Source organism: Chenopodium quinoa, unplaced genomic scaffold (assembly GCF_001683475.1).
Source record: "Chenopodium quinoa cultivar QQ74 unplaced genomic scaffold, ASM168347v1, whole genome shotgun sequence".
In the NCBI taxonomy this organism is placed as follows: domain Eukaryota; kingdom Viridiplantae; phylum Streptophyta; class Magnoliopsida; order Caryophyllales; family Amaranthaceae; genus Chenopodium; species Chenopodium quinoa.
In genome coordinates this window covers 8,811-80,899 of record NW_018743503.1, presented here as the reverse complement: position 1 = coordinate 80,899, position 72,089 = coordinate 8,811, and the positions used below count along the sequence as shown (strand labels likewise).

Genomic DNA, 72,089 nt, shown 5'->3' with positions numbered 1-72,089 from the left:
ACCTAACCTCATCCGGATTACTACTCTCGGGATGATCTCTGATATACTGAATGAATTCATTAACTCCTTTCACGAAATCTGGATTAATACTTTGCCCAATCGTCCTTTTATACATCCAACTACGTTCTCTTCGTTTCATGATTACAACTTCTACACAGCTCACGCATATGTACAATCACATTAGTCATGAATGGTATTTCGCAGTCATTATCCGCCACAGCGTTATGGAAATGCAAATGAGATTTGAAATGCTTCCAAAGGGTCCTTATCACTCCAACCTAACCCATCCTTGTACGTTTATTCTCACTGGTGAATGTAACCCAGGTTTTCAATTCTATGGAAAATCCGCCAGCATTTCCCTACAGTTCTCCAAGTACACGATGTAGGCGATTATACACACCTACATATGTACCCAGAGAACACGGTAGAGAAATGCATGAAAAGGCAGGATTTTCCCTAGAATAAAAAACAAGGCTTACATTCACCACCTAAGTGAGAATAAGCGTACAAGGACAGTCCCAACCGGGGACTATTCAAGACATACTCCTAATGTGTATGCCTTGAACGGGTATCTAGGCATATGATTATGCAAATGATTCATTTATTATAATATATATATATATATATATATATATATATATATATCATAATTTATCTAAAGAAAACTAACATATCATAATATTCAAATAAACCAATCAAACAAAACCAAACTACACTAAAATATCATTATATTAAACCAAAATAAGATACATTATATAAATTAAACTAAACTAAGCTACATTATATTAAACTAAATTAATGTAACATACTTCATATTAAACTAAACCAAACCAACCTACATTATAATAAATTAAACAAAACTAAACAACATTATATTAAAATAAAGTAAGCTAACATACATCATATTAAGCTAAACTAAACCAAACCAACATACATTATTATATTAAACTAAACCAAACTAAACTAACCTATTATAATACAACTAAACTAAACTAACATATTACCTTAAATTATACCAAACTAAAGTAACGTGTTATAATAAAGTAATTAAAAACTATACTTAAATTAACTAAACTAATCTAACATATTATAACACAAACACTGTCATTTCAAATATTTCAACAAATTGAAATATAAATATAACAAATTGTAAATACAATAACTAAAAACAATAATAAACTACCATATATCAACACACCATTAGGATTTAACATGCCAAGTATATACTAAATTTATAAATTTAGCTTTAAAATAATGTCTAACCTGTAGACCTGAGTTTGTAATTGCCAAATAAACAATTCAATACACAAAACCTACAAAAATTCAAATTTAACACAAAAAATTAACACCAAACAAAAGCATAAACTACATTTATGATTTAATCTTGTGTACTTAACTTAAAAAATAAAAACAAAAAAAAAAACCAAAAAAAAAAAAAAAACAGAATTGCAAACTGCCTGCTGGTGGCGGCGGCGGTGGCTGGGCGTGGTTGTTGCAGACTCGCCGGCGACTTATTCCCTAGGTGAAAACTCCCGTACACACTAGGTGAAAGGTGGTGGTTAGGGTTTTAAGGAAAAAAATAAAATAAAAAACAAAATTGACAAAAAACCTTATCGGCAGCGGGGAGGCAGCAGAGGGGGTCGTGGTGGCGGCGGCGGCGGCTGGGTGGCGTGCCCCTTTCTCTCTCTTCCTCTTTCTCCATTTCTCTCTCTTCCTCTTCCTCCTCCCTTTCTCTCTCTTCCGCTTCCTCTCTCGTGCCCCTTTCTCCCTCTTCCTCTTTCTCCCTCTTCCTCTTTCTCCTTATCCCTTTCTCTCTCTTCTTCTTCCTCTTCCTCTTCCTGTGTCGCCTTCTCTATCTTCCTCTCGTTTTTTTTTCCTTCTGTGTTCTGTACAGAATGCCAATAGGGTTGCGTTTTTTTTTTATTTTTTTCGCAGCTTCCGACGGATTTTTCCGTCGAAACCTGTGATTTTCGAGGGAATAATTTCCGTCGGAAGCCACTTCGAGGGAATATTCCGTCGTAACCCAAATATTCCGAGGGAAAAAAAAATCCGTCGGAAAGGTTCCGAGGGAATATTCCATCAGTAAGGAAACTTTCCGACGGATTAATCCTATAAAGTCAATTTCCCTCGGAAATTTTGAATTTTCCGAGGGAATTAAATTCCGTCGGAAGCATTCCCTCGGAAATAAGCCTATTTCTAGTAGTGCAAGAGGATCAGCCGGCCTCCCCCGCCTGGTTCCTGTACTACTCAAGCAAGAGAGATGACGACCGGGTAATCTCAAAGATTACTCATAGTCACTCCCACATACTTGGTGTGGATCCAAAAAGCAACGATGAGTCCGCCTGGCTAAAGGTAAGCAAGGACTATTTCTACTTAAACGAACAGGAGGCCCGACTACAAGCGGCCTGCTCCTTCTAATTTAAAAAAGTTAAGCAGACCTAACGTGTTTTCTAAAATGTGTTGGACAACCGACTGGAGACATGGCCGACTAGTCGCCAATCTGGAGCCAAGACAACAAGTCGTCCAGGGGCATAGGCAGTCGGTACTTGATAAACTCTGCAAAAAATCTTGAGCAAAATTTTAAGCAAATGTACAAAACATAAAAACGTACAAAGCCGAAACAGTCGGTATAGCATTCAAGCACATGTCAAGGACCCTTTATACTTGGCAAAAATAAAGCATAAACAAGATTCTGTGATCAAAGGCGACCGAATCGCCTCCCAAATTAGTATTAACAGCCGGCCATAAAGACCTGCAAAATATTCATAAACCCCGGCCCCCTGGCCGGGTAAAATGGATCCAAGAACAAATGGCACGCAGGCCGGAGAAAAGTTTGAAAAATAAAAGCTTTAAGAATTGGGAGGGGCTTCGAAGTTAACTGCCGCCTGATCGAGCTCAACTACGGGCGCTGGATCCTTTAAGGCATCCTCTTTGGTTGACTCGTTTTCAGGGGCAGGAGCTTTAGGAACATCCACCTCCTCTATTGGCTGTAGGGCCACCACCTCTTCTTCCTCATCAGAGCTGGACTCGACCCCTTCCTCTTTCTTCTCGCCGCCTGCTGCATGATTCTTCTGTTGTACTCTTCAGTACAAGCGTTGAATTTCTTGTCCCATGCAGCATAGCTAGCTTTTGGGAAGAGGGACGACCAGGTCATCTTCATGATATTGGCCGAGTCTTCCATCATGGCCTGAGCCAAATCCATCTTCTCTACCTCAGCTTTGACCTTGAGATCTTTGGTGGTGGCCGCCTTCTGCTTCACCAGGCGGTGCTTGACAGCATCCAAAGACTTCTGAAGGCTCTCGGCATGATGGGCAATATGTTTAAGTGGCCGCAGCTCATCTTTGAGGCTTTTGACCGTCTGCTCCAACTCCTGGTTGTTTTTGTTGGCCGCCTCCAACTTGTCTTTGATCTCCAAAGTGGCCTGAGCCTGATAATAAAGAATATCAGTTGTCAAAATTTCATTTTGGGCAATTTGAAACATTGTCTTGTCAAAGTCAGAGGCGGCCATGCTTTTGGCAGCTTTTACCTCTTTGTTTTTGGCGCTGATCGGCCTACGAAGGTCGTGTACACGGAGCATGGTCTGAAAAAGGAGCACCAGGCGTCAGATTTGCAAAAACAGGCGGCAGGCAAAGTCATTCAACATTTTTAAAAAAAAAAATGCTAAGTATACCTTAGAGAGGAGACCCATGATTCCGTCTAAGTCAAGGGTGCCGACTCCCTTGACTGCATCCCTCTCCTCTAGAGGGATGGCTTTAACCATAGACTTGGCCATTTGGACCAAGTCTGGTTATTGAGGGCCGCCTGAATTCAAAGACAAATTGTTAGAACAAGAGAGAGAATATCAAAGGAAGAAAAATTTAACAAGGGTCAAAGGAGCCGGTTATACCTCTTGGAGGCCGGCTGTCCCTAGGGACTTGTGTTTGTTTACCCCCACTTTGTGGGATGTGCGGCTGTTTGTCAGCCGACTTTTTTCTGGCAGTGTCAGGCGTACTCCCAGCTGTCTGTTTCCGAACCTTTGAGTCTGGTTGCTGGGAGGAAGAGGGTTTGGACGAGCCCGCCTGCAGAAGCACAAGAAAGTCAGTACTGGCAAAAAGAGGAGTTCAAAGAGAAACTCGAAAGATCAGAAACTCACTATGGGCGTCTCCTTGGCGGGAGAATCAGAGGAGGTCCGCTTGAGGCTCATTATGGAGGTTCGAAGAAGGGCGGCCGCCTTCTTTGATGCAGAGATTTGATCCATAGCCTCGACTGAAAATAGGCGACAAAGAGTTAGTTAAACTTGAACAAATAAATCAAATGATGCATATACAGGCATAAGAGGCCGGATACCTCTAGAGGTCCGACTGCTAAGGCCACAGGCGGCCAAAAAGTACTCATCATATAACACCGAAATCTGGGAACACAGTTCAAAGGCACCTGCTCCCGTACTCCAGTAGTAGAGTTTTCCCTTGTCTCTACTTTGAAGAGTCCTTGGTCAAGGATCTCTTCCTTGGCCCGGTGAGGAACAGGCGGCATACTACGGCCGCCTGCAAGAAGAAGCGGATCCCTGTTCCACCTATTATACCGCTTGTTCAGGAGTTTATCAGGGCTGGAGACTAGGAGGAAAGTGTTTCTCCAATCCTTCCACTTGTTTTCCTTCCCCCTAGTCATCAGGTATCCCTTGTGGCTCGATATCTGGTACCAGCCGGTACCGCTTGCCTTGGGGGTTCGGCTTAAATAATTCATATGGACGAACGCCTCAAAATTCGGCTCCACCCCATGCATTTCACATCCGGCTACGTAGCCAAGGATGTTAAACCAGGAATTAGGGGCTAACTGCCATAGCCCCACCTCGTACCCATCGAGGATTTGTTGAACGGCCGGATGCAAGGGAAATCGAAGGCCGGCCTTAATGGCCACCTCGTAGCAGCCAAAATAGGCTTCCTCATAACTAGTCCCCTCGGGCCAGACAACTGTATCTTCAGCATCCGACACAAATAACTCAAAATTCGGACCCATCACATGGTCCGAGAGAAAAGTTTCTATTCGCTCCTTCATAGCCTTGATCCGTCCCTTTGGGACGTGACAGTTATAGGGGGTGTTTAACTCCCTATGGGAGGAAGATGGCTCTGACCAGTCGACCCCTTTTTCGACTGAATGAGTTAGTCTTGCCTCATATAGGCGAGAATGCTTTTCTTCTGAGCCTGGAGAAAGGCAACTTGAAGAGCTGGCCTCAGATTCACTATTAGAAGAGTCCGACTCCCCTCTCCCTGAGGGGGCCGACCCTTCTTCTTCAGAAGGGGCCGACTGTTGACCAGCTAAGTCAACTGTGAAATGGGAAGGGGCCACCTTGGCCCCCTCCTCAGAGCTCTCGGCAGCAGAGCCACCTCGGGTCCTTGCGGTGTCAGGCGGCTGGTCCGATAGTTCACTAATTTGAACCCGGAATGAAGAGCCATCAGAGCTTTCAATCCTCTTTGTTCTTTTTGTTCTTGCCATGCTGTCCTGCATAGATACAAAGACAGTTGGATTCCGGGACTTGCGCAAAGTTTGAAGTACCGCAGGGTAGTCGGCACCCCTAGTCCTAGACTCAGCCGTCCGTGCCGGATGCTTTTGAGGCCTCATTTTCAAAAAGAAAGAAAAAAAATGTAAAAGCAAAGCAAAAAGTATAAAGGAACAGACGGTTACCTAAAACTTAAGTTCTGGAAGAAAGCTTGATCGAACAGGCGTCTAATAAAAGCAGGCGGTTGGTAAAATCAGTCGTCCAGAAAATCAGAGCTCAAGTTCAAGGGTCCGAGAGTTCTCTTGAAAAGTTCGCAAATGTGAACAAAAGACTCGGTTAACATGCCCTTATATAGGATAAAAGGAGAATATGAAGGGTCACTTATGAATTCAAAAAATGAGCTGGAAAAAGCTCTCGGCCAATCACAGGGCGGCACCTGTAGCAGTCCGTCGCCTGTTACAGGCTGCCACCTGTCACAGGTGACATGCGACTAGTCACGTGCCACTTGTGAGGGGCAAATGATTAGGGGGTTTTCCCCGCCTAATCAGTGTACACCACGTGGACCAATCAGGCCCTACCAAGTGTCCTCCATTTGGACCTCTCAGGGCCTGCCACGTGGCACCCGGCCATTTGTCCACCATGGACCCGTCAAACCACGCCATGTGGCCTATTGATTGCCAGCTTGGAAGGAGGCCACCTAAGCTCACTTCCCGGGAGAAGCCCAGTCAGATCTAGGGTTTACCAAAAACTCTAGAATTAGGCACGCTTCCCAAGGTTATAAATACACTAATTAATCCTCATTAAAGGGGGTTAAGTAATTAATTACTCTCACCTAGAGAAGCCAAAATACATTAATCACTTCTTACCTTGAGGAACCAGATCTCTCACCCTTTACCTTTCCGCACTTATTACTCCTCAAACAAGTACTAACTTGACCGTTGGAGGCGGAGCTCCCACCCCAAGGAGTCTCCGTTGTTTTGCAGGTACAGGCGCAAGGATACCAGTCCCGGAATTGTAACTCTCCCGCAGGACATCAGAAAACCCCGAAACAGACCGAATCGAAAAAGAACCAAACCATTGTTAACCCAAACGATTCTAACCCGAAACTATTTGAACCAGGTTAAAAACAATTTATATCGTACCGTTTACAAACCGCAACCCGTTTGCATCGAATATTTACAAACCAAACTGCTTATAATCTGAATTGCTTATAAACCGAATCACTTATAAACCGAATTGTTTACAAATCGCTTACTTTTATAAATAGATAGCCATAATAGAATTAATCTTGTCATCTTAATCTAAATGTATGAACTATAAAGGGAAGATTAAAATCATGTTAAAAGGAATTTTAATTGAAATCCAAATATGCACACATGTTTACTACGGAGTTTATTATTACTAGAGTACTTTGTATCGATTAAGTTAGTAGTAATTAGTTCATTGGTAATTTATTTTACGCATAACTGATTTTGGACTTTATTCATTTATCATTACTTCATTAGAACAATTATTGAAGAAAAGAAAGAGTTCAAAGTGATAGAATATATGATAAATATATTCTAAATATATTATTGTAGAAGGATATAGTTTTGTGAATACCTTGTAAATAGTTTAGGGCCCTTTGACTTTTTAATAGCTTACATATCAAATTGCAAGAAATTAATTGAGATTTTTTTAAGAAAATTTCAACTAAAAATAATTAAAAAAAATTAAAAAATACATGCAAGCAATTTATTTTGATTTGTTCTTTAATGTAAAAAATAGTCAAAATTCATTTTCTTATTATATACTTCTTCCATTTTTATTTACTTACAATACAACCTTGTGGCACACGATTTGAGGTCGAGATTATATAATGTAAACGGACCAATTATTTAAAATAATTTTTATAAATGATGGGGTTGTTTGGCAATTGGCGGTTGGCTGTTGGCTTTTATACTTAGCTTGTTTGACTAGTTGGAAGTATTAGTTACATGAATTGACTTTTTAAGTTAGCCGTTTAAACCGGCTGTTTACAAAAGTGTTTGGTAAAATTATTTATTGTTGTTAGCTGTTTATTGGTGATAAAGTGGGCCAACAAGCCAAAAGCCAATAGAAAAAGCTACTCATATTAGCTTTTGGCGGAAAAGCCAGCTTAAAAGCCAACAAAAAAGCCAACTACAAAACATATTTTTTGGCTGTTTGATCAAACTAAAAAGCCAAAAGCCAAAAGTTAGGCAAAAAGCCAATTACCAAACACCCTCGATACCTAACCCTATCTAGTTGACGCGTTCAATTTAGGCACACATATTAAGGAGATGAGAGAGAATGACAGAAAATGATAAACATGTGGGATACACTAAAAATGCAAGGTATAAAATTAACCCAAAAAGAAAACTGTCAACTAAAAATAAACTACCTAAAAAGGAATACATGTAAACTTAAAAAAAATGGAGATAAGTATAACTTATACTTTGTTTTTTTCTTGATTATATATTGATTATTACCGTACATTTGTCTCATATGCACCTTCGTATTAATATATTCTCTTTGTATATTAATAAATGAAACATTTCTTTAATTTTATGCACATGTGCCAATGCAAAGCTTTGAATGATAAAAAGTAAAAATTATTACAATTGAATATTAATAAACTATTTATTGAGACGATTCCAACAAGCTCCGACAAGATTATGTTTTATTCTTATTTGTAAAGCACATCTATTAGTCAAAGTGAATTACGGGTAAATGAATAATGCAAAAAATCAAAATATTTCACTTATTTTAATAGGAAGCTAGCGTATCCTTAAAGATTCCATATACCCATACATGCACAAAATCCAAAATTGTTTAAAGATATCCTATATTATACTAACCTTTATAATAACACATATATGCATGCATCGTAAGAACCACTAATGAATGAATATTTATATAAAATAGTTGAAAAAACATGTGAAATTAAATCATAAATAGATAAATAAACAAAAGTAACGGTAACAATATTAGTTTGGAGTAGATGATATGATAAAAAAGAGATAAACTACTTCCCTCATTTCACAATTATTTTTCAATTTACATTTGTCGATGCAAGAATCTTTAAATTTTATATAAACAAAAAAATAAAAAGTGAATATAAATAGTGTACTCATTGGTACGAAATAAAGTACACCTAAAGATATAAAGTTTCCCTCTCAATTTTATACTCACAAGATTTCGAATGAAAATACTATTGTGAAATAAAGAAATTGGGGTACCATTATTCTATAATTATTTTTTTTATTATTGTTTTTTTTTTCAATAAAAACTATATTATGATTCTCTATTATATTTGTTATATATAGTTTATATTGATATTTACTGATTTAAACTATAGCTAAATTGTGGTTTTTTTTTTTTTTTTTTTTTTTTTTTTTTTGCTAAAACTAACTTTTGTTTACTAAACAGAAATAAAATTCATTGAATTTTTATACTATTTTGTTTAATATTATTTGAATAAGGTGAAGAGAATAGAACCTTAATTATGTTACATACAATTAAAAATTTGGTCAATTAAAAATGGAATAAAGTAAATTTTATACGTTTTGAAAGTTGGCTGACGCACGCGGCGGTCCAACTAGTAATATTTAAATGTAAAAATTATCTTAGTTTAAATTATAGTATATTGTAAATAGTTGAACTGAATTTATATTGCGTATACATTATTATTGGTAGGAAAAATTATAGAATTTAAATTGTTGATCCAGATTTATAATTGGACGAACAATTATATTGTTCATAACTTTGATTAAATCTATATATGAAAAAGGAAAAATTAACTTAAATAGACCAACCTTTGGCCGATTCTCCCAAAATAGACAAACCTATAAATCTGCCCATATTGAACAGAAGTTTGCCATTTTTTGCCCAAAATAGACTGAGTTTACCGGCAACCGGTTATACAAGTTAATAAAAAAAAAAAAAAATTAAAAAAAAAATCAACCTAAGTTGACCCTCACCACCCCCGAAAATACCCACCACTCAAACCACCATATCCACGTTCAAACGAAACCAGGCACCACCGCAAAACCAGCACACCCCAGCCACCTGAAAATACACCACCCGAAACCAGCAAAAATCCACCACCTGAAACTAGCCACCAGACACCTCAACTACCTCCTCCGTCCCCCAGCCACCTGCCCCGCCAACCATGACAATCCCCTGCTCGCCACCGTCACGCAACAATAACCAAACCGAACACCACCAATTACGCACCAAAATAGCAGCCCAAATCGACACCACAAAGTATCAATTTTAGCAGCAATTCACTCAATTCACTCAAATCGACACCACGGTGGCTGGGTGGTCGGGTTTAGAGGGGTTTCGTGGGGTAGTCTAGGGTTTCAAGGTAGTCGATTTAGGGGTTTCGGGGGTTTCATATCAGGTGAGAGGGGGTATGGTTGGGTGTTTGAGGAGGAGGTATGGTGGGGTTGGGGTTTTGGGTTGAGGCTGGTGGTGGTGATCATGGTGGAGTTGTGAAGTGCTTGATGTATCAGAAAATGAACAACCAACGGCAAGTGGAGAGAGAGATGAAATGATGCCATTGAAAGCCTTCAAAACTAATCTTCGCTCTTTGCAATTTGTAATACTTCCTAAAATGGTGGTCTTCCGAGTGGCCTTCAACATTTGACGAACCTCCATCGTCTGAAACTTGCACTAATTGATGAATCGAGGGAATACCAGAATGGATAAGTTGTTTGTCCTCTCTTAAAGATTTGGAATTGAGTTTTTTTCCCAAATTGACATATTTACCAGAATCCCTTAGCAAGCTCACCTCCCTAAGTAAACTCACTATCGAAGGTTGTCAAGGATTGACAGAGAGGTGTCGACGCCCAAATGGTCTTGTCTGGTCGTAGGTGAGGGTAGCCGGTTCTAGGGGAGGAGATGGTGGTGGAGGGGGTGGCAGCTTGGTCAAAATTAATGGAGGGAGGAAGGAAAGGGAAATCAGATAAGGAGGAAAGGGAAATTAAAAAAAAAAACAAAAAAATAAAAAAAAAACCTTGACCAATGATTTCATGACAGGTGGACTTTTACCTGTTATAACAGGTAGGGTGACCTGATTGGTTCATTTTGGGCGAAAAATGGCAAATTTCTGTCCAATATGGGCAGATTTATAGGTTTGTCCATTTTAGGAGAACCGGCCAAAGGTTGGTCTATTTACGTTAATTTTTCCTATGAAAAATTATAGTAATCAAAGATAGACAATAAAACTACTCCATTTCGATTCACCCTTTGTACCATATTGTCACGTGGTTCGTTATATGAAACTCGAAATGTCTCATATGATCCAACATCATATGAGCGCGCTAAAATCGTATAAGATGTTATTATTAGTCTAAAATTGAATAAAAGGTTTGCTGGTTAGGATTCATTGCTTTTGTGAGAGAAGTTAAGGGTTCGACTTTCTTAGCCACCGGCTGTATTTTACTCCTTATTTTTTAATTTATTTTAATTTTTAATTTTTATTTTTTTTTACAGAATATAGTTTTTACTGTTTGTGTTTTTATTATACTCTTTTTTGGACAGAAAATGACAAATTTAGGATGAAAATATAATTGAATGACTTGATTATTATTGATCGATAGGTAGAGTATTTTACAAAACCTACACTCAGAAGATAGGAAACAATCTTCCTAAAAGATATACTAGCCTAACCATAAACTTAATGATATAGTCACTAAATAATATCTTTAACATAAATAAACCTAAATATATCATTCGCCTATATATATATATATATATATGGAAATATATCACGCATATATTTTTCGATAATATTGATTATCTTATATCTTTAACACCCTCCCGCCATCGTAACAAGTTTTTTCTTTGAATGGTGAGAATGTTCATAGTGCCTTTTTTCCCCCTTTTTTATATTTAACGTATCTTTGCTATTCTCTCATCCTAATTAATGACTAATCTCTTTATTTTCTTAATTTCTTACACAGAATTACACCTAATTTTCTATTTCTCAAATTCAATGGTACAGTTGACAAATGTTCTCTATAAATATAAATTTAATTGATAGAGTTTTTTTTAACACAACTAAGTTGCTGAAAATTTTATGAAAATACATTTTGCTATATTTTTGAGGCGATAATTTGGCCTTGAAAGTACTAGTATTGCAAATGTGTAGCATCAGTGCGTTAGTACCTAACTAAATTTTGAACAACCACTAACCTTTGAATGGTCTCCAAACCACCTACCTACATTAAATTCATATACTTAATATCCACCAGCTACCTACACACTAACTAACGGAGTAACTTCAAATAAGGAGCAGCGTTAACATTTTGTTTGCCTACGTGTTGCTTCCAGCAGCTGACTCAACATGCTCTTACTTCAATTGCTGACATGGCGTAAGAGATTGACATAGTAAAAACAATCAAGAAGATTAACTGGGCAGCCCTCTAAATGAAGTGGAGTTTCAGAATTTAGTTGTAAAGAGTTTGTGAGTACTGTACATTTCTTCTTGAGACAAGAATTCATGCATCTGTCCGCATGAAAGGTACTCTAGGCTTGCATTTTATTGGCATTTTAATAAATTATAAATGGAATGTATAAAGAACAGATGTTACTTTTGTTAAATTAGGTTTACATAGTAGTAGTATTAATCTTACTCTAGTTTCTATGACTACTAAAGCCGAATTTATTATAAGAAAGGCTACGAATAAGGACTTGTTTTCTTCAACTGATTTCTAATACTTATTTTAGATTTTTGTTCAGATCAAAACTAATCAGACTAAATAATAAAAATTCAAATCATACCAAATAAACTTACTCTCTCCATTTCGTAATAATAGCAACACTTTGACTTTTGCCCTATTCATATGCTTATTTTGACTAAATTTTTTATATATATATTAAAAAACATTCTCCCTCCATCCCTAAAAGAACGACCTATTTGAGCATTTTTCACGGGTATTAAGAAACTTAAATGGGAAGTACAAGTGTATGAGGAAACTAATAAAAGTACGTTGAAAAGATAAATTTACATGGTATTTGCATAAAAGTAGAGAGAGAAAGTAATAAAAGTATATGAAAAAAACAAAATTTACATAGGAAGCTAATTTTGCACAAATATTATTGCAAATTGGATGGTATTTTAATGCAAATGGGATGAACATTTTAGGACTAAAGTTTGGCCAAATGGGTTGTTCTTTTAGGGACATAGGGAGTATGATGCCATGTAAAATATTGTTGGATTAGTTAATAAGTATATTTTCATTATATTAACCTTTTACACTTCTTAATAACATATAATTACAAATATTAATGGTTAAAATTGTGCATTGGCATGTGTATCGGTCAAAGTGTTGCGATCATACATATTCAAACCAGACTAAATATAGTCAAACCAGACCTTAAAATATTAGAGAACAAGTCCTAATTGGCCTTGTCTTGTTGTTGGTAATTTTCGCATGTCTGATTGGTACAAACGGTGAAACGTTATACCAATAAGAGGTTATGTTGGTACAACGTTTGTACCAATATGAGGTCTAAAAATACTAATAATCATTTGTATTAGCCATGTTTGACAAAAGTAGTTATTGTTTTAGAATTCCAAAATTAGGAAAGTAATGTGTTGATTTATCGTTAATTTTTTTTTATTTTTTTATTTTTTTTTGCTAATATTCTATTCTTACCATATTTCTTAGAATATATTTAATTTACTATCATATGTTCCTTACATTTTACCATTATGTTACTTACATACACATTCAATTAAAATATTACTTTGTTCGTATCGCAATAATTACAGTATTAGGAATAACACAGTTTTAGGATAAATAATAGAGTGGGGATCAAAATGTGAATTGTATAATATAAAGTACAGTTATTAATGATATATTTAATTTAATTGTTAATGGGAGAGCTAAATAATAAGAAATGATGTAAGTGGGTGGGGTGGGTGCAAGCAAGAGTAGTAAATGAGGGGTATATTAAAATAATAGCGAGTGCTTATGAAATAAGGATATGTTGCAATTAATCAGATACGAATAATAAAGAAAATTGTTGTTATTTTTCGGAATTAAACGAAGTATTTCAAATCTTCCATGTATTTTAAATATTAAGAAAATTGTATGTAATGCGATTTTTTCTCTCCCAAATTCAATTAACGTATGTATATGATGTATAGCAATAACAATCTATTTATAACACATATTTTGGTTGTATCATTAGATGCAACATTTATGCTTGCTTTTCCCGTTTGTCACTATATTATTTTAACCATTAATATATATAGTTATTGATTAGGGGATTTTGCTCTTACCAATCGGAATGCGCCGCGTGGGCCAATCAGGACCTGCCAAGTGTCCCCTAGTTGGAACTGTCAGGGCTTGCCACGTGGCACGCGCTTATTCGTCCACCTTGGACCTGTTATGTCACGACATGTGGCATACTCCATGCCTAATGGAGAAACCGGCCACCCAGGCCCAACTTCCCAGGGAAGCCCAATCGGCCCTAGGTTTACCTAAACCTAGGATGGGCACGTTTCCCAAGGTTATAAATACCTCCCTTAATCCTCATTAAGGGGGGACACAGAAACAACACGCGAAAAACATTACGGAACACACTAATAACCGGCTGATCTCGCTAACAAAGCAGATTACCTACATTAAACACTCTCACCTAGAGAGACCTTATTACTTTAATTTCCGCATTAATTACTCCTTAATTAGGTACTAACTTGACCGTTGGAGGCGGAGCTCACAGGAGTCTCCGTTATTTTGCAGGTACAGGCGTCCGGTTCCAGTCTCGGAATTGTAACTCTCCCGCAGGACATCAGAAAACCCCGAAACATTTGGCGCCGTCTGTGGGGAGAGTACTTCAGAGATGGCATCCAAGTCTGTACCGACTCCTGAAGAGAGGCGTCCCCTAGACGACCCTCAAGTTCAGTCGGACCATGACACCGAAAGTGAATTTGAAGTTGAAACTCATACATCCAAGTCTGCTCCCATCACAAGGAACGAACTCATGACCTTCATGAGGGACTTCAAGGGAGAGATTCAAGAGTTGATCAACAAGAAGCCGCCTGCTTCAGTCAAGGAGCAGTCGGCCAAGAAACCCTCCACTTCACTGAAGAGGAAGCCAGTTCAAGGGCGAGAGGCGACTCCTCATCCTAAATCTAGGAAGCGGGAGCCACCTGCCCTTGATTTCACAAAATTCCGTTATCCTACAGGAAATAGGAAACCGGTTCGTCATATTCAGGCGGACGGGTCGAAGCAAACATTCACAGATGCTCGGCTACTGCTAGAGCAGAAGAAGAGTGACCGATTGTCAGAGTCGGCTTCTACTTCAAACTTTCAAGACAGTTTGCGAAATGCCTCGATGAGGCATACTCAGTCGTACCATGAGAGTCAGTCAGGCGGCACCTCCCGTCAGTCCGGCTTAACCTGATGAGAATACAGATTCAAGGGTTACCGGATGAGGTAGCTTATACCGACTTTTTTAGAGGTCTCAAAGACGGGTCTACCTTCAAATTTGATTTGGTTCGAAAAAGGGTGGCGACTCTTCAAGAGGCCTTGATTGAAGATGAAGCCTATATACAGGCGACTGATCTTTGTACGATAAAACAGTCGGACGGGAAAAGGTTCGGCAAAAGAGAAGGACGACAGAAACAGTCGTCAAACAAAGATGAGAAAAGAAAAGAGGTCTGGGCGGCTGATTCCTCTAAACAGCCGGCCCAGAAAAAGAAAAAAGAATTCAAACCATACTCCTTAAAGTATGCGTTTAACAAGGATAACCAGTTTATCCTAAAAGAAATCAAGGGACGGATCTCAATTGAGAAGCCGGTCCCCATAAAGGGTTCTGCAAACAACCGGAACCAAGATAAAATCTGTGCTTATCATGATGACGTTGGTCATCACACCAATGACTGCATCAGTCTTATGCGGTACCTAGACCGCCTGGCTGAGCAAGGTGATCTTGACACTTATGTCAAGAAATCTACGGGGAACACTTCCTCAAAAAAGCTGTCGGCCAAAAAGAATCAACAGGCCGACAGCTCTGATACAGATGATGCAGTCGTCTACACCATTGCACGCGGCTTCTCAGGAGGCGGCCCCACTATTAGGGGCAACAAAGATAATATAAGGCGGTTAGATGTAAATTCCGTTCACCAAGAACGGCCGTCCAAATATACGTTTCCTGAGATTGTCATCACTGAAGAGGATCTAGGAGGGGTAAGGGGGCCGCATGACGACCCTCTCGTTATTGAATGTAAAGTGGCCAACCAGAGAGTTGGCCGAATCCTCATAGATACCGGGAGCTCCTCAGATCTCATCAGCAGCAAATGTCAGTCGAAACTGAAATATCAGACTGACTGCATACATCCGGCCTCCCACCCTTTAGTAGGGTTTGGAGGAGGAGTCGTCCACCCACTGGGACGAGTAGATTTACCCATTCGCCTGGGCGAAAAAGGGGAAGGACGACACATGGTAGTCCGGTTCCTAGTAGTAGAGGAACTCTCGGCCTACAACATGATTCTGGGTCGACCAACCCTGAATAATTCCAAGGCTGTTATAATCCCGTCTCTTATGTTGCTCAAGTTTGAGAGGGATAATGGAACAGTCGGCTCCCTAAGGGGAGATCAGAGGATGGCCCGAGAGTGCTATCTCTCGGATGTCAAGCCCACTGTTATGGCCACTGGGTCAAGTGGTGAAAAAACAGACCTTGACAATGTCAAGGAGAGTGCGCCTGTTCAAGAAGCAGGCAGCAAGAAGAGAAAGGCGTCCCAGACAGAGTCCGCAAGAAAAACAAGAAAATAGCAATCATTGGCAGAGGAGCGGCCGGATGAGTTCCGCCCTAAGCCGGCTGGTGAGCATGCGGACCTGATCTTAGACGACTCACGTCCTGACCGAACAGTCAAAGTTGGGACGACTGCTTTGAGAAATCTTGGTGACAACTTTCACAACCTATTGAAAGAATACAAGGACATCTTTGCATTTGTAGTCCATGAAATGCCAGGCATTAGTCCTGATCTGGCGGTACATAAACTCGCCGTGGATCCGAAAAAGAAGCCGGTACGGCAAAAGAAGCGGAACCATGGCGAAGAAAGAAGTCAGGCGGCAGCCGCCGAAGTTAAAAAATTACTTGATGCAGGGTTCATTCGGCAATGTTACTTCCCAGACTGGGTTACAAATGTGGTGCTTGTTAAAAAGCCGAATGGCACCTGGCGAATGTGTGTAGACTACACAGACTTAAACAAGGCGTGCCCCAAAGACAGTTACCCTCTGCCTAAAATTGATAACATGGTCGACTCAACAGCCGGCCATGCCTTGATGAGTTTCATGGACGCCTATTCTGGTTTCCATCAAATTCCCTTATGGAAGAAAGATCAGGAGAAGACGGCCTTCGTCACTGATCAGGGGTTATACTGTTACACGGTCATGCCGTTTGGTCTTAAGAATGCCCCGGCTACCTTCCAACGAATGATAAACACTGTGTTCTTTGATCAGATTGGGAGAAACGTCGAGGCATATATTGATGATATGATTGTCAAGACTAAACTTCAGAAAGATCATCTGTCGGACCTCCGAGAAACTTTCGCCACACTCAGGCGGCACCATGTCATGCTCAATCCCAAGAAATGTGTATTTGGAGTTGAGTCTGGGAAATTTCTCGGATTCCTTATCAATCAGAGAGGAATAGAAGCGAACCCTGAGAAGGTGCAGGCGGTCATTGACATGCAGTCGCCTCGTACCATCCGAGAGGTTCAGAAGTTAACAGGTTGTCTGGCGGCCTTGGGAAGATTTCTAAGCCGATCAGGAGAAAAATGCCTATACTTTTTCCAGGCAATTAAGAAAAAGGCAAGGTTTGAATGGGGGCCGGATGCTGAGGCCGCCTTCTAGAAATTAAAAGTTCACTTGCATTCCTTGCCGAGGCTGGTCAGCCCTTTGCCCAAAGAGGTTCTCTACATGTACCTGGCCGTCTCTGATCATGCGTTAAGCGCTGTTCTCCTTGCTGAAAGGGACGGCTGTCAGCTCCCGGTCTACTTTGTCAGTCACGTACTGAAAAATGCCGAGTTGAGGTATCCCCTAGTGGAGAAATTTGGTCTTGCACTCTTCATGACTGTTAAAAAATTGAAGCCCTACTTCTTGGCACATACAGTCGTCGTGTATACAGACCAACCTATCAAGCGGCCGCTGACCATCATGGAGTCGTCAGGCCAAATGATCAAATGGGCCATAGAAATACAGAGCCTCGAAGTTACTTTCGAGCCTAGAAAAGCAGTGAAGGGGCAAGCCTTTGCTGACTTTATTGTAGAGATGACTCGTCCTCCTGACTCTCAAGTTCCAGACCAAGTATGGAAGGTATATGTGGACGGAAGCTCTACTTCAAATGGTTGTGGAGCAGGCGTCATATGTCAGTCGCCAGAGGGCGACAGGTTCGAGTATGCTCTACGCTTCAGTTTTCAGGCTTCAAACAATGAGGCAGAATATGAAGCTTTACTAGCCGGGATCCGCATGTGCAAGGCGGCAGGGGCAAGAAAAATAGACGCCTGTTCCGATTCACAATTGATAGTGAGTCAGTACAATGGCGAATACGAAGCAACCCATCCGGCCATGATCAAGTATTTACAAGCGGTCCGACAAGCAGTCGGCTCCCTTGAGGATTTCCAGCTGATCCAATTGCCGAGATCAGAAAACAACCAGGCGGATGCACTGTCAAAATTAGCATCATCCGCCTCCTCTGATACTCCTCGAACTGTTTTTTGGGGAAGTAATGGAGAAGAGAAGCATCGAGGAAAACCCTATTGGAATCCTAGACAGAAGCTCAACCTGGATGGATTCAATCAGGGCATATCTGACAAACGGTACACTGCCGGATGATCCTCAACAGGCGGCAGCACTGAAAAAACGAGCCACCTGTTTTGAAATGATAAAGGGAGAACTTCACAAGAGGGGGTACCTTCAACCCTTCTTAAAGTGTGTTACTCCAGAAAAGGGACGAGAGATACTAGATGATCTTCACTCTGGTTACTGTGCTTCTCATATAGGTGGTAGGATGCTTGCTCAAAGGGCAAGGCGGCAGGGCTACTTTTGGCCTACTTTGGAAGCAGATGCAATGGAGATGGTGAAAAAATGTGACAAGTGCCAAAGGTTTGGCAAACTAATTCACCGTCCGGCTACTGACCTCACTACCATTCACAGCCCACTACCGTTTGCTAAGTGGGGCATGGACATTCTGGGTCCATATACGCCTGCTACAGGCGGAAGGAGGTACATACTTGTTGCCGTCGACTACTTCACTAAATGGGTAGAGGCGGAGGCTGTAAAGGGAATCAAGACGAAAGATGTAATTTCATTCATTTGGAAAAACGTCATCACTCGGTTCGGGGTTCCCATGTCTATGGTTTTTGATAATGGTCCCCAATTTGAGACGCCTGTTCTCAAAAGCTGGTTGGGTGATCAAGGAATTGCAAACTACTTTGCATCGGTCGGCCGTCCACAAGCAAACGGCCAGGTAGAAGCCTTTAATAAAATCATCTCAGACGGTCTCAAGAAAAAGATTGAACGAGCAGGCGGCCTATGGGCGGATGAACTACCACATGTTCTCTGGGCCATTAGGACGACTGAAAAAGGGGCGACTGGAGAAACTCCATTCCTCCTAACTTACGGTGCGGAAGCTGTTCTTCCAATAGAACACTACGAGCCGACTCTTCGAGTGATGCTATATGACGAAGAGGCAAACTGGGAAGCCATGCGCCTGGCATTAGACTCACTTCCTGAAAAGAGGGGCAATGCTGTTTTGCGCCATGAGATCTATCGCCTGAGAATGACTAGATCATACAACAAAAAAGTACACAGGCGTCCACTCAAAGTAGGGGACTTTGTACTTAGAAAAATGGAAGCAGTTGGTAGGGCTAATGAGTCTGGCAAACTAACTCCCAACTGGGAAGGACCCTACCGAATCTATGAGGAAGTCAGGAACGGTACCTACCGTCTGGAGACACCAGACGGACAACCGTTGCCTCGAACTTGGAATATAGATAATCTTAAGAAATATTTCTTTTGAATGATGTAAATAGTCAAGAGCTACTTAATAAAAGTGCACTTGCTATTCAATTTGTACTAAGAGGGGCACGCTTACTAACAAACAGTCGGCTACTCTCCATTGAGTTTTTCACTCTATCTTCAGAGGGGCATGCCGTCTGTACCTTTACAGTCGGCTACTCTCCATTGAGTATTTTACTCACAATACTTGGCTAAAAAGATTAGGGCCTGGCCGACCCTGTGCCTAACAGGCGGCTACCCTCCTTTTACTTAGCACCTACGTTCACCAAGAACTTACCAAGGCCACAGGCCGAATGATCAGACCAGGCGCCAAGCCAACTGATCAAATCTACAAAACTAATACGACCTGTCCCATCATCATAGCAGGCATCCGACGGCATCCATTCGGATGAAATTCGTCGCAGAGAGCAGCTCCCTTTTGGGTGGAACATTGTTCTATAAACTAATTACACGACACCTATACGACTGTCCCCAAGGGCAACCACGTAGTCGTTTTGAGACAAGGATAACTCAATCACTAACCAAACCAGTGGTAGCAGTTGACATCTGAGTCAGATGACCGCCTGTATTACTTGGGATAAATACAGGGGGTACCTATTGAGTTAATAGCCAACAAACATTGGCAAATCAAGGGGATCAGCCGTCCTCCGCCGCCTGGTACCTCTACTACTCAATCTAGATTGTGACGAAGACTAAGTAACTCCTATGTTAACTTAATAGTCACTCAAACTTAGTATGGAGCCTAAAAGGTATGAGTCGTCCGCCTGTTTTAACAAGCAGAGGCCCTCAATCACTACTCTTGCTAGGTTAAAAAATTATGAGTTAAAAGCCAACAACATTGGCAATAAAGGGAAACAACCGGTGCCCGCCGCTTGTTTTCTCTACTACTCAATTCCTTGACGACTAGGTAATACTTTATTTACTTGGTCAGACCACTTTCCTACTTGGTTAAAATTACAAAAAGGCAGGCCCGCCTGCCTAAAAAGGATCCAGACAAAATAGTTCGAATACCGATTGGATAAATGGCCGACTGATCGTCTATCCTGGAAACAGACAACCAGTCGTCCAGGGGCATAGGCGGCGTACTAACTATCTGTACCTGTCTGCAACGTTCGGCCATGTAAAACAGTCGGTCTAGTAAACAATTGGATATTAGATATGGTATACTTAGACAAATTTGAAGCAAAACAAAAATTCATTAAAAATAAGCCGGTCATTAAAGACCAGCAAAATATTCAAAGCCCCGGCCCCCTGGCCGGGTAAATACAAAGCAAACGGCACGCAGGCCGTGGAAAGAATACATAAAGCTTAAGAAGGGGGCAGTTCAGTATTAGCAGCTGCCGCCTGGTCAGCACTCTTCTTGCTGGACTCGGCTTCAGCTGCATCCTTTTTTGATGCCTTACCCCCAAGCGGCACAAGCGCCACTACCGGCTCCTCCTCCTCCAACGCTTCCCCCAACGCCTCTTCTTCAGCAGCCTCCAGGATCTCTTGATTATATGTATCCGAACACTGGCGGTACGTTCTTTCCCAAGAGGCAAAGTCGGCACTGGGGAAGAGGCGGCCCCAGGTCATGCGCTGGATTTGAGCGGAGTCTTCCATCATCTCCCGGACCAGCTCTTTCTTCTCTTGCTCGGCCTTTTCCGAGAGCTCTTGGGTAAGACTCTTCTCCTGGGTCACCAGGCGTTCCTTTACGCTGGCCAAGGATTTCTCCATGGCTTCGTAAGAGTACATTTTCAGGCGAAGAGGTTTCAGCTCGGCCTTGAGATTTGTGATGGTCGCCTCCAGCTCGTCATTCTTCTTCTGGGCCGCCTCTAACTGAGCCCGAACAGCGGCGGTAGCCTGCGCCTGATAATAAGGAATATCAATGGTCAGTACTTCATTTTGGGCAATTTGAAACATTGCCTTATCACAGTCAGAGGCGGCCATAGCTTTCGCAGCCTTTACCTCTTTGTTTTTCCGATCAAGCGGCTTGCGAAGGCCGTTAACTCAGAGCAGGGCCTAAGTAAAAAACAAAAAAAACAGGCGTCAGTTTCCAAACAAAAAGAAAACAGGCGTCCAGAAATTCAAATACTCAAAAATATGCTAAGTATACCTCAGCTAGGACCCCTGCAATCCCGTCTAGGTCAAGGGTGCCGACACCCCTGACCGCCTCCCTTTCAGCCGGAGGAACTGCCCTGATCATAGACTTGGCCATCTCTACCAAGTCAGGCTCCTGAGGGCCGGCTGCATCAAGCATAAACAAACGGATTAGACTTAGTAAAAAAAGAGCAAGTCTAAAATTTACAAGGACAACTTCATACCTCTAGGCGGCCCAGTTGGAGCTTTAGAAGAAGTGGTCGGCTGTTTCTCAGCCGCCACCTGTTTCCTGGCAGAACCAGGAGAGCTCCCAACAGTCGTCTTCTGGGCCTTGGGGTCCGGCTGTTGAGAAGATGAAGCTCTTGGAGCACCCGTCTAAAAAAGAAAAAAGTCAGTATATGCATAAACACTCCAAAAAGAGGGTGAAAGGTTCGGAGCTCACCAAGGGTGCCCCCTTCTTGGGGGAGTCGGTTGAAGCTTGTTGCATAATAGAGGCCCGCAACATGGCCGCCCCAGTCTTGGAGGCGGTGATTTTGCTCATGGCGTCAGCTGCAAAAACAAACGGCAAAGTTAATAAAAGATAAACAACAAATGTATGAAACAATAGAGTATTCGACAGGCCGACTACCTCTTGAGCACCGACTGCTGAGGCCACAGGCGGCCAAAAAGTACTCGTCATAGAGCCACTTGAAGCTCGGGACGCAGTGCAGGGGTACTTGCTCTCGTACCCCTGAAGTAGAGTCGACCCTCGACTCTACTTTAAAGAGTCCTTTGTCAAGGATCTCTTTCTTAGCCTTGGGGGGAACAGGCGGCATGCTACGGCCGCCTGCAAGAAGGGGCGGATTCCTGTTCCACCTATTGAAGCGCTTGTTCAGCTCAATGTCTGAACTCTCAATGATGAGGAAGGTGCTCCGCCAGTCCTTCCACTTGTTTGTTTTACCTCTCGTCATGAGGTAGCCCCTGTGGCTTGTTAATTGATACCAGCCGGTACCGCCTGTCTTAGGGGTCCGGCTGAGATAGTTCATATGGGCGAAAGCCTCGAAGCTCGGCTCCACCCCGTGCAGTTCGCACCCGGCCACATAGCCGAGTACGTTGACCCAGGAGTTTGGGGCTAACTGCCATAACCCCAACTCATACCCATCCAAAATCCGCTGAACAACCGGATGTAATGGGAAGCGCAGCCCTGCCTTGATGGCCGCCTCGTAGCAGCCAAAGCAGGCGCTATCATAACTGGAACCAGCCGGCCAGACGACTGTGTCTTCTGGATCCGGCACAAACACTAGAAAGTCGGGACCCATGGTGTGGTTTGCAATAAAGCTCTCCACTTTCTCTTGCATGGCTGTGATTCGGCCCCGAGGTACCGTGCAGTAGTAGGGGTATTTAGCTCTCGGTAAGAGGCGGATGGTTCCGCCCAATTGTCCCCCTTCTCAACTGTGTGAGAAAGTCTCGCCTCTTGCAGGCGGCTGTTTTTCTCTTCTGTACCCAAAGAAGCATGGCCAAAAGAGCTTGACGAGGAATCGTCCTCGGACGAGTCTGAAGAGGACGACTCCTCCCCTCTCCCGGAGGGGCCCGCCTCCTCTCTTTGAAAAGGAGCAGATTTGTTAATTGTTAAATTGGAAGGGGTCACTATGACTCCCCCCACAGAATTGCCGGCATCCAGGCCGCCTTGTCTCACTTCAACATCTGGCGCCTGGTCAGATGTTTCACTAATCGGCACCCTGTGGGAGGAGCCGTCTGAATTTGAGATCCTAGCTGTCTTTTTCGTTCTGGTCATCCTGCTCTGCATAGACACAGATACAGTCGGACTTTGTATAAAGGGCAAAGATGGGTCCGGAAAAGGGCAGGCGGCACTCCTAGTCCTAGATTCAGCCGTCCCCGGTGACCGGCTGATCACTAACCTAGGTCGTGTCGTGTGCTTCCGTGGTGCCATTTCAGAAAATAAAAAGAAAATTAAGAGTAAGAGAACTGAGTTACCTGAACGAGTGACGGTTGATGAAGTTCTGAAAATCCTGTGTAGTCGGCTTGTCAGAACAGGCGGTAGGCAGAAAAAGTCCAAAATGTCAGAGCAAGTTCAGGGGTCCGAATGTTCTCAAAGTGTGAAAATGACTCAAGGCAGCTCTCCCTTATATAGGCGAAGTGAGAAGGCGAAGGGTCACTTCCAGAATTCAAAATTTGGGCGGGAAAATCTCTCGTCCTTTCGCCGACTGACACCTGTAGCAGGCCGTCGCCCGTTACAGTGCGACACCTGTCACAGGTAACACGTGACCAATCACGTGCCACCTGTGAGGGGCAAATGATTAGGGGATTTTGCTCTTACCAATCGGAATGCGCCACGTGGGCCAATCAGGATCTGCCAAGTGTCCCCTAGTTGGAACTGTCAGGGCTTGCCACGTGGCACACGCTTATTCGTCCACCTTGGACCTGTTATGTCACGACATGTGGCATACTCCATGCCTAATGGAGAAACCGGCCACCCAGGCCCAACTTCCGAGGGAAGCCCAATCGGCCCTAGGTTTACCTAAACCTAGGATGGGCACGTTTCCCAAGGTTATAAATACCTCCCTTAATCCTCATTAAGGGGGGACACAGAAACAACACGCGAAAAACATTACGGAACACACTAATAACCGGCTGATCTCGCTAACAAAGCAGATTACCTACATTAAACACTCTCACCTAGAGAGACCTTATTACTTTAATTTCCGCATTAATTACTCCTTAATCAGGTACTAACTTGACCGTTGGAGGCGGAGCTCACAGGAGTCTCCGTTATTTTGCAGGTACAGGCGTCCGGTTCCAGTCTCGGAATTGTAACTCTCCCGCAGGACATCAGAAAACCCCGAAACAGTTATGTAATGAAGTACACATTGAGACGAGTAGTCTAACAAGATCTCGTGTGACTATGTGATATACACGTTTTATACATAGATTTATCCCGACTTTTCATTACATTCTTGTATGGTTTTAGGCTCTTTAGAGCCATATTCCGCTAACATTCTCTTCTCTAGTGTGTTCGGTGTATTTTTTTTATAAGTTTTACAGGAACTTGAAGTTTCTCGGATGATTCGGACATGTTTTGAGCATTTTGGAGATGTTGGTAGACAAGGATGTAAAACCCAGCTAAACAAGAACCAGTCTTAAAAGAATTTGCAAGCAATGAGCATAATTTGTACTGTGCCCGATCGGGATAAGCATGTCCGGTCAGACCGGGCACATTAGGAATTCGTGTTGAAGTTATTCAGGAAGTAAAGAAGCGATTTTATGGTATGATGCCACGCGCCCGATCGGGCAGGCCTCGCCCGGTTGGACCGGGCGCGTGGGGGTTGGTTGTACTACGAAGATCAGGATTGCAAGCCAGCAAAGGTTGTGCCCCGCGCCCGATCGAGCGCCATATGCCCGGTTGGATCGGGCGCTGAGGAAGAATGCAAGGAAGAAACAACTGCTTATTTAATCCCACCTACCCGATCGGGGTATTATTGCCCGGTCTGACCGGGCAGTGTATTGCGATTCCGGTTTTTATTATTTTCGAGTTTTTATTTCATTAAGGGTATAAATACCCATTGTAATTATCATTAGTTGACAGATTATTATCTCCTTAAGTTTTATTTCTCTCTCTAGAACCCTAGTTTTCATACTTTTTTTTAGCAATTTAACTCTTAGGTTAGATTTGGGTATTGTTGATTAACAATTTGAGTAATTATTCAATTGAAGCATCATTGGTATTCATCTCTATTCCTTTCTCTTTCAATTTTTATGCTTTTCAATCATGTTTTCTATAATTATGATTGTTATTACTTTCTTCAATATGTGTGAGTAGATTTCTTATTCCAAGATATAGGGTAGCCCAATTATGATTGATGCATGAATTAATTCTTTAATTCTCTAATAACCATTGTAATTGTCTATGCTAAATTGATTGTGATTATGCCAATGCTATATTAGAGATAATTAGTATTGTTATTATTCCATTGTTTCTATCACAACGAGAGTTGGATTTTAACGGAATTGAGTAAATTGATTTAGGATTTGAAATTCAACATGAGAATAGTTGAGCGGATAATTGGGAATTGAAGTAAAGTGTGCAATGTCTCTAATTTGCATGATACCATGAGAATAGGCTTGATTGTGGGTTAGGGAAGCCATTGATACTCGAGAGAGGTCCTTGGTATTTGTTAGGGTTTGCTTTTCCCCGTGTTAATTGGAATTGTATGTTAGGGGTAGATATATAATTGCATCGATCGTAATTGTGGTGATACTTGATCTTGGATGTTTTAGCTTATTGATTCATTATATTCTTTTGATTTATTCTAGTTTTCTATACTTTAGCTCTTAGTTTATTCCACCATTGATTTGATTCTTGCTTGATAATTACTTGAGTCTAGATAATTTAGGTGAACCTTAGTCTCTTGGGATTCGACCCTTACTTGCCCGACTACATAGTTAGGAGGAATAGTTAGGTTATTTTTGTTAGGTACGCGACACGCCTATCACTATGTTTTAATTTAAGTATAAAATACAAAATGTAATTGAAGAATGGTATGTGAATAGTGTATATTGTAGAATTGGTTGGAAGGAAAAAAAGAAAAACAAAATAAAAAAAAAAAGAAAGAAAACAAGAGAACTACTAAAAAAGTTCGTAAACGACACATGCTTTTTTTTTTAGGAAGAAAAAGGATTCTATTAAAAAAAGAGAAAATACAAGTTTATAACCTTCAAAACAATTAATGTTTATCAAGGGGTATTTTTATAATTGATATCTAACTACTGTTAGATGACGTTAGTTGTTTTTCGCCCTTTCCCTGGTTTTCTTTCTCCTCCTTCAATCTTCAATTTCAATGGCAAAAAATATACATTTCACTACGACATCAAGCTAGACGAAATCAATGGAGGAACGAAACCTTACTACCTTTAGGGTTAACCATACCCTCTATTTCTCCCTTTGTTATTCGGGTTTTGTTTAATTAGGCGCCTTGAAAATGGTGGTGCTAAGCCGAAATCAATGGAGGAAGAAAAACTCCACCTACCCTTTAAGGTTAACCATACCTTTATTTCTGCCTTTGTTATTTGAGTTTTCGTTTAATTCATTTGCCATCGAAAATGGTGGTGCTTGTTGAGTCGAACCGACTGTGGAATGGAGGAAGAAGATAAAGTTAGGTGGGAGGATGAAAAAGAGAATTAGAGGAAGAAGAGGAGGGGGGGGGGGAGAAGAAGATGAACGAGAAGAAGGTGGGCGAAGAAGATGATGAATAGGAGTTAACACTGTTAACTCTAAAAATTTTGTTAACATTGTCAAAATGGCCCACAAACAAAAAATATATTTTATTATTAATAATAAAATACAAATTTCAATGCAACTTATTAGCTAAAATGCCATCAAGGTGATAAAAGCGGGTCTTGTTTAATAAAAGATAGTCAAACGACACTTACAAACAATTTTTCAGAATTCTAAATTCCAACACGAGTACGTAATACAACTAATAAAAGACAGACGAAATACACCTTATGTTTTTTTTTAAAATGACCCAATTCAACAAACACATTTGCTAAACTTTGACCAATAGTATCTTTAATTAACAATAAATATCAATTATAAAGAGTGATATTGGACAACCATACATTGAGTACAAGTTTGATCTTATGAATGTAGCATAAACATTGGTCAAAGTGGTGTACGTGAATAGTACAAAAGTTAAATTAGGACACTTAAATCAACACGAAGGGGTATTCAATGAAAATATGTTAATTCAATATAAATAACTTAGTTCATTAAAAAAATTTAATTTTGGCAAAGATTAGTTAATTTAAGTAAAGATGAATTAATTTAAGCAAAAATAAGTTCAATTCAATAATAAATTAGTTATAATCAGTATAATTCAGCAATTTTAAGGAACAAATAGCTGACCATAAAAATGTATGTTTTAATCATGAAAAAATAGCACAAGTTAAGTAACAATTAATTAAGTTTTAGAGAAAATAGTTTAATTTCAGTGAAAATAATTAACTCCAGTAAATATTGAGAAGGGATCTAGAGAAACGATGTCGTCCCAATTTCTTTAAATGAGAGAAGAGATCTAGAGAAACAAGACTGCTCCAGTTTTTTAGAATGAGAAATAAAATTTGATTCTCAAAAGGTTAAATTTGTAAAATTATAGGCAAATAAGTAGTGATTATACAATTGGGGATGTCAATTAAGGGGGGGGGGGGGAGGGGGGGCAGATGTTGGCCTACCCATCCCCACCTAATATTTTCATCCTCATCCCCATCCCCACGGCGGGTCCAAAATCCATCCCCATCCTCGCCCAGACGGGTACAATTTAAAAACCATTCCCGTCCCACCCCTCACTTGAATATCCACCCCCGCTTAATTTCCACCCAAGACCCGCGTAATCCCCGCGTTTCAATACACAATACCACATAATTAATATAGGTTACAAAAAAAAAAAGGTTAATATTACATACTTATTTGTTTATAATATTAGCGTATTACAAAGTATTATATCTATAAGTTTATTATACATAATTTTTTTTATAAAATAGTATAAAAGTATATAATTTTGTTTTTAAAAATATAGCGATATGGGTATGAGGTGGGGATGGGGCGGGTATAAAATGGGGCGGGGGTAAAATCTACCCCCTCCCCATCACCCATGGCGGGTATGGTTTTTATCCCCATCCCCGCCCCACCACCTGCCAAACCAAGACCCATATTGGGACGGGGATGAGGTGGGTACTTGACCCGTCCCACTGAGATCCCTAGTTATATTAAAGTAGCGGTTTACTTCAAATAACGTTTCGCCAATAAACATTAAAACAAATGCATTTATTTAGGCCTTTACCATTAAGAAACATAACTTGTTTCTCAGAAACTTGGAATTTTTCAAAGAGAAACTAATTACACTTTAAAAAAAATGCAAAAACAATATCGAAGAAATATTTTAGTAGCAGCGTTTTTCGGTGTGGCCAGGCAAACCGTGTGGCAAGATGATACACACAATAACACTGACCGAGTAGCACATGATCAACCAAATAACTCCTAACCGACTGAGCAACCCCAGATAGATAATTACCCCTGACTAGAGGTGATCATTGAACCGGCTGAGTCGAGGCCAAAAAAGTTTGCAAGCCAGGCCAAGCTACGACCCGTAATTTCTATTTTGATCCATCTGGGTTGTTTTTTATTATTTTTATTTTTTTCCAACCCATCGTGGTTGGATGCTTGTATCATACCATACTTCGTACAACTGTACAAGTATTACTTTTGATGAACATATAAAACGACGTAGTAATGTAGCGCTCCTCTTTCCAAACTAGCCGTTACAAATCCGGCAAAGTGGGAATACACAAACTCATAACCTCCCCCCTCCCCTCCCTCTCCAAATCCGACCGTTGTAAAATTTTACCGTTAAACCCCATCCAACCCAAATACCCTCTTTTCCCTCAAAATTCCTCATTTCTTCTCTTACACACACAAACCACCGCATCACCCTCTCTCTTCCCCCTCCCCAACAAAGCGACGAAAATGGAAGATTCAACTTCAATTATGATCGACGAAACTTACGAATTCTCTGCTCCAAGGTTTTATGACTTCATCAATGGCGAATCAGAGGAGGATACTCGAAACGCTGAACTTTGGTTTCAGTCTGCTCTTAGTCATGCTCCTTCACGTATGTTTTTCAACTTTCAATTCTTTGTTTTTCTTGATTTGTTCATGATCTTAGATTTAGGGTTTTGAAAGATTGTTTTATGGTTTTGGAAATTACTATGATTTGTTCATTTTAGGGAAGATATTTCATTAATTGTTATTATTGAGTATAATTTCTTCAATTGAGGAAGGTGTATTAATAATAGGGAACAAATTTTTTAGATCGAATTGTTCAATTAGGGAAGATATATTTCGGTAATTTGGTATAATTGGATTGTAAACTTGTAATTGTGGATAATGTCTGTGGCTTTTCTTTGCGATTGTTGCAATTTGATGAATTAGGGGTATGCAAAGTTAGAGTTTGATGATTCTTTATTCCAATAAATTGCAGCTTTCATGCTGAGAATTAAGGCTTCTAGATCAGTTCAACTTAGCAGCCTGTGCGATTTTGGTGATGCCCAAACGACAGCGCAGGTTTATCTCAGTTTCTAATTTTCGATTTCGACACAATGATTTTCAATTTTTTCATTAACAGTTGATAGAACTTTAGAATTGTGTTGAGTTGGGTTTCTTGTATAATACAGGCCTCTGAATCACTTAAGCCTACAACTGCATCATCAGTTTTGTCAGAAGAGTTGTCATCAAAGCTAGATCAAATTTCATCTGGGTGAGTATTTGATGTGATTTACATTATCAGCAGCCATTGAAAACACCAAATTTGTTTATTTATTAACATGTAATGTTGTATGATCAGCCAACATATAGGGATGCCTGGTGAAAGGGACGAAAACTCGGACCCGAGCTTGATCAGTAGCCAACAAATAAGTATACCTGCTGAAGTATCTTGTGAGAAAAATTGCAAAGAATATAGGAGGTGTGTTTCTGTTTGTTTGATTTTTTCTGTTGATTTCTCCAATTTCTTCGGACATTGTCTGATTTAACAAGTCTGTTACTTTCAGTACTGTGAAAGCAGTTGCTCCAGATGTGAAAATTGAATCAGAAATTAAGGTGGAATCTGCAACCTGCCCTTCTCAAGGTTGGTTTTCTAGTGCAAGCTCATGGATCTGGCATTTACTTTTATATATATTTTGCTTATAACTTTTCTCTGCGGACGGGTTCCTTATTCATGTTAGCGGACCAAAATCATCTTGGTACTAAGGTTTTGTTGTGGTGGTATTTGCTTATAACTTTTCTGAATATGACAGATGTATGCACCCCAAAACCGCCTGCCTTTACTAGTAAAGGAGGCCGAACAACGACCGAGCAAAAGAAGAAGCAGACGGCCATGAAGATTGCAAGTGCACTAAAGAATCCATCAGAATTGAAATCGAAAATTCAGTCACACACAAGAAGTGCTAAACCTGCCGGTTTTAGGAGGTAGAACATTCAATTCGAGTCACGATATACTTTGATTTATTGGTTTGATGCTCAAATTTTGGTGCTAACCCATAATTAATCAACAGAGATAGAAGCAACTTAAACAGCTCTGTTGGAACTCCTAATTTTGTCCAGGAAAACCAAGCCATCAAGAGGCAGAAACTGGATGATGGAAAAACTAGGCAGGTCAGTGTTTCATTATTGGGAAGAACTTTCATAGTTATTTTTTTTACTTATTTTCTTTTTACAAGCATAACTTTGATTGAAATGTATTTATAAGCATAACTTTGATTGATCCTTTTTTAATTACCAAAACAGATCCTAAACATTAAGCCTCCTAATCTGCTCCACAAAACAAGACCAGGTGCCACCACTAGTTCTTCCAATTTGTGCTCTAAAACAGCTAAACCCTCCAAAGAAGACAGAAAAGTAAGATTTTTTTACAATAATCCTATGTACATATTGGATTATCTTGTTTCCAATCCTAGTACTAACTTGTATACTCTCATTCCACATAAAGATGTATGTTAGGGATCCTCCACTGCCGCCGGTGCCATTCGTTTCTACTGCAGAACTGATGAAGAAGTTTCAGTCAAGCACTAGAGATTCTTCACTGCCTCAAAATGTACTGTCACAGCTCACAAGATAGTTTTCCATATATTTTTTTGTTTCATTAATTATTATTATAATGGTTTTTTTTTTTTATTTTTATTTTTTATTTATCATCTTGATTCTAAATTTCAGTATGATGAACGTGCAGGGGAAGCCTAAACTGCAATTGACAAGGCCTAAAGAACCTGATTTTGTATCTGCACAAAGGGTTCGTTTAATAAAGGTGAAGAGCTCTGCAGAGCTTGAGGAAGAAATGATGACTAAGATGCCAAAATTCAAAGCTCGGCCGCTGAACAAAAAGGTAAGTCTGTTAATAATTTATTTTCATAGTAAATATCTTACTTCTTTTCTGCATTGTAATGAGATGACATCCTTTATTTTGTTAGATTCTTGAGGCCCCAACTTTACCTCCACTACCCAAGAGCCTTCCTCGAAAACCAGAATTTCAGGTGGATATTTTTCCATGTATTAACTGTCAATTTTGTCAAGTTTCATTGAGAGCTTATTTCTGACTATGCATTCTATTTAGGAATTCCACTTGGAGACTTTGGAAAGGGCCAACAAGAATGCAGAAGTATCCTCCGTGGTCTCGACTGAATCTGGTCATCAGGTATAGAATTCGTTTAGTAGTCTGCGAAAACTATTCAGTTTATACTGTTAGATGAATGGTCTGAAAATGCTTAAGCTAACACGAGTCATCCATATTTGCATTGCCAGAAAAATCAGTGGAAATCTAATCATCTAACTGAACCAAAAACACCAGTGCTGCAAACATCCTTGCGAGCACGCCCAACAAAGATAAAAAGTACACTTGAGATTGAGCAAGAAGAGCTAGAGAAAATCCCAAAATTCAAGGCTCGGCCTTTGAGTAAAAAGGTAGCTTACATTTTACTTTTACAAAGCATGATTTGTATGAGTTCTAAATTAGTATGATCTATGAGTTCTAATAAATTGAACTTGTGATGTAGATATTTGAAAGTAAGGGGGAATTGGGGTTGTTCTGCAACAGCAAAAAGCAAGTTACAAAACCCCAAGAATTTCATTTTGCAATTGATGAGAGAATTCCGCCACCTTCTTCTAGTGTTGTCGATCTATTTGACAAGGTACAGTTTAACAGTTTTTTTGCTGTATTTTAATTGCTTGTTGGAAATTACCTTTTCCTTACAATTTCATGTCTCCTTTCAGCTGTCTTTATGTTCAGAGTCGTCAAACCATGAGAAACATCTTCCAAGAAATACAAAGCCTAATCCATTCCATCTTTACACTGAGGTATATTTGTTTTTCCCATAATGTGGAATTATATTTCAAATTGCACTGGATAACTTAGAGAATTTTTTGCATAAAACCAGGAAAGGGGGGCTGAGAAAGAACGAAGGTTGATTACCGAACTTGTGCAAAAACAGATAGAGGAGGAAAAAGCCAGAGTTCCGAAGGCTACCCCGTATCCTTACACCACTGATTTCCCTGTGGTATACAATTTAATCCTCTAATGATATTTTTTCTTTACCCTGCCTTTTTCTCCTCTAATGTTTTTTATGCTGATGTTGCAGGTTCCTCCTAAACCCGGTCCTAAAGAATGTACTCAACCTGAACCTTTCCAACTCGAGAGCCTAATTAGGCACGAGAAGGAAATGGGGAGAGAAATGGAGGAAAGGCTTAGAAAGGAAAGAGAAGAGGCTCAAATGAGGATCTTCAAGGCTCAACCAGTCCTGAGCGAGTAAGTATAAACATCAGCTGAATAGATTACGTTCAAAGAGTCCTTACCCCTGCTTAAATTGATTCATTGCCTCCTTTTTCTTTGCATTTTCAGGGATCCTATTCCTCTTCCAGAGAAAGAACGTATGCCTCTCACTGAGGTTCAGGAGTTTAACCACCATGTACAACATCGAGCTGTTGATAGAGCAGAATTTGATAAGAAAATCAAGGAGAAAGAAATGATGTATAAAAGATACAGAGAAGAGGCCGAAGCTGAAAAACAGGTGCATGTACTTCCGTTTGTCAAACCAAGTTACATGCAATTTTGTAGTTATTGCCATACACTGACATTTTGTATCCGTTAGATGGAGGAGGAGAAGGCCCTGAAGCACCTAAGGAGGACCTTGGTGCCCCATGCCAGACCTTTGCCCAAGTTTGCTAACCCATTCGTACCACAAAAGTAGGAGCTTAACTGTTAATAAAATTTTATAAATATTTATTAGTTGATGTTACTTTATCCATTGACACTATTATAAATTTCTTATACGGTGGTGGTTATATGCAGATCTTTTAAGGATCCAACGAAACCAAAATCCCCGAAACTGCGTGTTCTCAGACGGAGGGAAAGAAAGGAATCAGCAGGCACCGATATAAAGGCTGCTCAATTTGCTGCTGCAGCACTAATGAGGTGATCAGGTGTGGATGCTGTCCTGTTCAAGAACTCTTTGAACCCATCAAGGGGATTTGTGTACAACAAGACTTACATTCATTATACATATTGTAATCAAGTTGTAAAGGTTTTGTGGAGAAATGATGAAAGCAGTAATTTTTTAAATGTGAAAATAGCATCCAACTTTCTTACTTTGGGTAATATGTGTGACCCTTTCATGGATCTGACATCCAACTTCCTTACCCCGATGCCTGAACTAAATTATCGAATAGGCAACATGTGCAAAAATTATGGAAATTATTACTCCATACTTGTAGCATAACATCCAAACTATATGATGACCTAGAAGAACTAGGCTTTATAGAAATTTGTGGTACATGATTTCTACGTGATTAAAGAAGCTAACAACCAACCTTTATTCACATATATCGTAAAGCCAAACAACAAAAACTTTTTTAGGCGTCCAACTTGGTATATTATGTTGCTTACACACCTCACAAGTCAAACAACCTAAAAAACTTTGTTGTTACAATATGAAGTACTTTCTAATGCTATGTCATTTTCTGATGGTTTTAGTCATTGCTTTAGCAACAGAAAATCAAGACCTACTAATACCACCGGAACCACCAATGCAACAAAATGGTGTCCCAACGAACCAGCAATGCATTATCGGAACCACATTTGACTTGCAAGATTGTTACTCTTACTTTACCTACGAAAACATGCTCTATCCTCCTAACTCTTGTTGCTTCATGCTCCAGGACCTCAGGTCAATTGATGCAACTGGAAAAACTTTCACAGTTTGTCGATGTCTTCAAGCTCTTTTAGGTGACAAAAATGTGATTACAAGTCGAGCAAATGCAATGACTGAACAATGCAGCGTTAGTTTTAGTTTTGATGTCTTTAGTGGAATGTCTTGTTCCTGATAATGAGAATTGAAAATTTGAAATGGGTTACTTATCTATATAACCTTAAAAAAGCCACAACTTGGCAATTAGAAAAGCTTATGAATAGTGTCATGACCATTTTTCCCTCAAAAAGTCCAATTACATTTCTACCCTCTTATTGTCCATTGGTTCTCTCCTCCTCTCTCTCCTCACTCCTCTCACCTCAATCTCTCTCACTTTCTCTTATATTGCAGCTTTTCATTTCCTCAGCTTCTTTCTCACGCTACCGTTGCTCTTGCTTATGTTTATGAAACAACTTGTGCTTCATATGGCTGTTAATTTCCCCCCTGCCCTCCTTTCTGTTGTCCTGCCTCAGTGAATGTTAACTGCTCCTACAATTGATTCTCACATTTATTTGTATGTGTTGCTCACTTTCAATCCTCAAAAAGCTGTAGTTGCACATTTAATCGAGAATGTGTAGCACTGTCAAAAATCGAACCGAACTGGTTCAAACCGATCCGAATGAGAACCAAACCGATTAAAAACCAATTTTTTGAAACCGAAAATCGTTGTTCGGCTGCTAGCTGTTCTTTGTAAGCCGACTGGCTCAGGGCAAGCTCATTTTTCAGCCGGCTGACTTTTGAGCGTAGCTCGGTGTTCTCTTTGTCGGCTTCCCCCAATGCCTTAAGATTGGCTTTGAGGTTGTTGACCTGGAGCTCGAGGTCAGCCGCTTACTTCTTTGCCGTCTCAGCAACCGCTTTAGCTTCCTTGAGAAGCTCCTCCTGTTTCATCGCTCGGTGATTAGTTTCCATGTCATATTTAATGGCGTTGAACTAACAGACATTAATAAGGTCAGATGCCCGTTTCTAGGCATCCCTTACCTCCTCTTGCTTTTTACGCAAGGGCACGGCTAGACCATCCACCCACAGCATCAGCCGGCAAAATAGTTAGTACCATTCAAGACGATATATCCGGTAAAAGAAAGAGTTTACAAGCAAAAAACACAGCCGGTTTATTACCTCCGCCAGGAGAGAATTGATGCGGTCAAGGTTGACCTGGTGCATACCCGGCACCGCCTCCTTCTCAGATCGGGTGAGGGTCCGGAGCATCCTCTTCGCGAATTGCAGGAAGTTGGGCCACCTTGAGGTAGAATCTGTAATAACAGAGTCATGGGTCAGGTAATGGGCATAGGCGGCGCCTACGTTCTGACGGCTGCCTGAGGAATCCCCGGATTGGCTGACTTGGGACTTGACTCGTAGAGGCCCAAGCGGCCAGGGGGGATCGAAGGTGGAAGCCATACCTTTATCTTGCTGAGGGGTTAGCTCCCCCCCCAGCCGCATTTGAGCCAGTTGTGGTCTGGCCCTGACCAGTCCGGGAACCAACTTGTTCCACGCAGACAGGAACGCCTCGTCTTTGAACCAATCCGGGAGAGGTACCCAGAACTTGGGAACTATTATAGTACTCCCATCATCTAGAGGGAGGGTCGTCTTCTTAAAGAGACCCGTCTCCATTATTTGGTCCCAGGCCTCCTCTGGCACCTTTGGAAGAGCGCACTTCTTCCCAAGAAGAGTCGGTTTCTTATTGTAGGTACGCAGCCAGCGATTTGATTGGGGAGTCGGTGAAGAGACTACGTAGAACTTGCTCTTCCAACCACTCTACTTGGACGGCTTATCCAAGGTTATCATATACTCCGGATGCGTGGTCAGAGTATACCACGCATTCCAGCCGCCTGGTGCCCGGCTGAGGTAGTGCATATGTGCAAATGCCTCCCAGCTAGGCTTTATTTCCTGCATCTCACAGGCGGCTATGTATCCTAGTATGTTAACCCAAGAATTGGGAGTCAGCTGCCAGACGCCTAAGTTTGTACCCCCTTATAATGGCTTTTATACAACTATGGAGGGGGAATCGGAGGCCGGCTTTGAATACCGCCTCATAGCAGCCGAAATAGTCGTTGGCATGTTCCAAGTCATTTTCCCCCAGACAACCGTGGCATCTACAGGCGGGACCCTAACCTCCCAGCCTACCCCAACCGGTTTCTTTTCCAAGAAGGCAGGAAAAGTAGCATTCAAGGTGACCACATCCCTGGCGGTCATAGTTGCTTTAGTGGGGTTGTTAACAGCCGGCCACTTATAGGCGTCCTCCTCAATTGGGTCGGCTGATTCGGATGAAGACTCATTAGAGCCGGACTCTTCGCCATTTGAGTCAGATTCATCAACGATACCGTCACTGGGTGTACTCGGCACACCCATTACCTCACTTGGTACATTCCCAGCCGGTTCTTCGGCCTGGTCATTATTAACAGAGACAGCCGGATCAACGGCTGCATCATTGGACTGGTAGTCAGGGTCAATTGCCGTCCATCTGGTCCGAGCCATTCTGTCCTGCACATGAACAGAGACGGTCGGATTCGAAGTAGAGTAAGGGTGGTCCAAACACCCCCAGACGGCATCCCTAGTCCTAGACTCAGCCGTCCCAGGTGATCGGCTGACCTCTGTCTTAGGCTGTGCCGTGTGTGTTATGGGAGAGCCCATTTATTCTATACAAACTACACAACCGGGAAAAACTCAAAGAGTTGCGAAGGGCAGAGACGGTACCTTGAAGTAGTAAAGAAGTTTGTAGAAGACGACCGTTATTCCAAAATGTGGCTTGAAGATGCCACAGGCGGTAGAGTCCGGTTGTGTATGTTGTGAATGCTGAAATACAAAACAAGCAGTCGGGCGTTTTTCGAAGAGAATCACTCAAAGATGCGACAGGCGGAAGTGTCCGGTTGTGGTTGTTTAGAAAATTATAAGGCTGTTTATGAAGACTGCTCGAAGATACCCCAGACGGTATCTATAGGGCCTTTTTTGAAAATTGTTCAAAGATACCCCAGACGGTATCAATAGAATGTTGTTTTCGAAGACTACTCAAAGATACCCTAGACGGTATCTATGGGATGCATTTTTAGAAGATTGCTCAAAAGTACCCCAGACGGCACAAGACCGGCTGAGGGTCTTATGAATGCAAATCAAGAAACTGCTTGAAGATGCCACAGGCGGTATAAAGACCGGCTGTGGGTTTATAGAAAGCAAATTATGAAGATTGCTCAGAAATGCCCCAGGCAGTATATTTCCGGCTGAGGGTCTATTGAATGCAATTTCTTGAAGACAGTTGTTTGAAGATGCCCCAGGCGGTATATTTCCGGCTGAGGGTCTATTGAATGCAATTTTTGAAAATTGCTAGAAGATGCCCCAGGCGATATATTAGCGGCTGTGGGTCTATTGAATGCAATTTATGAAAGAAATTGCTTAAAGGTGCCCCATACGGTGTAAGACCGGTTGTGGCTCTACTTGAAATCAAAAAGAAGAAAATGAATAAGTCAGACGGTACCTTAGTGAGATGATTAAAGAATTACTCAACCGGTATCCGGACGCGTCTGAATCAAAGTAGCTAGTTGAACGCAAAAACAGCTGGTATCAAAGTTCTCAAGAAAATTTTTGCAAGTTTGTAAAAGTGAGGAGGAGAGAGAGGGTTGCCTCTATTTATAGAGAAACCCAGAAGGCAAACTGCCACCTTCTACCTCAAAAATTCTAGTTCAAATTCAAAAAAAAAAAAATGAAGAAGAGAGAGAAAGGCGGGAAGTAGACCAACCGTCACTTCCCCATAGCATGACACCTGTGAGGGGTAAATGTTTAGGGTAAAAAACTACCCTAGACACGTGGCCCAATGGCCCTTTGACACGTGGTAGCCTCTTAGAGGTCTACAGGGCTCTAATCCCCTAGTGACATGTGTCCATGGAACCCTAGATTAGGGACAGGTTCCCCCACTATCAATAGTTGACCAAACCTCATTTATTGGGTATTCATAAATTCACCCATAAACACTAAACACGCAAACCGAGCAATATTCATTGCGAAATTCTCTCTGAACCCGAGAGAAGTATTTACCATTTCCGTACAATTTGCTACTCCGGACGTATACTAACTTGATCGTCGGAGGCGGAGCTCCCACCAACTGGAGTCTTCGTTGTTTTGCAGGTACGTCGGCTGCGCATACTAGGGATTGTAACTTTCCCGAGGGACTCCAAAAACCCCCGAAACAGGAAGGACCACCCTTCCCTTGCTCCCCGAGCCAAACCACCTTGCCTTTCCTTGAGCAACAAGGCGCGCCACGCTGGCAGCCTTAGTGCTCGGATGGGCCAGCCAGCGAGGCCCAGCCGCTGCGCACATGCCTAGCAAGCCTCACATACTTGCGGGTTGTTGTGCGCGATATGCGTGCTAGCGCTAGCAGCAGTTAGCGAGGCCTAGCGAGCTTGCTAGTACTGCTAACTTGCTGGCAAGCCAGCACTGCTAACTAGCACGGCATGGCGCGACTAACCAGCCAGCACGCGCATGCTGCTGCTGGGCAAGCAACCATTACCTTGCGCCTTAGCAGCCTTTGCTAGCCACATTGCCCTAGCCCTCGCATGGCTAGGCCATTTCGAAGCTAGGGCTACGTGCGATTATTGTTGTTTGACTAATTTATACGTCTGGTAAATTTCCTAGAATTTGACTCGACGCTTGATGCTCGGCTTTGACGCTCTAAGCTCGGATCCCGACGTCTTATTAGTTCGTAAACTCTCTTTCGACTTATATAATCCTTCGGATTAATTCGTTGCCTTGGTTCGATTACATGACTGGGAGTGACTTGAAGGATTCAATCAAGAGCAAGCTGTAATATTAATTATTCATTAATATTACTGATCGGAAGCGGCTCCAGCTAGGCATTCCGATCACTTGACCTCACTGAATAACTAGTTTTCCTAATTAATTCCAAACCCTCTATCGGAATAATACACTTGTTCGAAGGACACCATTCCTTTCAAAAATACCCCTGACACGTGCAGTGACACGTGGCCCAATAAATGGGCGACATGTATCACAATAGGAAGCTGACATGTGTCAAAAATAAGAGCACCTGAATGAGAGAAAAGACCTCCTTACATCAGGAGGCCCAAATCCCGAGAATGGCGTAAAACGGCGCCCCCAAAGGACACATGTCCTCACCTGATTGCGGCGCCAATCAGATCACACCATTCTAGGTCATCAAACCCTAAATGACACCCTTTTCCACCCCTATAAATACCCCAATCATTTATGATGAGAAGGGTGGATTAAGACATCTCATTTATTGCATAAGGAAAAGAGCTCTAACTTCTCTCTACTTTTTCTCTCTACATTACTTCGTTTTCTGGTCCACTAACTTGATCGTCGGAGGCGAATATTCCGTCAAATGGAATATTCATTATTTTGCAGTTGTCCAAGACCGTCCGGCCGTGTTCATGACCTGTATATCTCGAGAGATTCCAAAAAACTCCGAAACAAAAATGGTTACATTTCATACTTCCTATCCGTTTGATCTGTCAAGTTACAATTAATCTATTAAAAACTTGCTGTATTTTCATGTTAAGATTAATGTACTTGCTGACACAACATCTTATGACCAATAATGGTGAAAAAACCCATAAAAAATGCGTTAATTATTTTTCGGGTTATACAGTTTAATTTTTCAACCCAAACATAAGCCACTTGATTTCAAGTTGGGTTCGTGTCGACGTATTTAATAAATTGGATCCCAAAGCTCAACTTAAACTCGCTATTTTTTGGTTGGGTTTGGGTCAAGTTATTGGCTTGGATCAGCTTATTAGATAATTGCTTGCCGGCTGTCCTGCTGGCGCTTGATGTAGATGGGGTTGACAAAACAAGACTGCTGAGATAGAGTCAAAGTAGACCCTTAAAACGCGTAATGGAAAACAGCGGGGCCCTATCACAATTTCATTTGTTGAAAATGTCATAAAATTCGTCTATTATTTCACAATAAATCCCAGTCTAAACCAATCCTTAATCAGCACCTGTCTCTTTCCATTCTTTGCCATCCTCCCTCTTTCTCTAAATTAGCGTACATCCAACCTGCTACTACTACTTTTTTAGTACTCACTACCACTCGTTCATTTTACTCACCCTTCTTTTAATTTGTTATCAATCCTCAATATTTGCTACTATCCAATATTCATGGCTGCTAGAGAAATTCTTCACAAGATGAAGGTGTGCTTCACCCTCCAAATCTATTCTTTTTTTTTTTTCCTTCATGCTGAATTTTTATCTATTTATTTTATTTTTTCTTTTTTGTGATGAAATTAGTCAAGCTCAATAGTGATCTTCTGATATTTGGGTATAAAATGAGCTATAATAATAATAATAATAATAATAATAATAATAATAATAATAACAGCATTTGTAAATTGGATTATTCAGTTATTGACCCATTTTATTTCATTTTACAGTTAAATTATCATTCTTGTAATAGTATATACCCTTTTATAGAAACTTTTACTTCGAGTATGGAAAGTGGTTTTTTTTTTTTTTTTTTTTTTTTGGGGGGGGGGGTGGGTGGGTGGGTGTGTGATAGATCAACTTCATACTTGGTTACTAATAATGGAAAATGATATTCAGTAGCTCTTTAATGTCATCATCTTATGAACTTGAATCCGTGTTTATAAAAGAACTGAACTTAAAGTTACATACTACAAAAGCAAAGACGATAGTTTTTGTGATTGGGAATTGAAAGATTTGAAATTCGAAAATTTTCAAAAAAAAAAAAAAAAATGACTATTAACGTTACTAACATTGAACCTCAGTTATTTATGGTTGAAATCTGAATCAGGTTTTTGTTGTTTTACGGTCTAGGTTTGTTTTGTGGGCTTGCCCCAGTTTCTCACACATTTTAATGAAAAAGTTGTTAATTTATATACGAAAATGCCATGCGAGAAACAGTTTTTGTTTCAAATTGTGAAAAACTTGTATTTACCCTTTGTTTGGTGGAGTATTTATTTATTTACTATTAATGCAATAGAAAAATTAGAACCAATCAGTAGCCACTTTAATTGACCAATGTTTTGGAGTGTCACATTGTAGTTAGGCTAGATTTTTTTATTTAATTATTAATTTGGCCGGCGTAATTTTATTCTCTGTTTCAATACCGGACTCGGAGAAAATACAAGTTGATTTTAACGATAAATAAAAAAAAGTGTTTATCTCCGGGACTTGTAATTATTTTCCTGGGGCTAAAAAAAACTTTTTAGGATGCTTGAGTATGAAATCTACTATAGAATATTGTTGATGTTGCTACCTTGAGGGCAAGAGATATTTGACCTTTAGCCTCCATTTGCATATATGTGAAATTGTGAATATGTGATAGCTATTTGATAATATGTCTTTATCAAATCAGTCTCTTCATTCGGTTGTACGTTCTCATTGTGAGGTATAAGACTTAAGTTTAGCGTTGGCATTGTTTCGGCTGATGTATAATATAGGCATATGGGCTCTTGATCTCCCTCGCGTGTTCACCTAGATCTTTAGTGGTTGTTTCCTTGGAGCTTTGACAATTTGCATCTTTGGAGTATATTTTTTCACAAGAACTTAATTAGATTTTACTATAATTCTATGAATATGTGTCTTAGCCAATGAGGTGAATACGTTATATCAATAGAAATAGAATGAAATTTGATAGATGGCTATTAGCTGCTGTGAGATAACAAGTGGATGTTTGCTATATATGTTCATTGTCTTTACTAAGAAAACATACTTAGACCATTCTTATTTTGTCGTATTTCTGGCTGTCTGTTCATCTTATAGTCAGAATTTTGATCTTGGCATCAAAAGTGGTATGTCAATTTTAAGGTTCTGATATCTTAACTTTGGAATGGATAAAGTAGATGGTTGACTTGCTTCTGAAAGGGCAATCCTTAATTGGGAACTTGGGTTCTGTTTTTACTGAAAACGCTTCATCATCATTCTTTACGCTGAAGAGTGTGCCCTGCCTAAATTGTTATGCCCCATTTTGATCCATCAAACTTGAAGCATTGAGTCCCATGAATGTTATTGTGCTATCCCAATTTTAAAATTTGTGTTTGGTCTTTTTCTATCCTTAGAAATTATCTTGTGGGTCTTATTTTAATTTGGAAAGTTGGGAACTCTCTAAATTGTATGAGTGTTAGATCATCAGTCATGAATGATTCTATATGTTTTAAGCAATAATATCCATAAATGTATTTAATTTAATAATATGATCAAAAGGGAAAAAGAATCTGTAACGATGCATTAAGCTTAAGCTTGTTCAGGGAATTTTAAGTCATATTCTCTAAAAGCTTACTACACTTGACATCTGGTTCATAGAAATCTTATTGCTATATTCATACAAGACGAAAGGTTGCAACCAATGACACTGGCTTGGCTTTACTGTAATGAATTAAGTTATAATAACTTCTTGTGCTATGTTAACAAATGAGGGTAGTCCTTATTGTGACCCAAATCCCTGTCCATGCATTTAGTATCGAAATGGCAAATGTTTGTTATCAGAGTATTATCCATACTTAATGATGCAATTTTCCTTTAAACAGTAACAAAAATGGCTTGTATATCATTAAGACATTAACTTAGTAGTAATATTCTTTAAATCGTTATCATCTGCAATGTGCACAAAGTTTTGTTGACACTAGTTGTCTCTTCTTAGCACAATTATGTTCTAACTTCGTTTTTGTTTCCCACTGCATTTCAGGTCAAAGCTGGCTTTAGTTCAGCACCACCAGACACTGGCAAGGGAAAAGGAAAAGTTTCGAAGCATATTACTCATGGTTTTCATCTTGTGAAAGGAAAGGCAAGTCATCCCATGGAAGACTATGTAGTTTCTCAGTTTAAACAGATAGATGACAAGGAGGTGGGTTTGTTTGCAATATTTGATGGGCACATGGGTCATGATGTTGCAAATTATCTGCAGACACATCTCTTTGAAAATATACTGAAAGAGGTAAAGCAAATTTTGCAGTTGTAATTTATTCTATTGGGTGTACTTTCGTTTCATGGCCAGCTTATATGACTATTGCTTGTCTAAATTTCCCGGTGATGTGCAGCCAGGCTTTTGGAGTGAACCGGAGAGTGCAATAAGGAAAGCATATGATAAAACTGATGGAGAGATTCTTGATAAAGTACTTGTACTGGGAAAAGGTGGCTCAACTGCTGTTACAGCTATTCTTCTCAATGGTCAAACACTATTTGTTGCAAACGTGGGTGATTCTCGTGCTGTTATTAGCAGAAATGGAGAGGCCAAACAACTGTCGGTGGATCATGATCCTGGTACAGAAAAGACAGAAATAGAGAATCGCGGTGGTTTTGTATCAAATATTCCAGGTAATCATATGTAGATGCACGTATACTTGTCTATGGGACTAAGTGCAAGTCTTCTTTAATTACGCATATTATATAGTATTCCGTAGCTATATAAATAATGTTATGTTTGTATTTTTATATCATCAGTCTTAAGTCTAAGTCAGTAATTGATATATATTTTGACATATGCCTTCAGTTATATTGTCTCAGTAGTCCACCTGCACTTCTGCATATTTGTATAAAACCATTTCAGTAATGTCTTACCACATCTACAAAAGATATATCTATCTAACATTTACTTCACATTATAAACTGAATCAACGTAATCTATCAGCGTAATTTCTGAAGAGAAATTTCTACTTTGCATATGTAGTGTAACTGCTAATTATGGACCTTTTCTGATTATCTAATTGCTTCAGAATTTGCATATTCTAAAACTTTGAAGAGATAATATACTATTTTCTAATTCGCATTTTTAACTGCTCCCTAATGTTTGCAGGTGATGTCCCACGTGTTGATGGACAACTAGCAGTGGCAAGGGCATTTGGAGATAAAAGCTTGAAGATACATCTTAGTTCAGAACCCCATGTAGAAGAGGCAAAGATTGATGATACAACAGAGTTTCTGATCATGGCAAGTGACGGGTTATGGAAGGTGAGTGTTTCATCATAGCTATGTGCTACCCTTTTAACTTGTGATCAGGGTTCGGGGGTGAGGATTGGTCATAAATCCTTTGAACCTAACATCAATCATAAGTTACCAATTTGTGGGCAACAAAAACTGATAGTATACACTTTAGTGAATCATCTGATAAAAATCTTTAGCGGAAAAGAGGCTTCAGCTTCTAATTTATTGTGCAAGTAGCTTATTGTCTACGCCTTCCAGTTCAGGGGTAATGGAAATGGGTGTACAATCTCTACATTGTCATGCATTTGACTCCCTTCCTTTATATAGAATCATTAGGATTGTGTGGAATCATATTAACAGTTTTGTTACTGAAAAGGTCATTTTAAAGATTATTCAACTAGCCGTTTTCCAAAAAAAGCTGTTTATATTATACTCTATAGCATGCAGTGTATATCACATTGGGTCATTTGTTATAGAATGCCTTGTTTCCACATCACTTGTTACTGGTTACAGTATGCTATTAGAGTGGTTTTGTGTGTTTATATTATTAATAATTGATATGTCTTCAAAAGTATGTACAACACATTTTAGTCACTTGGAAACTTGTTTATTGAAGAACTGTGTTGTCATTTGATACAACTTGCAGCTTCAATTTTGTGCAAATCACCACTCTTTTTAGTATTCAAACAAAACATTTCAACATTTTCATTTACACCCTAAACACAAATGACAAATCACCTCACTGACACTATAACACGATGTAGCTCTATTTGATGATGTAATCTTCAAGAGTTATTTTCATGAATTATCTATATTTAAAAGCTATGCTAGTTAGGACTCACACTAACGTACAATAAGGGGACGTGCCTAAGTGTCAATCTTGGCTTTGTTTTAGTACATTCCATATTTTAGGTTTCCATAATTTCCTATGATATTTTATTGAGGATTCGACATGGGCAGTTCAAGTGATATAAATAGTCCACGTGACACTGTACGAATGTTCTGTAGTCAAAGTGAAAACATAGTTGTGATGTCGAGAATGGCAAGTTACCCTTGGGCTTAACTATTTATAAGAGTTGTTATTGCATAAGGTGTACTAGGACCATTTAGGGGACATCTGATAAATTTGGAAAAATATGGAGAAAACTGCTTTATAAGGGGTGTAGTGCTACCGAAATGACAATCTGAACTTGCTGTACTAAAAGAATTAAGATGTCACTGTTTCTATTAAGTCTGAACAGACTTAACATAGTAAAATTTTCTGCTGAGTGTCTAGTTTTGTAGGTGATGGAATATTACTTTGAATTTGGTATGGAAATCACTAGTTTCTATATTAATCATGTAATGACTTTTTTTGCCCTTTCATGCAGGTTATGTCAAACCAAGAAGCAGTGGATTCAATCAAACACATAAAGGATGCTCAATCAGCAGCAAAGCATTTGACAGAAGCGGCTATTTCTAGGAAAAGCAAAGATGACATATCTTGCATAGTTGTAAAATTTCAATGATACAAGGTGTCTTGTTGACTAAAACTTCTGGTTTTCTAGTTTTGATTCACGCTATATACCGCACTGGAATAAAAATCTTGTCTGTGTGTGTACCTGGATATGTTTAATGCTGGTTTAAATCTAAATGTATATTCAGATATCACCTGAAAACAACCAGCACAACTCTCTTAGAATTTGTACTCCATAAGTGTTTAATTATATTTTGCATAAGAATGAAGTATATGTTTATATATCAATCTTCTACCGACTCTTTTGTTGTCCTGATGCATCCTGTGAAGACTGGTGAGATTGATGTTTGTGGTTAACAAAAATTCATTGCAATTTATTCTGATGCAATTCTGGAGATTGGATACTATAAAACAGACGTGTGAATATATTTTTGTTCACCACACTAAAAAAAAAGATGCATTTTTATTAGCAGTCTTTTTCTTGCGAGCGAGGCCTGGCCCTAGGCCAACATTGCCTTGGTTGGGCCTTGCGCACGGCCAATGGCCTGCCAAGCCGTGGCTAGGCCTTGTGCTCACGCTTGTGGTGCGCAAGGCCTCGTGATGTCGTTTGCTTGATGTTTATTCCTTCGTTCGTCGATTCTTTGGATCGGTTTAACATTCAACACTTGGTTTTGACGCGTTTAAACTCAAATGCATACATATTGATCCAAACTATATTTATAGACGTATATGGGTCTTTCAGCCCTATCAATCTGACAAAATGATTTTGTGCTTAGGATGTGACTCAATAAAGTTTAGTTAAGAGCAAGATGTGGGAATAAATATATTACTCTCACTGATCGAAGTTGGCATCCAGCTAAGTATTTCAATCAACTGACTTCACTGAATAATTAATTCTGTAATTAATCTGAATCATCTATTACAATAATATACTTATTCGAATGACACTACTACTCTTTCACTGTGTGTTTTAGAAACACATAGAAGGGTAATATAGTAATGTGATGTTTATAGCAATAGTTATTTTTGTGTACTACTCGTACTATGCACGTATATAATACCATTAGAATATATATTGACTAAGTGATACTATTATATCTCACAATGGTGTAATATTTGATGTATCATTTATATATATATTTGTATTATTAGAAAACTAGTTGTACCATCAAACTAGTTAATGGTAGTATTTATCTATTGTTTCGGGGTTTTCTGTGTCCCTCGGGAGAGTTACAATACCAAAACTGGATTCCGAGCGCCAATACCTGCAAAACAACGGAGACTCCGGTTGGGTGGAGTTCCGCCTCCGATGATCAAGTTAGAACGTGTTCGGATGGTGTAAAAAGTGCAGAAAGTAAAGTATCTTCTCGGATTTCAAGATCAGGAGTAAATATCTGCAATTAATGATTGCTCTGTTTTTGTGAACATCTCACTATTTATAGGGTCTCGGGATGCGTGCCGCCATCCTAGGTTACAGAAACCTAGGAATGGTGGGCTTTCTCGGGAATTGGACAAGGAAGACTGCCTTTTTCCCGATGACTGGGTGTGCCACGTGTCAAGAGAGGATTGGTTCTTTTGAATCTCTCGTAAGGTGACACGTGTCACCATCAGATAGATCCACGTGTGGCCTTGGGTATTTTTACCCAAAATATTTTCCCCTCACAAGTGTGACATGGCGTGCCACATGGCACCTGTGTCACTTGTCACTCGGTCATTGGTGAACAGTTTTAACCGTTTGTCCTCCAGGAAAATCACGGGGATGCCCCTTGAATTACCCTTCCTTAAATAACTTTTTACCCTTCCCATTTTTGGACATTTCCAAGAAATTAGAGAGAGAGTCAGCTGTTTTTAGAGAGATAAACTCTGACAACCACCTGTGTATTCATCAAGCGATTGCCTTCTTTTTTCCATTAGATACAACCGTCCACTGTCTGTTCATTTCACAAACGAGGGACCATCTGAACCGTCTGAGTATCTTTCAGACAATTCTCACTTTCCAAGGGGTTACAGACGGTATAACGTCTGTGCTTTTAGCAGATAGAAGAACTTCTGAGAACCGCCTGGATACTCTTCAAGCAATTCTCTTTTTCAAGGGGGTACATCCGGTTAATCGCATGTGCGTCTTGCAAGCAATTTCTTGATTTCTGCCTGCTAGCTACAGCTGGTCAACGCTTGACTGTATTTTTGCTCTTCTTAGAGGTACCATCTCTCCTCTTTTCAGCTCTTTCATAATTTTTCCGTTTGCGTACATTTTGTTCCATAAGTGGATTCACCAACAGCACACACGGCACAACCTAGTTTAGCAGGCAATCGGTCCCCTGGTATGGCTGAGTCTAGGACTAGAGGTGCCGCCTAGGGGTGCTTGGATCACTCTTGTTCATCTCCCAATCCTACCGTCTCCGTGTCTGTGCAGGACACTATGGCTCGGACTAGATGGACGGCTGTAGATCCGGAGTATAGGGAAGAGAGCACAGACAGTGCGCCGCCAAAGATAGAACAGGCTGAAGAGACAAGAGGATCCCCTCCGGGTGCACCCAGCACTCCCAGTGACGGGATCCATAGGTCTGAGGGCGGTGATGGTGAAGAAGCTGCCTCTGTGTCTGGCTCTGAGGAGGCGGGTGAAGCTGTTCCTAAAAGAGACGGGGGTGAGACCGCCTCTAGGTCTAGGTCTGAAGAGAGCAGCCAGTTGAGGATAATGAGGAGGAGGAAATATTAAAATGGAATAGTGAGGGGGATCCCTTCCGGATCCATGTCTCTGCCAGAGACAAGGCGAACATGGAAAAGCACCTGGAAGCTTTCAAATCCAAGCGTCCTCTTGGCGAAGGATATACCATCCGGGTGCCGCCTGAATTGGGGACCATTGCCTCGAAAGATGACAAGCTAAATGCCAACCTTTATTTTGGCTGCTATGAGGCGGCCTTCCTAGTCGGTCTCTGCTTACCCCTCCATGACGCAATCAAGGCTATCCTGCGAGGATATAGCCTTGGCGTGTGGCAGTTAACCCCAAATTCTTGGGTTAACATTCTAGGCTACATCGCCGCCTGCGAGATGCAGGGTCTCCATCCCGGTTGGGAGGCCTTTGCCCATATGCATTATCTGAGCCGTAGCCCAGGCAGCTGGAGGGTGTGGTACACATTTACCCCCTACCCCAAGAATTTGATGACCCTAGACAAACCGTCTAAATGGTCTGACTGGAAGAACCGATTCTATTTGGTTTCTGCCCCCAAACGGCAAGAGAACTTTGAATACCGCTGTTATAATAAGAAGCCGAATCTGTTGGGACAAAAGTGTAAATTTCCACAAGTCCCGGATGAGGACTATGAAAAAATAATAGAAGCGGGGTTATTTTAACTCACAACCACCACTCTCTCATCTGGGGATTTGATTAGTGTGCCCAAAAACTGGGTACCCAAACACGAGTTTTTGAAGGACGAGGGGTTCTTGTCCGCCTGTGGTTTAAGCACCATGTTTGACAGACGTATGTATAGCATGCATCCGACAATGTTATGCCGTCTTTAGTGTTTATAACTTGTGATTTATTTTTGTTTTATTGATGGTCTAATAGGCGATTCTTTTTTTGCAGAAAACGCCAGAAGGATGCTCCCCCTAAAAACGGAACGCCTGCTCATTCTACAGCACTGGCGGCTAAAGGCCAGGTATAAACCGTCTACTCCAACTTCTTCCCCATTTGCCTTATTAATGTATATAGGCGGTTATGATCCGGCTGTATAATTAATGTCTGGTTTCAACTGTGTGCTTAACATTTGGTTCGTTTTTCAGAATGGAAGCAAGGGAGCTCCTAGATCCCTTTCCAAGTTGATCAGACAAAGGCCGGGTGACGAGGTCACCAGTTCCAACAAATCCAGAAAAACAACGTCTGCTCAAACGACTTCCAGGGTTTTGCTTGACAAAAGCTGTCTGACCGTTAGGGGAAAGAGTATCAGATATGTCAATCTGGGGATTGAGCTTTCTTTCCAGCTGGGTGCCTTTGAGGTACCGAAGGGTGGCCAGCCACCCAAAGCTACAAGTGGTTCCGCAGCGGCTGTAGGGGAGGCAAACCCTCAGCCTTATCCCCAAGGTACTGTTGACCCCTTCAACTCTCCCTTGTAGTTGGGTTGGCCCATGCGGGTCAAGTCACATTCCCAACTTCAATCAGAAGGATCTTCGGGTAGCCGGTGATCTGTTGGTGGCGCATATGTAGCTTTCTCACCATATCTAACTTCTGGTGCAGATCAATCCCCTCACTGGCCGGATGTACAGCAGTACTCCAAGGCCATGCTGAAGGCTGTCTCCAAGGAGGACAAGGAGGCCATCCCCGAGACTCATACATTCAATGTTGACCGTATCCTTGCTATGTTGTCTGAGGTACAATAGTTTTATTTTCTTTCTTTCAAGTGTATTGCCGGCTGCTTTTCTAACACCGTTTGCACTTATACAACCGATGCTGCGAGTAGAGGGGCTAAAAAAGCCGTATGCCCGGAAGAAAGAAGAGGTAAGGCGGGCCAAGAGAGATGCGTCTGATACCACGTGACGTTGCTCAGTATCAAATGCTAATTCATGATCTTGAAACTAAAGCTCAGCTCCTATCGCAGGCGGACTCCATCAAACAGCTCCAGGCTGCCCTCAATGAAGCTAATCTGAAGGCCTCAAATCTAGAGGCGGAGCGCGACAATGCTGAGATGGAGCTAAAAAATGCTCAGACGAGTCTCAAGTCCTTGGAGAAGCCCAGGAAGGAGAACGCCACTCTAAAAGCAGATGTCGAACATCTGCAGAAAGAAATGGTCGCCTCCAAGGACAACTTCAAGGCCACATTAGAGGCTGAGCAGAGTCGGCTCATTGAGGAGAATGAGCAAGATTGCGATGACTGGATGAGAATGGCTTGGTCGCTTGTGTATCCTGAGGCGGATTATAACGTCTAGGAGCTGGCCTACAAATACGCAGGTCTTTCCATCCTAGCTAAGGATGAGGGTCAGCCGGAGCCTGAGCCCTTCCAAGAGTGGGTCCAGAAGGAGCTTGCAGAGGAGGATGAGGAAGCAGCTGATGGTGACGATGACGCAGAGGAGGAAAAGGAAGGAGAGCACCAAGCCCACGTGAACTCTGCCCCAACTCCGCTTGCTAAGGATACTCCTCCGACTCAGTAGTTTCAGCTTATGGTTGCTGCCTATACTTCCGGCCTGCGTGCCGTGTATTTCTTTGTATCTCCACAACACATATTTGTCCGGATGTGGATCCGGTTAACAGTTCTCTCCTGGCCTTTTGGTTGGTTTTTTATAATATGATTTGCCGACTATGTTGGTTTTGCCAATCTTTGCAACTTGCATTATTTCAAATTTTATACTTCTTCAATATGCACGTATTTTGCTAAGTAACCTAATACACGCGGTTTACCGGATGCACCAGGCTTATTTGCCCCTGGACGGATGTGCGCTTGGTGATTGCCCCAAGCGGACAGTCGTCCACTAAACATCCATATTGAACGTCAGACGGTCGTTGACCGCATCTGAATTAATTTTCAAGATTTAATTCCAAGTTGGAATGACAGGCGAAAACCGGCTGGTGTTAGTAGGACATGCGGTTCTTGCTATGGCGTTTAGGTTCCTTAGTTTATTCAGGTCAACCGGCTGTAATTTAATCCCTCTAGGATTGATCAGTCTTTGCCAGTTGATTTCTATGATGAATTTAATAGCCGGATGTCTTGTTCTTGATGGGTCAGACGGGTTATCGTTTAGTAGCAGGCGGCCATTAGCCGTGTGTAGTTGTTGTAAACTAGTTGTTTTAGCTGCTAAGGTTCTGACTTTGCTTAGATCTTCAGTTCAAATAGTTTGTAGTGCTTTTGAGCAATAACCGGTCATATCCGACCTAGAAACCGAATACCAGCTATTATAGAATAGGCGGTAGCCAAAGTTATCCAGGCTTCAATTAATCATCTAAACGGCTGCGAGTTATCTTAATCCAGACAATCGGTAGGGCCGTTTGTTTTTAAGTTTATAGAATAATGTGACACCCGAATGGGAGATGCTCTCTGCGACGAATTCACCCGGATGGGCGTCGTCGGTTGCCTACTCATGTTGGAACAGGCGATGGTTTTAAGGTTATCTGGCCATTGACCTCATCAATAGCTGCTAAGTATTGGACTTAGCTTATATCTACTCATGTTGGAACAGACGTAAATAATTTCACCAGTCCATTTGTACATTGCACAGACAGTAATTATACAGAAAGCAATAAATATGTGAAAATAAAGCATCTTTTCATTGATAAACTTTATTTACAAAAAATTTACAAGTCTTAGAAGTTGTACTTTTTTAAGTTGTCTACATTCCAAGTTATGGCTAGCCGCCTACCGTCTGGAGTTTCCAGGCGGTACCTACCGCCTCTCACTTCTTCATAGATCCGATAGGAACGTAAGGTCTACTAGGTATACAAGTTGTCTTGGTTAAGCTCAAAGATATCAGTAAGGAGTCCTTAGATGTCGTGGCAAAAGAGATAAAATGTCAAGGACACATTAGATGCGACATTTTATCAAACCGAGAGTATCTTGGAGCTATTAGCAATTGGATTTCTTACCTTAAGATATTTAATGATTAAGACAAGCCAAAGCATGCTTAACCATTTCTTGATCTTTGGGATCTCGGAATCATTTTATTCTCGCCTAAAAGGGACAATTTTATAAATGCGTGGATAAAATGGTCAATAAGATTGAAAATATGCATGAACGTTTTAAATTTCAACTTATTGCTTTATGAATGGTTTTTCACTTTAAATTCTTTCAATTGTAGAACCATATCTGCAAGTAACTCAAACAACAACCAATTCTCTTTACGCTCAATTCTCGACAAGGAGAAGTTGAGCGGGCCAAACTTTCTTGATTGGCAAAGAAATCTCCGCATTGTACTAATGCAAGAGCAAAAGTCCCCCACCTTCCTTGCTAATGCCCTACCGATTGCCTCCATTTTCCGTAACACAAAGTCCCCCACTTTCAAAGGCCGTTTGTGTACTATTTTGTTGTAGGCTCTTGTCATTCTCAGACGGTAGATCTCTTGACATAAGGCGACATTGCCCCTGCGCTCTGGGAGTGAGTCCAATGCTAGCCGCATGGCTTCCCAATTAGCCTCTTCGTCATAGAGCATGACTCAAAGATTTGGCTCAGAATGCTCAATAGGCAAGACGGCTTCTGCGCCGTATGTCATAAGAAACGGGGTTTCACCGGTTGCCCTTTTTTCAGCTGTTCTAATGGCCCATAGGACATGAGGCAACTCATCTGCCCATAGACCGCCAGCCCTTTCAATTTTCTTCTTAATACCGTCTGAGATCAGCTTGTTGAAGGCTTCAACCTGGCCGTTTGCTTGGGGACGGCCAACTGATGCAAAGAAATGTGAGATCACTTGAGCTCCCATCCAGTTCTTGAGGGTAGGCGTCTCAAACTGAGAGCCATTATCAAAGACCATAGACATAGGTACCCCAAACCGGGTGACAATACTCCTCCAAATGAAGGAGATGACATCCTTTGTCTTTTTGCCTTTGACCGCTTCTACTTCTACCCATTTGGTGAAGTAATTAACGGCAACTAGAATATACCTCCGTCCACCTGTAGCAGGCATATATGGACCCAAGATGTCCATGCCCCATTTGTCGAATGGCACTGGGCTGTGATTAGCCGTCAGATCAGTATCCGGACGGTGTATGAGTTTGTCAAATTTTTGACACTTGTCACACTTCTTCACCATTTCCATGGCATCTGCCTAACGAGTGGGCCAAAAGTAGCATTGCCGCCTGACCCTTTTTGCTAGAGTCCTTCCGCCTATATGTGATGCACAAAAACCCGAGTGCAGATCCTCTAGAACTTCTTTCCCCCTTTCTAGGTTGACACATTTCAATAGCGGCTGAAGATAACCCTTCTTGAAGAGTTCTCCCTTATGAATCTCAAATCTTACGGCACGTTTTTTCATTGTAGCCGCTTCTGAGTATGCATCCGACAAAGTGTCATCTGCTAGATAAGCCCGGATGCCATCCATGCAGGTGGAGCTTCGGTCTAGAATTCTGATGGGATCTTGTTCAATACTTCTTTTTTCCATGACTTCCAAAAAGACTAACCTAGGCGTATCACAGGATGCGGATGATGCCAGCTTAGAGAAAGCATCCGCATGATTGTTTTCTGACCTGGGCACTTGACTTAGATGAAATTCATCAAGTGTCCCGGCCTGTTCTTTGACCGCCTACATGTATTTGATCATAGCCGGATGGGTGGCCTCATAGTCACCATGGTATTGGTTAACAATCAGTTGTGAATCAGAGCAAGCATCAACTTTTCTTGCCCCTGCCGCCTTACGCATCCGAATACCGGCTAGCAGCGCTTCATATTCCGCCTCATTATTTGAGGCTTGAAACTTGAACCATAGTGCATATTCATACTTGTCCCCTTCAGGAGACTGGCATATAATCCCTGCACCATAGCCGTTCTTAGTAGAGCTCCCGTTTACATACACTTTCCAAACCTGGCTCAGCCGGCCTTGTCATTTCGACAATGAAGTCGGCAAACGTCTGACCCTTCACTGCCTTCCTTGGTTCGAAAGTGATTTCAAGACTTTACATTTCGATAGCCCATTTGAGCATCCTGCCGGATGACTCCAAAGTTATCATTGGTCGCTTGAGGGGTTGATTTGTGTAGATCACAACCGGATGTGCCAAGAAGTAAGATTTCAACTTCTTGACTGCCATGAAAAGAGCTAGGCAAAATTTTTCAACCATGGGGTACCGTAGTTCAGCATTTCAAAGAACATGGCTAATGAAATAGACCGGGAGCTATATGCCGTCTCTCTCAGCCAAAAGAATAGCACTGAGGGCATGGTCTGAGACGGCCAAATACATGTAAAGCACCTCTTGTGGCAGAGGGCTGACAAGCCTTGGCAATGAGTGCAAGTGTTTTTTTAACTTCTGAAATGCCGCCTAAGCATCTTCCCACCATTCAAATCTAGTTTTCTTTTTTATTGCTTGGAAAAAATAGAGGCACTTGTCGCCTGATTGGCTGAGGAATATCCCCAATGCCACCATACAATCAGTTAATTTTTATACTTCTTTGATAGTGCGGGGCGACTGCGTGTCAATTACCGCCTGTACCTTCTCTGGATTGGCCTCTATCCCCCTTTGATCAATTAGAAATCCGAGAAACTTCCCAGACTCAACACCAAAGACACACTTCTTGGGATTAAGCATGACCTTGTGCCACCTGAGGGTGGTGAATGTTTCACGGTGGTCAGCAAGGAGATCCGTCTGTATCTTGGATTTGACTATCATGTCATCAATGTACGCCTCTAAATTCCTCCCAATTTGATTAATGAAGACCGTGTTAATCATTCGTTGGAAAGTAGCAAGCACATTTTTCAACCCAAACGGCATCACAATATAACAGAATAACCCTTGATCAGTAACGAATGTCGTCTTCTCTTGATCTTTTTTCCACAAGGGTATCTGATGAAAGCCTGAGTAGGCGTCCATAAAGCTCATTAAGGCATGACTGGCTGTAGAGTCGACCAGACTGTCGATCTTAGGAAGGGAATAACTATCCTTCGGTCATGCCTTGTTCAAGTCTATGTACTCAACACACATGCGCCAGGTACCATTCGGCTTTTTTACAAGCATGACATTTGCAACCCAATCCGGGAAGTAACATTGCCGAATGAACCCCAACATCCAATAGCTTCTTTACCTCGGCGGCTGCCACCTGAGATCTCTCCTCACTGATTTCTTTTCTTTTTTCTAACAGGCTTCTTTTTTGGATCTACGGCGAGCTTGTGGACAGCGAAATCCGGGCTGATACCTGGCATCTCTTCCAATTCAAAGGCAAAAATGTCCTTGAATTCTTTCAGAAGATGGTGCAAGTCTGCACCCAACTTTGCAAATGCAACCGTCCCAACCTTAAGAGTTCGCTCCGGACATGTATCGTCCAAAACGATGTCAATATGTTCACCAGCCGACTAGGGACGGAGATCATCGGACCGTTCCCCGGTCAGTGATTGCTAATGCTTTTCTTTTTTAGTAGCCATCAACTGGTCCGCCTTCCTCTTTTTGCCAACTGCTTTTAGAGCAGGCGCGGCTTCCTTGAGAACATCAAGGTCTATGGGCTCTTCGCCTTGGCCAGATGCAGCCACAGTAGGTTTGACGTCTGAGAGATAACACTCTAGTGCCGTCTTCTGATCTCCATTCAGCGAGCCTACTGATCCGTCATCCCTCTCAAATTTTAGGAGCATGAGGGATGGGATAATAACAGCCTTGGATTCATTAAGGGTTGGACGACCTAATATCAGATTATAGGCGGTCAACTCTTCAACAACCAAGAACTTGACGACCATGTGGCGTCCTTCCCCTTTCTCCAGTAGCCCGATGGGTAGGTCAATCCTCCCCACCGGATGCACTACTCCACCCCCAAAACCAACTAAGGGGTGAAAATCTTTATGCATACTGCTATGCTTGTACTTGAGCTTTGCCAAGCACTTGTAGATGATAAAGTCAGACGAGCTCCCGGTGTCGATAAGGATTTGGCCTACTATTTGGTTAGCCACCTTGCATTCAATGACTATGGGGTCATCATGCGGCCGCCTAATCTTGCCCCTGTCTTTCTCAGTGATAGTGACCTCAAGAGAGGTGTCTTTTGACGCCTGGCCCTCATCAACTGAGTTGATATCCAACTGCCTAATGTAGTCATTGGTGCCCCGGATGGTTGGACCCTCTCCAGCAAATTCGCCTGCTATTGTATAGATCGGCTCTTCATCAGTGTCCAAGCTAATGGCAAGTTGGGCTGCCTTTTTGGATGGTTGTCCATTGTTTGTTTTTAGGGTCACCTTGGACTTTTTTAGCCAGCTGAGCAGACCGACTCTCTTTTTTGTCAGACTTTTTAGGGTCTGACTGCTTACTTATGGCACAAAGCTGAGTCGCCTGTATATAGGCCTCTGCCTCCATCAAGGCTTCTTGGAGGGTTGCAACCCTCTTCCTGACGAGACCGAACTTAAAGGTCGATCCGTCTTTCAGACCTTTGAAGAAGTCTGTGTAAGCCACTTTTTCAGACAGCCCTTGAATCTGAATTCTCATCAGATCGAACCGCCTAACGTAGGACCTTAGCCTTTCTCCATCTCCCTACTGTATGGCACAAAAGTTCAGACTTGTTTTCTTAGCAGGGCTGTTCATAGAGAAGTTAGAAGCAAACAAGTACGCAAGTGTCTTGAAGCTATTAATGCAGCCGACTGGCAGGTTGCCGAACCATCGTTAGGCAATGCCCTTCAACGTATCCGGGAAGCATCGACACCAAGTGGCATCATCCAACCCCTGTAAGTACATGAGGTTGGTATAGGCCATCAGGTGATCTTCAGGGTTGGTGGTACCATCATTAGTACCTACCAACAAATTCTTAACCTTGGCCCGGCTGGGCCACCTCGGTTATCTCCTTGGAGAACGCAGAAGGTTGTTCCCAAAGTTTGAGCAGACGAAGCTGCCAATCCAAATGTTGGACATTTTATGCCGCCTGACCCCCAAAGAGAGCCGGCTGCATATATTGTTGCTCATACGACATGTATGGCTGCCGAGGCACATACGGAGCCGAATGGATTATCTGAGGACCAGAGTGGACGGACAGGCCGCCTAACTGACCCTCTCATTTTGATTGTGAATACCTCATTGAGGTATTCTGAAAGCTGTCTGGGTAAGTCGACGTTGAGGCCGACTCAGACAGTTGCTGACTTTTTTTTCTGCTGGATTAACATTCAAGCGTCAGAATAAGTCTTCTTTGATCCATCCGGCTGAACATGCCGGACGGCCTTCCTCTTCCATGTTTCAGGGAATCGGATCTTAAAACAGATCAATCAAGGGCCAGTTTTCATCCTTTAATTTGGGATGCGGAGTAGGCACTCGATCCTTGACTGGCTTTTTCTTCTTAGACGACTGACCTCTGTTGGAGCCAGTCGTCTTCTTGTTAATTAGGTCCTTGATTTCCCCTTTGAAACTTGTCATGAATTTCATGAGTTCATCTCTAGTAACTGGGGTTGCGCCTTCCGCCGCCTGGGGTTGTCCAGACGGTTGTCCGATTGGCTCGCTTGGACCAGCTTGATCTTCGCCCCGTCCCCTTGTTTCTATGGGACGGGTGCGCCTGGTTCTGAGTGACCCGTCTGGGGCCACATAGGTTTCGACATCGATGTCGTCACCACTATCTTGGTCTGTATAGACCTCAAAGTCGGTCTTAGGTCGTTTCTCATTAGGAGGCGGTACAGGTTCTTGTGAAGCCATCTTAGAAGTACTCTCCCCACATATGGTGCTAAATGTTTTGGGGTTTTCTGTGTCCCTCGGGATAGTTACAACAACAAAATTGGATTCCGAGCGCCTGTACCTGCAAAACAACGGAGACTCTAGTTGGGCGGAGTTCCGTCTCCGACAATCAAGTTAGAACGTGTTCGGATGATGTAAAAAGTGCGGAAAGTAAAGTATCTTCTCGGATTTCGAGATGAGGAGTAAATATCTGCAATTAATGAATGCTCTGTTTTTGTGAATATTTCTGAATGTTTTCCCATGGGGTAACGTCTCCCTATTTATAGGGTCTCGGGATGCTTGCCGCCATCTTAGGTTACGGAAACCTAGGATTGATGGGCTTTCTCGGGTATTGGACCAGGAAGGCCACCTTTTTCCCGATAACTAGGTGTGCCACGTGTTAAGAGAGGATTGGTTCTTTTGAACCTCTCGTAAGGTGACACGTGTCACCATCTGATAGGTCCACGTGGCCCTGGGTATTTTTACCCAAAACACTTATCATATATTGATATTTACAATTTCGCCGCCCTATTTGTTGCAAAATACATAGGGCCTATATGCTAAGAGTTATATGTGAGTGTGAGAAATTCATTCAAGTTATAAGTTTGATTTACATAAATTTGTGAATCAAGGGGTAGCATAGTCATTGCATCTAATAAATTGGGTGTATCTTTGTCATTAGGCATGAGCACGGATCGAATATTCGATCCGAAACTGGATTTTGGATCGGATATGTCGGATATCCTATATCCAACTTCTTTAATAAAAACCTAGATCTACTTATACAATTATCGCAAAACAATTATACATAAAAAAGTCCAAAAGTTAGAAATTAAAGTAATCAATTATATAAGTATAAACTGCAATTATAAACTAAAATTCCAATAATATCAAAATTAATAATATAGTAAATATAAAATTGAAAAAAATAAACCTAGATCAATTTTCTAATCTAAATTAGAATTAGATCTAAAATACAAAAACCTTGAAATTTCGAAGCTCATGGGCTGCTAGATTTGAAGCTCAGGCGGGCGTGAGTGCTTGGCTAGGGATGAAAGCAGGCAGCAGCATGGGCAGGGCGGCAGCTTGGGAAATGGGAACCCATCCCACCTAACGCCTATGAACCCATCCCACCCCACCACCAATTTCGACGCCTGTGAACCCATCCGACACCACCCCAACCTACATTTTTCACGTCGCTAGTGAATTTATCCCAATCCACCCCCATTCTCGAAGCTAGTAATTTAGCCAAGATAATTTCAAAAAAAAAAATGTAAATAATTCACTTGGGCTAGGTCGAACGGTGGAGTAGGAGGTGATGGTGGCCTGAGGTGATGGCGGTGACAAAGCCGAAGTTGCTAGAGGTGGCGGGGCTGGGTATTTTGTTTTAAAGAACAAGATGAATTTTGGAGAAATGTTTGGAATTTTGGAGAAGAAGAATGAAATTAAGCAAATTTGTGTTCTAAGATTTTACAACTCTGTATTTTCGAAAATGAAAAAAGAGACAATGTTGAAGAAGAAAGAGAGAATAAGGGAGGCGGGCAACGCTTAGATCTAAAATGAATAAGATGCTGAAGATAAAGAAGGATGGGGGAGAATGAAGGAAGAGGGATGAGAGAGAAATGAGTAGGGGGCGGTATAAGTAGATCTAGGTTTTTATCCGAAAATATTTAAAATGCTAAAAAAGTGTTTTTTCGGATCGGATATCCGACTTTTTTTCGGATATTCGGATATCCGAAATCGAAATTTTTGATATCCGAAATTTTCGAATCGGATGCATATCGGAATTTCGGCTTATCAGATAGTTTTGCTCAGCCCTATTTGTCATTGCATACAACATGTTTTTTGTGTGGCTGGCCACATCGTGTGACCAGCTGATACACACCAAAACACTGACTAGGTAACCCCTGACTGAGTAACCACTAATCAAATAACCCCTGACCGATCGAGTAACCCTTGAATAAATAACTCCTGAATAAATAACTCCTGACATGTAACCCTTGAATAAGTAACCTTGACCACATGGTGTGAATAACTACATATGAAATATTTTCTTTCTATTTCATTATTTTTTTATTCTTAAAAAAGGATTGATTAACAAATACTGTAAATCAGCTGATTGACTTGGGTGTAGGAACCAGGGATTGTGAAACAAGAGATAAAATCAATCCGGTGGGCTTGGGCTTCACTAGCATATTATAATCACATAAGGCTTCACTAGATAAATTTGTGGCTTGGGCCGCCTGACTACTTGAATCAAGTGGGAAGAAAGTAATAAGGCTTTTTTCTGTATTTTTTTTTTTAAATATTTTTTCATGCTTTTCCATGGTGCTAGGAAAGTAAGTCTTTTTTTAATGTTAGTTTTTAAGTAAGCCTCTTTTTTAAAAAATAAAAATTTGTACGGAGTACGAATTACTTCGTAATTTGGAAAACTAGTGGAAGATGATCGAGCTGGCGGCTTAAACATGTACTTTTTTTTAACATCGAACAATAAGCGATCCAACGAACGGCATCGTAACTACCCGTGAAAAATACTCTCAACTTACAACTAAAATATTTGATTACCTTTTATAGTTACTGAAGGATCAATAGGGTAATAAAAATAATAGCAAATATACTCTAAAAGGGGGGGTTGAATAGAGTATGGAAAATTTTTACAAATATAAATCTCAAGGTCTTGAACTCAGTTTCAAGGCGGAATAAATTGATTCACTTTATAAAGTCAAGGCTTTGAGATTTATTTCAAAACTTAAAAACAGACTTTGTAAATACGGCAGATTATAAACTTGCGAATTAAACAAAAATAAAAACAAGTAAGAGAAAGCAAATAAAAACGAGACAAGGCACAGCGAAATTTTTACGAAGTTCGGCAATAAATATGCCTATGTCTCCGCCTAGGGTTGTCCAACCCGTAGGATTTTAACTCCTTTTTATTTCTTCCTTTAGAGTCCTAAAACACCTTGAAGATCAACCTATCTTCTCTCCGTAGCTGTCCAACTATACTTTAGCAACTTAGATCCTAGAAATAAAAAGCTACCTCACTTATACTTTGAGTATTATAATACTACTCTTAGTATATCACTCTTTTTGATAATAATTTTTTTAAGCTCTTGATATACTTTTTTTTTTCTCTCAATCTAATCACACAATAAGGTATTAAAGAACTAGAGAGAAAATGTGTTTTACAACTCTTGCTTTAGCGTAGAATATGAAGCTTGATAATTCTTGTGATTCTTCAGCACTCTTGTACGCTATTTATAGGAGTTGTAATGCTGGACTTTTAATTTGAATATTGAAGCAGTCGTTTAAGTTTTCAACGTCACTTGAATTATTCAACGAACGCTATTTGAGTGGCTTCAAAATTAACGTTTAAATTCAGCAAACATTCCAGCCGATCTTCAAGGGATTCTGTAAAACAATCTTTGAATCTCAAGCAATTTGATTAGCAGTATATAAGTATGCATTTAAATGGATTCAAATTTAAATTCAAATTAACCTTTATCCCTTGTTTGTAGTATTCTGTAAAATAGAATTTGTTAGTGTTTAAAATAAAAGATAAACATTAACTCTAACAATTTATATCCAACATATTAAAAGATAAATATACAAGCTTCAGGATTGCGTTAGATATTTATTCAACCTAGGTTTAACAACGTCCAGCCCAAGGTTCATTAAACCGTGGACTTTAGGAGTACCAAACCTGTTTGCAATTTGGGCTTTAAATCCAAACACCTATTTTGGACTTATTACTTATAGATCTAAAAAATTTAACAATTCGTGCAGCCCATAACCTGTTCCCAAATTGGGTTTGACTTCCATCATCATAAAGTTAGAATAAAATACTAAAGCGCATCAAGGTGGAGTCTTCAGTTATAATTATTTAACTTCAACAATTACATATTTTAATTGATACCTTCCACTATAAATACTAGAGGTGTTCAAAAAAAACCCGATCCGGTTGTCCCGTCTTGATTACCGGATGACTCGTAAAAAACCCGATGGGAAATTGACAAATTTTTCGGTTTTTTTCGGGTCGGGTACCCGTCCCGCTAAAATAGCAGTTTCGTAGGCCGAGACATGGGACAAGCTTTGCTAATCTCGGGAACCCGGATACCCGTAAAAAAAAAAAAAAAAATAATCCGTTAGCCACCCAGTCTGAAATGAATCAGGTTTAGATCCAAGCTTCATAAACTTCATCTTCACCCAGAATTAAACAGCACCCACCAACTAAAATCAACTAAAATCAAAAACCCAGAAACAGAAATCCGGGTGAATTGCGAATAGAGGTGGGTGAGAATTCGCCTCTTCGCCTTCGGTTGCTAAATGCCTATGCAGAGATATATGGTACATCAATGCCTTCAAAAATTTGGCTCAATTTTCCTCCACGCCTTAAATTTGCGATATATTACAAGTCTTTGATTTTTAATGTTAGAGTTGTAAAATCAAAATTGAATCCTCTTCAGTCAACATGTGTGTGCTTATTTAGATCATTGTTGGATACTCAAATGGATTTACAAGAAATTATAAATTATAACATCTTAAGCAAGGAGTAGAAACCACAAGAATGGCAATATGACATATTTCAACGAGGAGTTGTTTTTGCCAAACATGTTTATGTGCATGTTAGCTAATTAATGGACAGAATGCTGAGTAGATGCAAGATTTTGAATTCGAAATTATGTTACCCAGACTAATGTGGGCGTAAGCATGGAAGGAAGAGTAGGAAATTTCCACCCACATTATCCCTCTTGTAGAACTTGAGACAGTGGAAAATTGGAAACCATTCACCATCTGTTAAGTTTCCGGTTTGTTTTAATAAATAAATAAAATCCGAGCACCCGTGTCCTGTCCCGGATAATTCGCGTACCCGGTATCCAGGTACCCGAATTATCCGCGATGGGACACGGGCCGACTTTCAACTACCCGAAGATCCGGGTACCCGGATTTGAACACCCCTAATAAATACAATACTTGAGTAGATAACTAAGTAATCAAATAATAATTAGCCTCCAAAATTCCATTTGAAATCAATTATCATAAATAATGAAGAACCACTGTAGCAGAAAAAACCATTTTGGGGCCATAGGATGGTTTCTTATTATCCTAGGTCTGGTAATCACAACCGGTGTTGATGGTGCGCCCATCCGTATGCCGGTCGTTGCTTCCAATAGATCTTGAGATGTCAAAAATCGAGGAATATCAAAAGTATTTTGAGAAAATAAAACGTACACAAGAGCATGCTAAAAAAGTATGTGATCGAGTAAAAAAAAACTCTGATGAGGCGAATCCAGACTACCAGGCCTATCGTAATTTTTACAATAAGTTTTGCCTCAATTGACATCGTTATTATATTATTGAAGGGCCATTGATCATAAGAATTACTCAACTTCTGCCCGGAGTTTATATTCATCTTTATATGCATTCGAATGAACACAGGGTAGTTAGTAGTGTATATTAGTGGCGGATCCAGGATTTAACGGATAGTGTGTCACCAATGTTTACCGACCACATATAATTCAATAACAAAGGCATGGATAAATATATAAATTGAGACTTATAGCTCACAACTTTTCATATTCATGATAATATCCAAGCTAATACTCCGTATCTAAAAACAAATTTGAAATATCCCACATATATTTGCTTTTTCATGAAATTTAAGTCTCAATGTGAATTAGATAAAGCAATATACTTTGTCCAACTATAAAAACTTGAATCATTCAATCAATTACATAAAATTAATAATGCATCGTAATATATATACTAATTTCTATTAAAAAAAATATATAATTAACTGCAACTATCAATTGATAAACAATAACAATTTCAATGCCAATCATTTTTTTTTCGTATCAATTGAAAATTAATAATTGAGAAATTTATCGTCAATAAAATCAACTCTAATCATCAAACAAGAACAATACCTTATACTCTCTGAATGAAAAGAACAGTAAACGAACAACAAATAATAATTCCACAAAAAGTAATAATTCAACAGAAATAAGCAAGTAGATTGACTACTTAATTTGAAAGGAGAGGAAAGAAGGAATACCCCTCTTAGCCTCTTCTCCCAACACCACCTTGAGTCCATGACCCCCATCCCCTCGTTCACAGCACCGCCGCCACTGAAACCGCCATACATCCACCGCGAACTTCTGGAAAAGCTACGACTTTTGTGGTAGGGTTCTTCTCCATTATTTCACTTATAAACTAGAGTTCTTTCTCTTCCTTAAATTTAATTTAAATCTGTAATTTCATCAATAATCTATCATCACTCTCATACCTGAATTTTAATCTTCGTTTAATAAATTATTTAGCTTCGTACTATTTATTCATATCTTCTCCCTTGTTTTTTTTCCTTTTAGAAACTTCAATTCTTGAAATGAATTTTTATCTTATACTTGTATGAAATATGAATTGGTGTTCATTATAAATCATTAAAAATGGGTTTTACTGACTTGGTAAATTGATTTGGTGAATTGGCATGGTGAAAGGAGAGAGAAAGCAAAAGAGGGGTATTGAACTATTGATTATTAGTTTGGGGAATTGAAAATGTTTTTGGTAATTTGTGAGTGAGATGGAACCGAGATAAATAAAAGATGAAATATTTATATTTTAATTTACTGGAGGTCTAAACTGAGTTGTATAGTAATTTTTTTCCAAAAAAAATAGTGTGTCCTGTGACCCACTATGACAATAAGTGAGTCCGCCCTGTAACAGATTGATAGTGATGTATATTTTCAATAACTTGCATTTTTCTGTTTTGCATTGCTTTCTAATAAGCTAGCATATGTGAGCTAGTGTCCGTGGTTTGGTGTGTTTGCTATTGTTTGTTTTATTTAATGTTACGTATTTGTACTGTACGTGTTAAGTTTAAGGGAGTTTTAGTCATATATATTTGTTTCTGCAATATAATCAAATACTTCATCCGCTTCTATTTAGTTGACACGTTTAAATTTAGACACATATATTAAGTAGAGGAGAAAGAATGATAAAGTGGGGTAGGTAGTAAAAGCATACTCACTCCATTTTGGCTGAGTATGAGTTACTATAGCTATGCAAATCATGGAAAAATATAAATGTAGATCATGCATATGTATATATGTTAAGAGCTAATGATAAATGGAAGGAGTCTTCATTGGCCGATTAGAAACAATTGACATCAAACTCTCGCCTACTTTATTTTCCTATTCATTTGTTTTGTATGCTCCATTTCTTTAATGCAAATTTGAGTCTTTATTACATTTGTTGACTTTAAGTGCTTGTTTGGTTTAACATGAGAAATTAATTCCCACATTAAATCATATATCATGGAAATTTATTTCCTTGCTAATGGCATAAAAATTGTGCAAAAGTGTTTGGCCTGGTTGAAATTATGGGAATTAGTATTTGTTTAGGAAATAACTTCCTATGTATTGTAAAAATTCACTCACCTAGGAGGGCTTGGTGAGTTATTTCCCATGCTATGTGGGAATTTACATTTCCCTTGGAAATTTCATTTTCTAGGAAATTTCTAACCAAACACAACATATTTTAGGTATTGCAAGGAATTTCCATTTTCAAGGAAATATCCCCAACCAAACAAGCATTAAGACTTAATTTTTAGTTAATTATGTTTGGTTCATCTTTTATATTCTAGGGTTAGATTGAATCCTAACATGAACTGATATATGATTTTACCCCAAATCCCTAATTTAATTAGATTATATGTTCTTGCTTATTAAATTGTGGTATTTATCAATATTAGATTAGACATAATTTAATTTGGTGCTGATTTGAACCTTATATTTATTTATCAACGAGAGTCCTTGGACTTAGATGGTTGTTATTAATTCAATAAGGATGTATTTCTCCATCAAATTAGGTCTAACATATTGTTATGAAGTTAGGATGACGCGTTCAATGTCTTTAATATGCATGAAGAATCCATGAAATAGGTGCGATTGTACTATTAGGAAAGTCATTAATTGATCGAAAGAAATTCTTGGTATTATATAGGACGCGTCTTTCCTTTTGAGCATTATAATTTAATTAATTGATTGGGGTAGGGATTTATCTTGTGTTAATTTATATTAGGGGTACGGTGATATATAACTTTAGAGTTTTAGTTATTATTTGATTGAATTGTATTTGATATATTTTTTTGGGGTGTTTAGAGAGCCACAAGGACAAGTGATGAGAATCGATCCGAGCATCACCTCGAACCGGGAAGGAAGCTTTAACTGCTTTAGCTATCCCTTACTCTCATTTGTATTTGATATTTTAATACTCCATAGTTATTTAATCCATTATTCTATCTCTTAATTTTAGATTTGATCCATAGTTATTTAATCCATTATTCTATCTCTTAATTTTTGATTTGTCATTGGTTAAAGTTAATTATTAAACAACCTTTTTTTTGTAGCTAAGGATCGAAATTGACTTACACTACTACATTGTTAGAAGGTCTAGTTGGGTTTTTATTATTTTTGTTTGGGTGTGCGATCGTCTATCACATGTTGCACATATTCTGTATTAGAAACGCTTTATAATATATAAGTATAGATTACTAATTTTGTGCCCAGATAATACCCGAGTTATTGGTTGAATTATGAGGTAAATAATCGTAACACATATTTATCATGTATTGATATACATCACAAAAAGATAGAGTTTGCAAAACAAGAATTTAATAAATAATAAAAAATAAATAAATACATACTAAAATAAATAAATATGAAAGGAATGGTGTCCTTTCAACAAGTGTATTATTCCGATAGAGGGTTCAAAATTATTGGATAGCTAATTCTTCAGTAAGGTCAAGTGATCGGAATGCCTAGATGGAGGCCGCTTCCGATCAGTAATATTAATATACAATTAATATTACAGCTTAATCTTGACTGAACCCTTCGGGTCGAACCCAATCGAACAACCGATCCGATACGACGAATCAATCCGAAGGATTTGATGAGTCGTCGGAGTTTTAGGAACAAAGACGTCGGATATCGAGTTTAGAGCGTCGAGATCGAGCGTCGCAAGTCGAGTCGAGTTTGGAATTCGACGAGACATGAAATCAATCAAGTTACAAGTACGAGCCTAGCCGTAGCCTCGCATTGGCCTAGCCATGTGAGTGCTAGGCTAGGCAAGACCCATCACAAGCCTAGCATGCTAGGCGTGCTAGGCTCATGCATGCTAGCTAGCCACCGCAAGCATCGCAACCTTGCGTGTGTGCTAGCACGCCATGCGCTTAAGCATCGCTAGGCTAGGCCTTGCTTGCATGCTAGGCGCTGGCGCAAGGCATGGGTTAGCACTGCTAGCCTAGCCATCGCATCCACGCACCATCGCATAGCAGCATGCTAGGCGTGCTATGCTACGCGTGGTACTAGGAGTTGGTAGCCTTGCTAGCGTGCTAGGCAATAGTAGCGTCTAGCCATCGCAGCCACGCACCGAGCATCGAATAGCAGCGTGCTTAGCATGCTAGGCTATGCGTGGTGCTAGGCAGTGGCGCGCACCCAGCAGCCACCCTCTCGCAAGCAGGCAGCATCGCAAGGCTGGGCCTTGCTAGCAATGCGCGCTGTGCGTGCGAGAGCTGGGCTGGGCATCTTACGAGGATAGCAGTGGCTTGCACTAGCAGCCTTGCTAGGCAGCACCCTGCACATGCCATTCCACAACAACAACTCACATGGTGTGCGTAGCTTGCTGGCTGTGAGCATGCGAGTGCTGGCTAGCTTGCTAGCACAGCCAAGGCGCCAGGCGCCAGCAAGGCTCAGCCAAGGCTAGCTGGCAGCCAGCTTTCCCAGCCAGCTCACGGTTTTTGAGTGGGGACCAAAGCTTGGTCTTTGCATTGGGGAGCAAGGTGGGTTAGTCCCCTCCCTTGGTGGTCCTCACCTTCTCCCTCTCTTCCTCTTGCCAGTTGTAACTTATTGATTGCATTGTATTTTTATTTTGTTTTTGATTAAAATAAAATAGGGAAAATTGCAAATCTCCCACATTGATTGAGAATGGGAATTCAAGGTTCATTTCCCTATAAATACCAAGGTTTTGGGATTTGGGAAGAACACTTGAGTGGAACTAAAAAGACATCTCCTTAGAAAAGTGAGAAAACCCTAAGTTCGTAAACTCTAGTTTTTATTGGTTGGGTCCCGAATAACCTTCGGGACTTGGATCGTTCGGGTCGTGTTCGTGGGTACGAGCCGTCGGAGACCTTGCATTTGCGGGGTTCAAGTAAGAGCTCAGAATTTGAGCGAAGCACGCGACAAGGGTAAGAATGTCTTTTCTTTCTCTCTCTTAATTGTTGTTTAATTAGTGATTGCATGCTTAGTCGCTTTAATTAGTGTGCGGGTCTTGGGTGGGTTTCCCTTCCGCGTAGAGTCGGACTCTACGAAACCCAACAGCGGTATCAGAGCCGCGCTCACTTTAATTATTGTGACTAACAATTAATGAAGGTGATTTAAAATGGATTTAAATTTCTGGTTGTGCTTTCTAATTGGATTAGAAGCTCGTTTTAATTAATTTTGATCTCGTATTTTTTTTTTTAATTTTGGCTGATGAACCCACATTTTGACTCAAAAATAATGATTTTTGGGTGCAATCGATGTTCTAAATCATTTATGATCCTTTTAGGGTTATCCAGAAGCCAAAATCTACCCTTAAATATGTTTTCCGAGGGTTTTTTCGTTTTTGACGATAAATTTTAAATCTTTTAACCTTGATTAATTATTGCATGATGAAGGTAGATTAAATGTATGGTTGCATCCCTAATCTACTGCAATTATAAACCTCATTAAGCATGTTTATGAAGTCATAATTGGTGCTTAATTTGGTATGTTCACTTTTCACATAAACTTGTATTTTTCACATTATTGAAAATAAATTGCTTTGAATGTGAATGTTTATGTTGAACTTGCAATTTTGAAGCCCCTAAAATTTCAAAGATTCAATCCTTAATTGTTTATTTGGTTGGAACTTTGATTGCTAAATTCCATGTTGAACTAATTTTTGGATTTAATCATTTTTCTGTTGATTAAAGTCCTTAAAGTTCAAAACTTGTGATTGAATTTTGATTAATCTTCATATTGGAAGATGTAAATTTTTTCAATTTTACACAAGTTATTGTTGGGAAATTTTTCATTGGATGAAAGGGTTTATTTTTCCAACTCCCTATTTTGTCAAAACTCATCAATAATTTGCATTTTGGTTGAATTAATTATCGGTGTAGCCCTTCAATTTTAAAGCATCAAGAAAGACCTAAATTATTTCAAAGGTAATTTTTGGATGATTTAGGCTTGTGCACCATTAAAATTGAATTTAATTAAGTTAGACTTATTTTTTTCATTTTGCCCTAAATTGACTCTAAAATAGATTTAGAATTAATTTTATGTCACACGTACAACGGGATTAAAATACTGAGAAAAGGCACGTAAATCGAGGCAACAACACACAAGCTCCAACAAGGCTAGCCGGGCTGCCCACGCAGCCCACATGTGGCTGCCTTTGGTGCGCACAGGGGTGTTGTGCCTTGAGGGGCTACTGCTGTGTGGCGAGGGGCTGTTGTGCGCTGATGCTATGTACGTGGCCATAGGCTGCTGAAGGTGCTTGTGCGTGCTGCTAGGCAGCTAGAGCTGTCAATTCGGGTAAACGGGTTGGGTTTGGGTCGAGTAAGTGTGGGTCGGGTCAACTCGGGTCGGGTCATTTCGGGTTAATGTCGTAACCTATACGGTTCGATTTCGGGTTAGGTCATGCTTGAGTCGGGTCACGTCGGGTCATACATCTTATCGGGTTTGGGTCGGGTTTAGGTCGGGTTAATAACAGGTCGGGTTACATTCGGGTCGAGTGAATAATAGGTCGGATTTAATTCGGGTTTTCACGGGTTAAAACGAGTTAGGGTCATTCTCGGGTTCGAGTCGGGTTTGGTTCAAGTCTATAATTTGCGGGTTATAATCAGGTCGGGTCATTCTCGGGTTTGAGTCGGGTTCGGTTCAAGTAAGTAATTTGCGGGTTATAATCAGGTCGGGTCATTTCCAAGTCAGGTCATTCTTGGGTTCAAGTCGGGTTAGGTTGAAGTCAATAATTTGCGGGTTACAATCAGGTCGGGTCATTTACAAGTCGGGTCATGTTCGGGTTTAAGTCAGGTTTGGTTCAAGTAAAAAAATTACAGGTTATAATCAGGTCGGGTCATGTTCGGGTTCAGGTCTCAAATATTGGGTTAATCTGGGTATCAGGTTGATTTCAGGGTCGAGTCATATCGGGTTCGGGAACATTTTTTGGGTCGGTTTGTTAACAGTTCATGTAATGACATTCACGTTTAATCATTATCAATTACTTCATTTATTGTAAGAGAAATAATTTCAAATAAGTTTAAATTCGAGGTAATAAGTTCTAATAAGTTTTGATAAGATCTACATAATAAGTTCATATTAATTCCAATAAGATAGGTTTAGTTTAGATTTATAGAAGATAAGTTCAAACCCTATTCTAATCTATTCACATTGAGTCCACTCATTTTAGGGATAACAATTTCAGATAAGTTCATATTCGAGATGACATGTTCAAATAAGTTTAGATAAAATACAATAAGTTCATATTAATTCAGATAAAATAGGTTTAGTTTAGATAAGTTAAAATACAATTATTTTTTTTTCTAAATTTGTTTTATTTGAGATTATCTAAACTTGTTTATTTTTTATAAGTTCATATTCGAGTTCACGTTTTTTTTAATGGTATATTTTTTTTTAAACATTTAAATGCCATTATTCAAAACATTTAAATAAGATTAAATAGGCAAATGAATAATAAAATTAGAAAAGTAAAAGACCAATAAAAGCCTTTTAACAACTCTAATTCGGGTCACCACTTTCTCGAGTCCAAACAAGTCAAGTCATGATCGGGTTCTCAAATTATCATCGGGTCATTGTCATATACTCATGCTCGCATTCAATCATTATCACGTTCAATTCAATCATTATCCTAAATTATTATTATTTTTAACTTTTTTTATTTGAATTTTTTTTTTTAATAAAATATAAGGTAAAACAAACAAGCTTAAGGTCAAATAGTATTCGTAAACCGTAATTGACAACATTAATGCACACACACCTACAAAGTAGTAGTATTCGTAAACCATAATTGTTTATAGAATGAATTTGCACCTAAAAAGTAGTAGTATTCGTAATTACTAAATTTAAATAAAGAATGCACATGCATCCAAAAAGTAGTGGTATTCATAAATTTTTATAGGTTTTTTTTAACATATAAGAAAATAGATTATATAATATGTGAAATTATAAGAAAGCTTAATTATGGTAGTACGGAAATGGACCTTTTATTAACATAGAGTAGTTTGTGATAGAAACGTACGTATAAGCCTAAGTGTTATCATAATTAATAATAATAATGGGGAATCTATTTTGCAACTTGATGGGATGTGAATTATATTGATTTTAGAATGATATTAGACAATATTATGCGGTTATGCCAATATAATTTAACTCTTGATCAATATAAACATAGAGTAGTTTTAGCCTTACGAAGTTACGACTTTACAAGTAGATTAGAATATATATAGCATATATCTTTATTTAGCTAGTCAATATTTACAATAATAAAGATGTATAAAATAATAAGTCGAGTTGATTTCGGGTCGGGTCAATAACAAGTCGAGTTGATTTCAGGTCGGGTCAATAACAAGTCGGGTTGAATTTGGGTCGGGTCAATAACAAGTCGTGTTGATTTCGAGTCGGGTTTGTAACAGATCAGGTTGAATTTCGAGTCGGGTTAGTAACAGGTTGGGTTAAATTCGGGTCGGGTTAGGATAGGTCGGGTTGAATTCAGGTCGGGTTAGTAACAGGTCAGGTTAGGATAGGTCGGGTTGAATTCAGGTCGGGTTAGTAATAGGTCAGGTTAGTAACAAGTTGGGTTAAATTCGGGTTTTGACGGGTTAATACGGGTCTGGGTCAATTTCGGTTCAGGTCGGGTTCGGTTTAGATCAATATTTTACGGGTTATATTCGGGTCGAGTCATCTCCGGGTCAGTTCATGTTCGGGTTCGGGTCTCAAATACTCGGGTTAACTCGGGTATA

The 72,089-nt window shown here is 40.3% G+C and overlaps 3 protein-coding genes across 3 annotated transcripts in view; 2 read left to right on the top strand and 1 right to left on the bottom strand.

Annotated features, from left to right (window-relative positions):
• Window positions 1-139, bottom strand: part of LOC110739547 — a 4,362-nt gene extending 4,223 nt beyond the window's left edge. Inside the window, exon 1 of the mRNA XM_021920007.1 lies at window positions 1-139. This exon is cut by the window's left edge and continues 849 nt beyond it. Coding sequence (XP_021775699.1) covers window positions 1-139 — 139 coding nt within the window.
• Window positions 140-28,676: 28,537 nt separating this feature from the next.
• LOC110739498 (protein TPX2-like) lies at window positions 28,677-33,850 on the top strand. Its single transcript, XM_021919941.1, has 20 exons — window positions 28,677-29,258; window positions 29,628-29,710; window positions 29,821-29,903; window positions 29,991-30,110; window positions 30,196-30,272; window positions 30,442-30,613; window positions 30,700-30,799; window positions 30,932-31,042; window positions 31,134-31,238; window positions 31,374-31,526; window positions 31,612-31,674; window positions 31,755-31,835; window positions 31,943-32,101; window positions 32,194-32,328; window positions 32,411-32,494; window positions 32,575-32,694; window positions 32,776-32,942; window positions 33,036-33,204; window positions 33,286-33,380; window positions 33,486-33,850. Exons 1-20 carry the CDS (start codon window positions 29,114-29,116, stop codon window positions 33,610-33,612), a joined length of 2,349 nt encoding a protein of 782 aa, XP_021775633.1. The 5' UTR covers window positions 28,677-29,113; the 3' UTR covers window positions 33,613-33,850.
• A 6,468-nt stretch (window positions 33,851-40,318) lies between these two features.
• On the top strand, window positions 40,319-46,030 carry LOC110739496 (probable protein phosphatase 2C 58). Its single transcript, XM_021919940.1, has 5 exons — window positions 40,319-40,539; window positions 43,052-43,300; window positions 43,404-43,680; window positions 44,159-44,313; window positions 45,657-46,030. Exons 1-5 carry the CDS (start codon window positions 40,507-40,509, stop codon window positions 45,792-45,794), a joined length of 852 nt encoding a protein of 283 aa, XP_021775632.1. The 5' UTR covers window positions 40,319-40,506; the 3' UTR covers window positions 45,795-46,030.
• Window positions 46,031-72,089: the final 26,059 nt, after the last annotated feature.

Bases quoted from the DNA above. Each gene is read 5' to 3' on its own strand.
- LOC110739498 (XM_021919941.1), top strand. From the start codon at position 29,114: ATGGAAGATTCAACTTCAATTATGATCGACGAAACTTACGAATTCTCT. The intron at 31,239-31,373 runs GTACTGTCACAG...ATGAACGTGCAG, and splicing joins ATTCTTCACTGCCTCAAAAT to GGGAAGCCTAAACTGCAATT. The intron at 33,381-33,485 runs GTAGGAGCTTAA...GGTTATATGCAG, and splicing joins AACCCATTCGTACCACAAAA to ATCTTTTAAGGATCCAACGA.
- LOC110739496 (XM_021919940.1), top strand. From the start codon at position 40,507: ATGGCTGCTAGAGAAATTCTTCACAAGATGAAG. The intron at 40,540-43,051 runs GTGTGCTTCACC...ACTGCATTTCAG, and splicing joins AAATTCTTCACAAGATGAAG to GTCAAAGCTGGCTTTAGTTC. The intron at 43,681-44,158 runs GTAATCATATGT...TAATGTTTGCAG, and splicing joins TTTTGTATCAAATATTCCAG to GTGATGTCCCACGTGTTGAT.